The following is a 72,089-nucleotide window of genomic DNA, read 5'->3' as shown; positions in this document are numbered from 1 at the left end:
AAATGTGTGTGGGTAGCATATATATCCCACGGGGGTAAAATTGAAAAAAGTTGAAAAAAATTTTTTTTTGGACTTAGTCATTTTTCCGGCGTTTATCAGACTTTCAGATTGGGCAAATGTCAGTGAGCGTTCCAATTTCAGGTCCAGAGCGATTCGCCCAATGAGTCCTTGATATATGGTCGTTTTCAGCCAATTTTTTGGATTTTTGAAAATTTCACTTTTTTGTGAAAATATCCACTAAATGAGGGAATAATATGTGTGAGGGTACCCCAGGAGAGTTCCAAATGTGTGTTGGTAGAATATATATCCCACGGGGGTAAAATTGAAAAAAGTTGAAAAAAATTTTTTTTGGGACTTAGTCATTTTTCCGCGTTTATCAGACTTTCAGATAGGGGAAATGTCAGTGAGCGTTCCGATTTCAGTTCCAGAGCGATTCGCCCAATGAGTCCTTGATACTTGGTCGGTTTCAGCCAATTTTTTTGATTTTTGAAAATTTCACTTTTTTGTGAAAATATCCACTAAATGAGGGAATAATATGTGTGAGGGTACCCCAGGAGAGTTCCAAATGTGTGTGGGTAGAATATATATCCCACGGGGGTAAAATTAAATAAAGTTGAAAAAATTTTTTTTTTGGACTTAGTCATTTTTCCGACGTTTATCAGACTTTCAGATAGGGGAAATGTCAGTGAGCGTTCCGATTTCAGTTCCACAGCGATTCGCCCAATGAGTCCTTGATATTTGGTCGGTTTCAGCCAATTTTTTGGATTTTTTAAAATTTTACTTTTTTGTGAAAATATCCACTAAATGAGGGAATAATATGTGTGAGGGTACCCCAGGAGAGTTCCAAATGTGTGTGGGTAGAATATATATCCCACGAGGGTAAAATTGAAAAAAGTTGAAAAAAATTTTTTTTTTGGACTGTCATTTTTCCGACATTTATCAGACTTTCAGATAGGGGAAATGTCAGTGAGAGTTCCGATTTCAGTTCCAGAGCGATTCGCCCAATGAGTCTTTGATATTTAGTCGTTTTCAGCCAATTTTCTGGATTTTTGAAAATTTCACTTTTTTGTGAAAATATCCACTAAATGAGGGAATAATATGTGTGAGGGTACCCTAGGAGAGTTCCAAATGTGTGTGGGTAGAATATATATCCCACGGGGGTAAAATTGAAAAAAGTTGAAAAAAAATTTTTTTTGGACTTAGTCATTTTTCCGACGTTTATCAGACTTTCAGATAGGGGAAATGTCAGTGAGTGTTCCGATTTCGGTTCCAGAGCGATTCGCCCAATGAGTCCTTAATATTTAGTCGTTTTCAGCCAATTTTCTGGATTTTTGAAAATTTCACTTTTTTTGTGAAAATATCCACTAAATGAGGGAATAATATGTGTGAGGGTACCCCAGGAGAGTTCCAAATGTGTATTGGTAGAATATATATCCCACGGGGGTAAAATTGAAAAAAGTTGAAAAAAATTTTTTTTTGGACTTAGTCATTTTTCCTGCGTTTATCAGACTTTCAGATAGGGGAAATGTCAGTGAGCGTTCCGATTTCGGTTCCAGAGCGATTCGCCCAATGAGTCCTTAATATTTAGTCGTTTTCAGCCAATTTTCTGGATTTTTGAAAATTTCACTTTTTTTGTGAAAATATCCACTAAATGAGGGAATAATATGTGTGAGGGTACCCCAGGAGAGTTCCAAATGTGTGTGGGTAGCATATATATCCCACGGGGGTAAAATTGAAAAAAGTTGAAAAAAATTTTTTTTTGGACTTAGTCATTTTTCCGGCGTTTATCAGACTTTCAGATTGGGCAAATGTCAGTGAGCGTTCCAATTTCAGGTCCAGAGCGATTCGCCCAATGAGTCCTTGATATATGGTCGTTTTCAGCCAATTTTTTGGATTTTTGAAAATTTCACTTTTTTGTGAAAATATCCACTAAATGAGGGAATAATATGTGTGAGGGTACCCCAGGAGAGTTCCAAATGTGTGTTGGTAGAATATATATCCCACGGGGGTAAAATTGAAAAAAGTTGAAAAAAATTTTTTTTGGGACTTAGTCATTTTTCCGCGTTTATCAGACTTTCAGATAGGGGAAATGTCAGTGAGCGTTCCGATTTCAGTTCCAGAGCGATTCGCCCAATGAGTCCTTGATACTTGGTCGGTTTCAGCCAATTTTTTTGATTTTTGAAAATTTCACTTTTTTGTGAAAATATCCACTAAATGAGGGAATAATATGTGTGAGGGTACCCCAGGAGAGTTCCAAATGTGTGTGGGTAGAATATATATCCCACGGGGGTAAAATTAAATAAAGTTGAAAAAATTTTTTTTTTGGACTTAGTCATTTTTCCGACGTTTATCAGACTTTCAGATAGGGGAAATGTCAGTGAGCGTTCCGATTTCAGTTCCACAGCGATTCGCCCAATGAGTCCTTGATATTTGGTCGGTTTCAGCCAATTTTTTGGATTTTTTAAAATTTTACTTTTTTGTGAAAATATCCACTAAATGAGGGAATAATATGTGTGAGGGTACCCCAGGAGAGTTCCAAATGTGTGTGGGTAGAATATATATCCCACGAGGGTAAAATTGAAAAAAGTTGAAAAAAATTTTTTTTTTGGACTGTCATTTTTCCGACATTTATCAGACTTTCAGATAGGGGAAATGTCAGTGAGAGTTCCGATTTCAGTTCCAGAGCGATTCGCCCAATGAGTCTTTGATATTTAGTCGTTTTCAGCCAATTTTCTGGATTTTTGAAAATTTCACTTTTTTGTGAAAATATCCACTAAATGAGGGAATAATATGTGTGAGGGTACCCTAGGAGAGTTCCAAATGTGTGTGGGTAGAATATATATCCCACGGGGGTAAAATTGAAAAAAGTTGAAAAAAAATTTTTTTTGGACTTAGTCATTTTTCCGACGTTTATCAGACTTTCAGATAGGGGAAATGTCAGTGAGCGTTCCGATTTCGGTTCCAGAGCGATTCGCCCAATGAGTCCTTAATATTTAGTCGTTTTCAGCCAATTTTCTGGATTTTTGAAAATTTCACTTTTTTTGTGAAAATATCCACTAAATGAGGGAATAATATGTGTGAGGGTACCCCAGGAGAGTTCCAAATGTGTGTGGGTAGAATATATATCCCACGGGGGTAAAATTGAAAAAAGTTGAAAAAATTTTTTTTTTGGACTTAGTCATTTTTCCGGCGTTTATCAGACTTTCAGATAGGGGAAATGTCAGTGAGTGTTCCGATTTCAGTTCCAGAGCGATTCGCCCAATGAGTCCTTGATATTTGGTCGTTTTCAGCCAATTTTTTGGATTTTTGAAAATTTCACTTTTTTGTGAAAATATCCACTAAATGAGGGAATAATATGTGTGAGGGTACCCCAGGAGAGTTCCAAATGTGTGTGGGTAGAATATATATCCCACGGGGGTAAAATTGAAAAAAGTTGAAAAAATTTTTTTTTTGGACTTAGTCATTTTTCCGACGTTTATCAGACTTTCAGATAGGGGAAATGTCAGTGAGCGTTCCGATTTCAGTTCCAGAGCGATTCGCCCAATGAGTCCTTGATACTTGGTCGGTTTCAGCCAATTTTTTTGATTTTTGAAAATTTCACTTTTTTGTGAAAATATCCACTAAATGAGGGAATAATATGTGTGAGGGTACCCCAGGAGAGTTCCAAATGTGTGTGGGTAGAATATATATCCCACGGGGGTAAAATTAAAAAAAGTTGAAAAAATTTTTTTTTTGGACTTAGTCATTTTTCCGACGTTTATCAGACTTTCAGATAGGGCAAATGTCAGTGAGCGTTCCGATTTCAGTTCCAGAGCGATTCGCCTAATGAGTCCTTGATACTTGGTCGTTTTCAGCCAATTTTCTGGATTTTTGAAAATTTCACTTTTTTGTGAAAATATCCACTAAATGAGGGAATAATATGTGTGAGGGTACCCCAGGAGAGTTCCAAATGTGTGTGGGTAGAATATATATCCCACGGGGGCAAAATTGAAAAAAGTTGAAAAAATTTTTTTTTTGGACTTAGTCATTTTTCCGACGTTTATCAGACTTTCAGATAGGGGAAATGTCAGTGAGCGTTCCGATTTCAGTTCCAGAGCGATTCGCCCAATGAGTCCTTGATATTTGGTCGGTTTCAGCCAATTTTTTTGATTTTTGAAAATTTCACTTTTTTGTGAAAATATCCACTAAATGAGGGAATAATATGTGTGAGGGTACCCCAGGAGAGTTCCAAATGTGTATTGGTAGAATATATATCCCACGGGGGTAAAATTGAAAAAAGTTGAAAAAAATTTTTTTTTGGACTTAGTCATTTTTCCGGCGTTTATCAGACTTTCAGATAGGGGAAATGTCAGTGAGCGTTCCGATTTCGGTTCCAGAGCGATTCGCCCAATGAGTCCTTAATATTTAGTCGTTTTCAGCCAATTTTCTGGATTTTTGAAAATTTCACTTTTTTTGTGAAAATATCCACTAAATGAGGGAATAATATGTGTGAGGGTACCCCAGGAGAGTTCCAAATGTGTGTGGGTAGCATATATATCCCACGGGGGTAAAATTGAAAAAAGTTGAAAAAAATTTTTTTTTGGACTTAGTCATTTTTACGGCGTTTATCAGACTTTCAGATTGGGCAAATGTCAGTGAGCGTTCCAATTTCAGGTCCAGAGCGATTCGCGCAATGAGTCCTTGATATATGGTCGTTTTCAGCCAATTTTTTGGATTTTTGAAAATTTCACTTTTTTGTGAAAATATCCACTAAATGAGGGAATAATATGTGTGAGGGTACCCCAGGAGAGTTCCAAATGTGTGTTGGTAGAATATATATCCCACGGGGGTAAAATTGAAAAAAGTTGAAAAAAATTTTTTTTGGGACTTAGTCATTTTTCCGGCGTTTATCAGACTTTCAGATAGGGGAAATGTCAGTGAGCGTTCCGATTTCGGTTCCAGAGCGATTCGCCCAATGAGTCCTTAATATTTAGTCGTTTTCAGCCAATTTTCTGGATTTTTGAAAATTTCACTTTTTTTGTGAAAATATCCACTAAATGAGGGAATAATATGTGTGAGGGTACCCCAGGAGAGTTCCAAATGTGTGTGGGTAGAATATATATCCCACGGGGGTAAAATTGAAAAAAGTTGAAAAAAATTTTTTTTTGGACTTAGTCATTTTTCCGCGTTTATCAGACTTTCAGATAGGGGAAATGTCAGTGAGCGTTCCGATTTCAGTTCCAGAGCGATTCGCCCAATGAGTCCTTGATACTTGGTCGGTTTCAGCCAATTTTTTTGATTTTTGAAAATTTCACTTTTTTGTGAAAATATCCACTAAATGAGGGAATAATATGTGTGAGGGTACCCCAGGAGAGTTCCAAATGTGTGTGGGTAGAATATATATCCCACGGGGGTAAAATTGAAAAAAGTTGAAAAAATTTTTTTTTTGGACTTAGTCATTTTTCCGACGTTTATCAGACTTTCAGATAGGGGAAATGTCAGTGAGCGTTCCGATTTCAGTTCCAGAGCGATTCGCCCAATGAGTCCTTGATACTTGGTCGGTTTCAGCCAATTTTTTTGATTTTTGAAAATTTCACTTTTTTGTGAAAATATCCACTAAATGAGGGAATAATATGTGTGAGGGTACCCCAGGAGAGTTCCAAATGTGTGTGGGTAGAATATATATCCCACGGGGGTAAAATTAAAAAAAGTTGAAAAAATTTTTTTTTTGGACTTAGTCATTTTTCCGACGTTTATCAGACTTTCAGATAGGGGAAATGTCAGTGAGCGTTCCGATTTCAGTTCCACAGCGATTCGCCCAATGAGTCCTTGATATTTGGTCGGTTTCAGCCAATTTTTTGGATTTTTTAAAATTTTACTTTTTTGTGAAAATATCCACTAAATGAGGGAATAATATGTGTGAGGGTACCCCAGGAGAGTTCCAAATGTGTGTGGGTAGAATATATATCCCACGAGGGTAAAATTTAAAAAAGTTGAAAAAAATTTTTTTTTTGGACTTAGTCATTTTTCCGACATTTATCAGACTTTCAGATAGGGGAAATGTCAGTGAGAGTTCCGATTTCAGTTCCAGAGCGATTCGCCCAATGAGTCTTTGATATTTAGTCGTTTTCAGCCAATTTTCTGGATTTTTGAAAATTTCACTTTATTGTGAAAATATCCACTAAATGAGGGAATAATATGTGTGAGGGTACCCTAGGAGAGTTCCAAATGTGTGTGGGTAGAATATATATCCCACGGGGGTAAAATTGAAAAAAGTTGAAAAAAAATTTTTTTTGGACTTAGTCATTTTTCCGACGTTTATCAGACTTTCAGATAGGGGAAATGTCAGTGAGCGTTCCGATTTCAGTTCCAGAGCGATTCGCCCAATGAGTCCTTGATATTTGGTCGGTTTCAGCCAATTTTTTTGATTTTTGAAAATTTCACTTTTTTGTGAAAATATCCACTAAATGAGGGAATAATATGTGTGAGGGTACCCCAGGAGAGTTCCAAATGTGTGTGGGTAGAATATATATCCCACGGGGGCAAAATTGAAAAAAGTTGAAAAAATTTTTTTTTTTGGACTTAGTCATTTTTCCGACGTTTATCAGACTTTCAGATAGGGGAAATGTCAGTGAGCGTTCCGATTTCAGTTCCAGAGCGATTCGCCCAATGAGTCCTTGATATTTGGTCGGTTTCAGCCAATTTTTTTGATTTTTGAAAATTTCACTTTTTTGTGAAAATATCCACTAAATGAGGGAATAATATGTGTGAGGGTACCCCAGGAGAGTTCCAAATGTGTGTGGGTAGAATATATATCCCACGGGGGTAAAATTGAAAAAAGTTGAAAAAAATTATTTTTTGGACTTAGTCATTTTTCCGGCGTTTATCAGACTTTCAGATTGGGCAAATGTCAGTGAGCGTTCCAATTTTAGTTCCAGAGCGATTCGCCCAATGAGTCCATGATATTTAGTCGTTTTCAGCCAATTTTCTGGATTTTTGAAAATTTCACTTTTTTGTGAAAATATCCACTAAATGAGGGAATAATATGTGTGAGGGTACCCCAGGAGAGTTCCAAATGTGTGTGGGTAGAATATATATCCCACGGGGGCAAAATTGAAAAAAGTTGAAAAAAATTTTTTTTTTGACTTAGTCATTTTTCCGACGTTTATCAGACTTTCAGATAGGGGAAATGTCAGTGAGCGTTCCGATTTCAGTTCCAGAGCGATTCGCCCAATGAGTCCTTGATATTTGGTCGGTTTCAGCCAATTTTTTTGATTTTTGAAAATTTCACTTTTTTGTGAAAATATCCACTATATGAGGGAATAATATGTGTGAGGGTACCCCAGGAGAGTTCCAAATGTGTGTTGGTAGAATATATATCCCACGGGGGTAAAATTGAAAAAAGTTGAAAAAAAATTTTTTTTGGACTTAGTCATTTTTCCGGCGTTTATCAGACTTTCAGATAGGGGAAATGTCAGTGAGCATTCCGATTTCAGTTCCAGAGCGATTCGCCCAATGAGTCCTTGATACTTGGTCGTTTTCAGCCAATTTTCTGGATTTTTGAAAATTTCACTTTTTTGTGAAAATATCCACTAAATGAGGGAATAATATGTGTGAGGGTACCCCAGGAGAGTTCCAAATGTGTGTGGGTAGAATATATATCCCAGGGGGGTAAAATTAAAAAAAGTTGAAAAAATTTTTTTTTTGGACTTAGTCATTTTTCCGACGTTTATCAGACTTTCAGATAGGGGAAATGTCAGTGAGCGTTCCGATTTCAGTTCCAGAGCGATTCGCCCAATGAGTCCTTGATACTTGGTCGGTTTCAGCCAATTTTTTTGATTTTTGAAAATTTCACTTTTTTGTGAAAATATCCACTAAATGAGGGAATAATATGTGTGAGGGTACCCCAGGAGAGTTCCAAATGTGTGTGGGTAGAATATATATCCCACGGGGGTAAAATTAAATAAAGTTGAAAAAATTTTTTTTTTGGACTTAGTCATTTTTCCGACGTTTATCAGACTTTCAGATAGGGGAAATGTCAGTGAGCGTTCCGATTTCAGTTCCACAGCGATTCGCCCAATGAGTCCTTGATATTTGGTCGGTTTCAGCCAATTTTTTGGATTTTTTAAAATTTTACTTTTTTGTGAAAATATCCACTAAATGAGGGAATAATATGTGTGAGGGTACCCCAGGAGAGTTCCAAATGTGTGTGGGTAGAATATATATCCCACGAGGGTAAAATTGAAAAAAGTTGAAAAAAATTTTTTTTTTGGACTGTCATTTTTCCGACATTTATCAGACTTTCAGATAGGGGAAATGTCAGTGAGAGTTCCGATTTCAGTTCCAGAGCGATTCGCCCAATGAGTCTTTGATATTTAGTCGTTTTCAGCCAATTTTCTGGATTTTTGAAAATTTCACTTTTTTGTGAAAATATCCACTAAATGAGGGAATAATATGTGTGAGGGTACCCTAGGAGAGTTCCAAATGTGTGTGGGTAGAATATATATCCCACGGGGGTAAAATTGAAAAAAGTTGAAAAAAAATTTTTTTTGGACTTAGTCATTTTTCCGACGTTTATCAGACTTTCAGATAGGGGAAATGTCAGTGAGCGTTCCGATTTCGGTTCCAGAGCGATTCGCCCAATGAGTCCTTAATATTTAGTCGTTTTCAGCCAATTTTCTGGATTTTTGAAAATTTCACTTTTTTTGTGAAAATATCCACTAAATGAGGGAATAATATGTGTGAGGGTACCCCAGGAGAGTTCCAAATGTGTGTGGGTAGAATATATATCCCACGGGGGTAAAATTGAAAAAAGTTGAAAAAATTTTTTTTTTGGACTTAGTCATTTTTCCGGCGTTTATCAGACTTTCAGATAGGGGAAATGTCAGTGAGTGTTCCGATTTCAGTTCCAGAGCGATTCGCCCAATGAGTCCTTGATATTTGGTCGTTTTCAGCCAATTTTTTGGATTTTTGAAAATTTCACTTTTTTGTGAAAATATCCACTAAATGAGGGAATAATATGTGTGAGGGTACCCCAGGAGAGTTCCAAATGTGTGTGGGTAGAATATATATCCCACGGGGGTAAAATTGAAAAAAGTTGAAAAAATTTTTTTTTTGGACTTAGTCATTTTTCCGACGTTTATCAGACTTTCAGATAGGGGAAATGTCAGTGAGCGTTCCGATTTCAGTTCCAGAGCGATTCGCCCAATGAGTCCTTGATACTTGGTCGGTTTCAGCCAATTTTTTTGATTTTTGAAAATTTCACTTTTTTGTGAAAATATCCACTAAATGAGGGAATAATATGTGTGAGGGTACCCCAGGAGAGTTCCAAATGTGTGTGGGTAGAATATATATCCCACGGGGGTAAAATTGAAAAAAGTTGAAAAAATTTTTTTTTTGGACTTAGTCATTTTTCCGACGTTTATCAGACTTTCAGATAGGGGAAATGTCAGTGAGCGTTCCGATTTCAGTTCCAGAGCGATTCGCCCAATGAGTCCTTGATATTTGGTCGGTTTCAGCCAATTTTTTTGATTTTTGAAAATTTCACTTTTTTGTGAAAATATCCACTAAATGAGGGAATAATATGTGTGAGGGTACCCCAGGAGAGTTCCAAATGTGTGTGGGTAGAATATATATCCCACGGGGGTAAAATTAAAAAAAGTTGAAAAAATTTTTTTTTTGGACTTAGTCATTTTTCCGACGTTTATCAGACTTTCAGATAGGGCAAATGTCAGTGAGCGTTCCGATTTCAGTTCCAGAGCGATTCGCCTAATGAGTCCTTGATACTTGGTCGTTTTCAGCCAATTTTCTGGATTTTTGAAAATTTCACTTTTTTGTGAAAATATCCACTAAATGAGGGAATAATATGTGTGAGGGTACCCCAGGAGAGTTCCAAATGTGTGTGGGTAGAATATATATCCCACGGGGGCAAAATTGAAAAAAGTTGAAAAAATTTTTTTTTTGGACTTAGTCATTTTTCCGACGTTTATCAGACTTTCAGATAGGGGAAATGTCAGTGAGCGTTCCGATTTCAGTTCCAGAGCGATTCGCCCAATGAGTCCTTGATATTTGGTCGGTTTCAGCCAATTTTTTTGATTTTTGAAAATTTCACTTTTTTGTGAAAATATCCACTAAATGAGGGAATAATATGTGTGAGGGTACCCCAGGAGAGTTCCAAATGTGTATTGGTAGAATATATATCCCACGGGGGTAAAATTGAAAAAAGTTGAAAAAAATTTTTTTTTGGACTTAGTCATTTTTCCGGCGTTTATCAGACTTTCAGATAGGGGAAATGTCAGTGAGCGTTCCGATTTCGGTTCCAGAGCGATTCGCCCAATGAGTCCTTAATATTTAGTCGTTTTCAGCCAATTTTCTGGATTTTTGAAAATTTCACTTTTTTTGTGAAAATATCCACTAAATGAGGGAATAATATGTGTGAGGGTACCCCAGGAGAGTTCCAAATGTGTGTGGGTAGCATATATATCCCACGGGGGTAAAATTGAAAAAAGTTGAAAAAAATTTTTTTTTGGACTTAGTCATTTTTACGGCGTTTATCAGATTTTCAGATTGGGCAAATGTCAGTGAGCGTTCCAATTTCAGGTCCAGAGCGATTCGCGCAATGAGTCCTTGATATATGGTCGTTTTCAGCCAATTTTTTGGATTTTTGAAAATTTCACTTTTTTGTGAAAATATCCACTAAATGAGGGAATAATATGTGTGAGGGTACCCCAGGAGAGTTCCAAATGTGTGTTGGTAGAATATATATCCCACGGGGGTAAAATTGAAAAAAGTTGAAAAAAATTTTTTTTGGGACTTAGTCATTTTTCCGGCGTTTATCAGACTTTCAGATAGGGGAAATGTCAGTGAGCGTTCCGATTTCGGTTCCAGAGCGATTCGCCCAATGAGTCCTTAATATTTAGTCGTTTTCAGCCAATTTTCTGGATTTTTGAAAATTTCACTTTTTTTGTGAAAATATCCACTAAATGAGGGAATAATATGTGTGAGGGTACCCCAGGAGAGTTCCAAATGTGTGTGGGTAGAATATATATCCCACGGGGGTAAAATTGAAAAAAGTTGAAAAAAATTTTTTTTTGGACTTAGTCATTTTTCCGCGTTTATCAGACTTTCAGATAGGGGAAATGTCAGTGAGCGTTCCGATTTCAGTTCCAGAGCGATTCGCCCAATGAGTCCTTGATACTTGGTCGGTTTCAGCCAATTTTTTTGATTTTTGAAAATTTCACTTTTTTGTGAAAATATCCACTAAATGAGGGAATAATATGTGTGAGGGTACCCCAGGAGAGTTCCAAATGTGTGTGGGTAGAATATATATCCCACGGGGGTAAAATTGAAAAAAGTTGAAAAAATTTTTTTTTTGGACTTAGTCATTTTTCCGACGTTTATCAGACTTTCAGATAGGGGAAATGTCAGTGAGCGTTCCGATTTCAGTTCCAGAGCGATTCGCCCAATGAGTCCTTGCTACTTGGTCGGTTTCAGCCAATTTTTTTGATTTTTGAAAATTTCACTTTTTTGTGAAAATATCCACTAAATGAGGGAATAATATGTGTGAGGGTACCCCAGGAGAGTTCCAAATGTGTGTGGGTAGAATATATATCCCACGGGGGTAAAATTAAAAAAAGTTGAAAAAATTTTTTTTTTGGACTTAGTCATTTTTCCGACGTTTATCAGACTTTCAGATAGGGGAAATGTCAGTGAGCGTTCCGATTTCAGTTCCACAGCGATTCGCCCAATGAGTCCTTGATATTTGGTCGGTTTCAGCCAATTTTTTGGATTTTTTAAAATTTTACTTTTTTGTGAAAATATCCACTAAATGAGGGAATAATATGTGTGAGGGTACCCCAGGAGAGTTCCAAATGTGTGTGGGTAGAATATATATCCCACGAGGGTAAAATTTAAAAAAGTTGAAAAAAATTTTTTTTTTGGACTTAGTCATTTTTCCGACATTTATCAGACTTTCAGATAGGGGAAATGTCAGTGAGAGTTCCGATTTCAGTTCCAGAGCGATTCGCCCAATGAGTCTTTGATATTTAGTCGTTTTCAGCCAATTTTCTGGATTTTTGAAAATTTCACTTTATTGTGAAAATATCCACTAAATGAGGGAATAATATGTGTGAGGGTACCCTAGGAGAGTTCCAAATGTGTGTGGGTAGAATATATATCCCACGGGGGTAAAATTGAAAAAAGTTGAAAAAAAATTTTTTTTGGACTTAGTCATTTTTCCGACGTTTATCAGACTTTCAGATAGGGGAAATGTCAGTGAGCGTTCCGATTTCAGTTCCAGAGCGATTCGCCCAATGAGTCCTTGATATTTGGTCGGTTTCAGCCAATTTTTTTGATTTTTGAAAATTTCACTTTTTTGTGAAAATATCCACTAAATGAGGGAATAATATGTGTGAGGGTACCCCAGGAGAGTTCCAAATGTGTGTGGGTAGAATATATATCCCACGGGGGCAAAATTGAAAAAAGTTGAAAAAATTTTTTTTTTTGGACTTAGTCATTTTTCCGACGTTTATCAGACTTTCAGATAGGGGAAATGTCAGTGAGCGTTCCGATTTCAGTTCCAGAGCGATTCGCCCAATGAGTCCTTGATATTTGGTCGGTTTCAGCCAATTTTTTTGATTTTTGAAAATTTCACTTTTTTGTGAAAATATCCACTAAATGAGGGAATAATATGTGTGAGGGTACCCCAGGAGAGTTCCAAATGTGTGTGGGTAGAATATATATCCCACGGGGGTAAAATTGAAAAAAGTTGAAAAAAATTATTTTTTGGACTTAGTCATTTTTCCGGCGTTTATCAGACTTTCAGATTGGGCAAATGTCAGTGAGCGTTCCAATTTTAGTTCCAGAGCGATTCGCCCAATGAGTCCATGATATTTAGTCGTTTTCAGCCAATTTTCTGGATTTTTGAAAATTTCACTTTTTTGTGAAAATATCCACTAAATGAGGGAATAATATGTGTGAGGGTACCCCAGGAGAGTTCCAAATGTGTGTGGGTAGAATATATATCCCACGGGGGCAAAATTGAAAAAAGTTGAAAAAAATTTTTTTTTTGACTTAGTCATTTTTCCGACGTTTATCAGACTTTCAGATAGGGGAAATGTCAGTGAGCGTTCCGATTTCAGTTCCAGAGCGATTCGCCCAATGAGTCCTTGATATTTGGTCGGTTTCAGCCAATTTTTTTGATTTTTGAAAATTTCACTTTTTTGTGAAAATATCCACTATATGAGGGAATAATATGTGTGAGGGTACCCCAGGAGAGTTCCAAATGTGTGTTGGTAGAATATATATCCCACGGGGGTAAAATTGAAAAAAGTTGAAAAAAAATTTTTTTTGGACTTAGTCATTTTTCCGGCGTTTATCAGACTTTCAGATAGGGGAAATGTCAGTGAGCATTCCGATTTCAGTTCCAGAGCGATTCGCCCAATGAGTCCTTGATACTTGGTCGTTTTCAGCCAATTTTCTGGATTTTTGAAAATTTCACTTTTTTGTGAAAATATCCACTAAATGAGGGAATAATATGTGTGAGGGTACCCCAGGAGAGTTCCAAATGTGTGTGGGTAGAATATATATCCCACGGGGGTAAAATTAAAAAAAGTTGAAAAAATTTTTTTTTTGGACTTAGTCATTTTTCCGACGTTTATCAGACTTTCAGATAGGGGAAATGTCAGTGAGCGTTCCGATTTCAGTTCCACAGCGATTCGCCCAATGAGTCCTTGATATTTGGTCGGTTTCAGCCAATTTTTTGGATTTTTTAAAATTTTACTTTTTTGTGAAAATATCCACTAAATGAGGGAATAATATGTGTGAGGGTACCCCAGGAGAGTTCCAAATGTGTGTGGGTAGAATATATATCCCACGAGGGTAAAATTGAAAAAAGTTGAAAAAAATTTTTTTTTTGGACTTAGTCATTTTTCCGACATTTATCAGACTTTCAGATAGGGGAAATGTCAGTGAGAGTTCCGATTTCAGTTCCAGAGCGATTCGCCCAATGAGTCTTTGATATTTAGTCGTTTTCAGCCAATTTTCTGGATTTTTGAAAATTTCACTTTATTGTGAAAATATCCACTAAATGAGGGAATAATATGTGTGAGGGTACCCTAGGAGAGTTCCAAATGTGTGTGGGTAGAATATATATCCCACGGGGGTAAAATTGAAAAAAGTTGAAAAAAAATTTTTTTTGGACTTAGTCATTTTTCCGACGTTTATCAGACTTTCAGATAGGGGAAATGTCAGTGAGCGTTCCGATTTCAGTTCCAGAGCGATTCGCCCAATGAGTCCTTGATATTTGGTCGGTTTCAGCCAATTTTTTTGATTTTTGAAAATTTCACTTTTTTGTGAAAATATCCACTAAATGAGGGAATAATATGTGTGAGGGTACCCCAGGAGAGTTCCAAATGTGTGTGGGTAGAATATATATCCCACGGGGGCAAAATTGAAAAAAGTTGAAAAAATTTTTTTTTTTGGACTTAGTCATTTTTCCGACGTTTATCAGACTTTCAGATAGGGGAAATGTCAGTGAGCGTTCCGATTTCAGTTCCAGAGCGATTCGCCCAATGAGTCCTTGATATTTGGTCGGTTTCAGCCAATTTTTTTGATTTTTGAAAATTTCACTTTTTTGTGAAAATATCCACTAAATGAGGGAATAATATGTGTGAGGGTACCCCAGGAGAGTTCCAAATGTGTGTGGGTAGAATATATATCCCACGGGGGTAAAATTGAAAAAAGTTGAAAAAAATTATTTTTTGGACTTAGTCATTTTTCCGGCGTTTATCAGACTTTCAGATTGGGCAAATGTCAGTGAGCGTTCCAATTTTAGTTCCAGAGCGATTCGCCCAATGAGTCCATGATATTTAGTCGTTTTCAGCCAATTTTCTGGATTTTTGAAAATTTCACTTTTTTTGTGAAAATATCCACTAAATGAGGGAATAATATGTGTGAGGGTACCCCAGGAGAGTTCCAAATGTGTGTGGGTAGCATATATATCCCACGGGGGTAAAATTGAAAAAAGTTGAAAAAAATTTTTTTTTGGACTTAGTCATTTTTACGGCGTTTATCAGATTTTCAGATTGGGCAAATGTCAGTGAGCGTTCCAATTTCAGGTCCAGAGCGATTCGCGCAATGAGTCCTTGATATATGGTCGTTTTCAGCCAATTTTTTGGATTTTTGAAAATTTCACTTTTTTGTGAAAATATCCACTAAATGAGGGAATAATATGTGTGAGGGTACCCCAGGAGAGTTCCAAATGTGTGTTGGTAGAATATATATCCCACGGGGGTAAAATTGAAAAAAGTTGAAAAAAATTTTTTTTGGGACTTAGTCATTTTTCCGGCGTTTATCAGACTTTCAGATAGGGGAAATGTCAGTGAGCGTTCCGATTTCGGTTCCAGAGCGATTCGCCCAATGAGTCCTTAATATTTAGTCGTTTTCAGCCAATTTTCTGGATTTTTGAAAATTTCACTTTTTTTGTGAAAATATCCACTAAATGAGGGAATAATATGTGTGAGGGTACCCCAGGAGAGTTCCAAATGTGTGTGGGTAGAATATATATCCCACGGGGGTAAAATTGAAAAAAGTTGAAAAAAATTTTTTTTTGGACTTAGTCATTTTTCCGCGTTTATCAGACTTTCAGATAGGGGAAATGTCAGTGAGCGTTCCGATTTCAGTTCCAGAGCGATTCGCCCAATGAGTCCTTGATACTTGGTCGGTTTCAGCCAATTTTTTTGATTTTTGAAAATTTCACTTTTTTGTGAAAATATCCACTAAATGAGGGAATAATATGTGTGAGGGTACCCCAGGAGAGTTCCAAATGTGTGTGGGTAGAATATATATCCCACGGGGGTAAAATTGAAAAAAGTTGAAAAAATTTTTTTTTTGGACTTAGTCATTTTTCCGACGTTTATCAGACTTTCAGATAGGGGAAATGTCAGTGAGCGTTCCGATTTCAGTTCCAGAGCGATTCGCCCAATGAGTCCTTGATACTTGGTCGGTTTCAGCCAATTTTTTTGATTTTTGAAAATTTCACTTTTTTGTGAAAATATCCACTAAATGAGGGAATAATATGTGTGAGGGTACCCCAGGAGAGTTCCAAATGTGTGTGGGTAGAATATATATCCCACGGGGGTAAAATTAAAAAAAGTTGAAAAAATTTTTTTTTTGGACTTAGTCATTTTTCCGACGTTTATCAGACTTTCAGATAGGGGAAATGTCAGTGAGCGTTCCGATTTCAGTTCCACAGCGATTCGCCCAATGAGTCCTTGATATTTGGTCGGTTTCAGCCAATTTTTTGGATTTTTTAAAATTTTACTTTTTTGTGAAAATATCCACTAAATGAGGGAATAATATGTGTGAGGGTACCCCAGGAGAGTTCCAAATGTGTGTGGGTAGAATATATATCCCACGAGGGTAAAATTTAAAAAAGTTGAAAAAAATTTTTTTTTTGGACTTAGTCATTTTTCCGACATTTATCAGACTTTCAGATAGGGGAAATGTCAGTGAGAGTTCCGATTTCAGTTCCAGAGCGATTCGCCCAATGAGTCTTTGATATTTAGTCGTTTTCAGCCAATTTTCTGGATTTTTGAAAATTTCACTTTATTGTGAAAATATCCACTAAATGAGGGAATAATATGTGTGAGGGTACCCTAGGAGAGTTCCAAATGTGTGTGGGTAGAATATATATCCCACGGGGGTAAAATTGAAAAAAGTTGAAAAAAAATTTTTTTTGGACTTAGTCATTTTTCCGACGTTTATCAGACTTTCAGATAGGGGAAATGTCAGTGAGCGTTCCGATTTCAGTTCCAGAGCGATTCGCCCAATGAGTCCTTGATATTTGGTCGGTTTCAGCCAATTTTTTTGATTTTTGAAAATTTCACTTTTTTGTGAAAATATCCACTAAATGAGGGAATAATATGTGTGAGGGTACCCCAGGAGAGTTCCAAATGTGTGTGGGTAGAATATATATCCCACGGGGGCAAAATTGAAAAAAGTTGAAAAAATTTTTTTTTTTGGACTTAGTCATTTTTCCGACGTTTATCAGACTTTCAGATAGGGGAAATGTCAGTGAGCGTTCCGATTTCAGTTCCAGAGCGATTCGCCCAATGAGTCCTTGATATTTGGTCGGTTTCAGCCAATTTTTTTGATTTTTGAAAATTTCACTTTTTTGTGAAAATATCCACTAAATGAGGGAATAATATGTGTGAGGGTACCCCAGGAGAGTTCCAAATGTGTGTGGGTAGAATATATATCCCACGGGGGTAAAATTGAAAAAAGTTGAAAAAAATTATTTTTTGGACTTAGTCATTTTTCCGGCGTTTATCAGACTTTCAGATTGGGCAAATGTCAGTGAGCGTTCCAATTTTAGTTCCAGAGCGATTCGCCCAATGAGTCCATGATATTTAGTCGTTTTCAGCCAATTTTCTGGATTTTTGAAAATTTCACTTTTTTGTGAAAATATCCACTAAATGAGGGAATAATATGTGTGAGGGTACCCCAGGAGAGTTCCAAATGTGTGTGGGTAGAATATATATCCCACGGGGGCAAAATTGAAAAAAGTTGAAAAAAATTTTTTTTTTGACTTAGTCATTTTTCCGACGTTTATCAGACTTTCAGATAGGGGAAATGTCAGTGAGCGTTCCGATTTCAGTTCCAGAGCGATTCGCCCAATGAGTCCTTGATATTTGGTCGGTTTCAGCCAATTTTTTTGATTTTTGAAAATTTCACTTTTTTGTGAAAATATCCACTATATGAGGGAATAATATGTGTGAGGGTACCCCAGGAGAGTTCCAAATGTGTGTTGGTAGAATATATATCCCACGGGGGTAAAATTGAAAAAAGTTGAAAAAAAATTTTTTTTGGACTTAGTCATTTTTCCGGCGTTTATCAGACTTTCAGATAGGGGAAATGTCAGTGAGCATTCCGATTTCAGTTCCAGAGCGATTCGCCCAATGAGTCCTTGATACTTGGTCGTTTTCAGCCAATTTTCTGGATTTTTGAAAATTTCACTTTTTTGTGAAAATATCCACTAAATGAGGGAATAATATGTGTGAGGGTACCCCAGGAGAGTTCCAAATGTGTGTGGGTAGAATATATATCCCACGGGGGTAAAATTAAAAAAAGTTGAAAAAATTTTTTTTTTGGACTTAGTCATTTTTCCGACGTTTATCAGACTTTCAGATAGGGGAAATGTCAGTGAGCGTTCCGATTTCAGTTCCACAGCGATTCGCCCAATGAGTCCTTGATATTTGGTCGGTTTCAGCCAATTTTTTGGATTTTTTAAAATTTTACTTTTTTGTGAAAATATCCACTAAATGAGGGAATAATATGTGTGAGGGTACCCCAGGAGAGTTCCAAATGTGTGTGGGTAGAATATATATCCCACGAGGGTAAAATTGAAAAAAGTTGAAAAAAATTTTTTTTTTGGACTTAGTCATTTTTCCGACATTTATCAGACTTTCAGATAGGGGAAATGTCAGTGAGAGTTCCGATTTCAGTTCCAGAGCGATTCGCCCAATGAGTCTTTGATATTTAGTCGTTTTCAGCCAATTTTCTGGATTTTTGAAAATTTCACTTTATTGTGAAAATATCCACTAAATGAGGGAATAATATGTGTGAGGGTACCCTAGGAGAGTTCCAAATGTGTGTGGGTAGAATATATATCCCACGGGGGTAAAATTGAAAAAAGTTGAAAAAAAATTTTTTTTGGACTTAGTCATTTTTCCGACGTTTATCAGACTTTCAGATAGGGGAAATGTCAGTGAGCGTTCCGATTTCAGTTCCAGAGCGATTCGCCCAATGAGTCCTTGATATTTGGTCGGTTTCAGCCAATTTTTTTGATTTTTGAAAATTTCACTTTTTTGTGAAAATATCCACTAAATGAGGGAATAATATGTGTGAGGGTACCCCAGGAGAGTTCCAAATGTGTGTGGGTAGAATATATATCCCACGGGGGCAAAATTGAAAAAAGTTGAAAAAATTTTTTTTTTTGGACTTAGTCATTTTTCCGACGTTTATCAGACTTTCAGATAGGGGAAATGTCAGTGAGCGTTCCGATTTCAGTTCCAGAGCGATTCGCCCAATGAGTCCTTGATATTTGGTCGGTTTCAGCCAATTTTTTTGATTTTTGAAAATTTCACTTTTTTGTGAAAATATCCACTAAATGAGGGAATAATATGTGTGAGGGTACCCCAGGAGAGTTCCAAATGTGTGTGGGTAGAATATATATCCCACGGGGGTAAAATTGAAAAAAGTTGAAAAAAATTATTTTTTGGACTTAGTCATTTTTCCGGCGTTTATCAGACTTTCAGATTGGGCAAATGTCAGTGAGCGTTCCAATTTTAGTTCCAGAGCGATTCGCCCAATGAGTCCATGATATTTAGTCGTTTTCAGCCAATTTTCTGGATTTTTGAAAATTTCACTTTTTTGTGAAAATATCCACTAAATGAGGGAATAATATGTGTGAGGGTACCCCAGGAGAGTTCCAAATGTGTGTGGGTAGAATATATATCCCACGGGGGCAAAATTGAAAAAAGTTGAAAAAATTTTTTTTTTTGACTTAGTCATTTTTCCGACGTTTATCAGACTTTCAGATAGGGGAAATGTCAGTGAGCGTTCCGATTTCAGTTCCAGAGCGATTCGCCCAATGAGTCCTTGATATTTGGTCGGTTTCAGCCAATTTTTTTGATTTTTGAAAATTTCACTTTTTTGTGAAAATATCCACTATATGAGGGAATAATATGTGTGAGGGTACCCCAGGAGAGTTCCAAATGTGTGTTGGTAGAATATATATCCCACGGGGGTAAAATTGAAAAAAGTTGAAAAAAAATTTTTTTTGGACTTAGTCATTTTTCCGGCGTTTATCAGACTTTCAGATAGGGGAAATGTCAGTGAGCATTCCGATTTCAGTTCCAGAGCGATTCGCCCAATGAGTCCTTGATACTTGGTCGTTTTCAGCCAATTTTCTGGATTTTTGAAAATTTCACTTTTTTGTGAAAATATCCACTAAATGAGGGAATAATATGTGTGAGGGTACCCCAGGAGAGTTCCAAATGTGTGTGGGTAGAATATATATCCCACGGGGGTAAAATTAAAAAAAGTTGAAAAAATTTTTTTTTTGGACTTAGTCATTTTTCCGACGTTTATCAGACTTTCAGATAGGGGAAATGTCAGTGAGCGTTCCGATTTCAGTTCCACAGCGATTCGCCCAATGAGTCCTTGATATTTGGTCGGTTTCAGCCAATTTTTTGGATTTTTTAAAATTTTACTTTTTTGTGAAAATATCCACTAAATGAGGGAATAATATGTGTGAGGGTACCCCAGGAGAGTTCCAAATGTGTGTGGGTAGAATATATATCCCACGAGGGTAAAATTGAAAAAAGTTGAAAAAAATTTTTTTTTTGGACTTAGTCATTTTTCCGACATTTATCAGACTTTCAGATAGGGGAAATGTCAGTGAGAGTTCCGATTTCAGTTCCAGAGCGATTCGCCCAATGAGTCTTTGATATTTAGTCGTTTTCAGCCAATTTTCTGGATTTTTGAAAATTTCACTTTTTTGTGAAAATATCCACTAAATGAGGGAATAATATGTGTGAGGGTACCCTAGGAGAGTTCCAAATGTGTGTGGGTAGAATATATATCCCACGGGGGTAAAATTGAAAAAAGTTGAAAAAAAATTTTTTTTGGACTTAGTCATTTTTCCGACGTTTATCAGACTTTCAGATAGGGGAAATGTCAGTGAGCGTTCCGATTTCAGTTCCAGAGCGATTCGCCCAATGAGTCCTTGATATTTGGTCGGTTTCAGCCAATTTTTTTGATTTTTGAAAATTTCACTTTTTTGTGAAAATATCCACTAAATGAGGGAATAATATGTGTGAGGGTACCCCAGGAGAGTTCCAAATGTGTGTGGGTAGAATATATATCCCACGGGGGCAAAATTGAAAAAAGTTGAAAAAATTTTTTTTTTTGGACTTAGTCATTTTTCCGACGTTTATCAGACTTTCAGATAGGGGAAATGTCAGTGAGCGTTCCGATTTCAGTTCCAGAGCGATTCGCCCAATGAGTCCTTGATATTTGGTCGGTTTCAGCCAATTTTTTTGATTTTTGAAAATTTCACTTTTTTGTGAAAATATCCACTAAATGAGGGAATAATATGTGTGAGGGTACCCCAGGAGAGTTCCAAATGTGTGTGGGTAGAATATATATCCCACGGGGGTAAAATTGAAAAAAGTTGAAAAAAAATTTTTTTTGGACTTAGTCATTTTTCCGGCGTTTATCAGACTTTCAGATAGGGGAAATGTCAGTGAGCATTCCGATTTCAGTTCCAGAGCGATTCGCCCAATGAGTCCTTGATACTTGGTCGTTTTCAGCCAATTTTCTGGATTTTTGAAAATTTCACTTTTTTGTGAAAATATCCACTAAATGAGGGAATAATATGTGTGAGGGTACCCCAGGAGAGTTCCAAATGTGTGTGGGTAGAATATATATCCCACGGGGGCAAAATTGAAAAAAGTTGAAAAAATTTTTTTTTTGGACTTAGTCATTTTTCCGACGTTTATCAGACTTTCAGATAGGGGAAATGTCAGTGAGCGTTCCGATTTCAGTTCCAGAGCGATTCGCCCAATGAGTCCTTGATATTTGGTCGGTTTCAGCCAATTTTTTTGATTTTTGAAAATTTCACTTTTTTGTGAAAATATCCACTAAATGAGGGAATAATATGTGTGAGGGTACCCCAGGAGAGTTCCAAATGTGTGTTGGTAGAATATATATCCCACGGGGGTAAAATTGAAAAAAGTTGAAAAAAAATTTTTTTTGGACTTAGTCATTTTTCCGGCGTTTATCAGACTTTCAGATAGGGGAAATGTCAGTGAGCATTCCGATTTCAGTTCCAGAGCGATTCGCCCAATGAGTCCTTGATATTTGGTCGGTTTCAGCCAATTTTTTTGATTTTTGAAAATTTCACTTTTTTGTGAAAATATCCACTAAATGAGGGAATAATATGTGTGAGGGTACCCCAGGAGAGTTCCAAATGTGTATTGGTAGAATATATATCCCACGGGGGTAAAATTGAAAAAAGTTGAAAAAAATTTTTTTTTGGACTTAGTCATTTTTCCGGCGTTTATCAGACTTTCAGATAGGGGAAATGTCAGTGAGCGTTCCGATTTCAGTTCCACAGCGATTCGCCCAATGAGTCCTTGATATTTGGTCGGTTTCAGCCAATTTTTTGGATTTTTGAAAATTTTACTTTTTTGTGAAAATATCCAGTAAATGAGGGAATAATATGTGTGAGGGTACCCCAGGAGAGTTCCAAATGTGTGTGGGTAGAATATATATCCCACGGGGGTAAAATTGAAAAAAGTTGAAAAAAATTTTTTTTTGGACTTAGTCATTTTTACGGCGTTTATCAGACTTTCAGATTGGGCAAATGTCAGTGAGCGTTCCAATTTCAGGTCCAGAGCGATTCGCGCAATGAGTCCTTGATATATGGTCGTTTTCAGCCAATTTTTTGGATTTTTGAAAATTTCACTTTTTTGTGAAAATATCCACTAAATGAGGGAATAATATGTGTGAGGGTACCCCAGGAGAGTTCCAAATGTGTGTTGGTAGAATATATATCCCACGGGGGTAAAATTGAAAAAAGTTTAAAAAAATTTTTTTTGGGACTTAGTCATTTTTCCGGCGTTTATCAGACTTTCAGATAGGGGAAATGTCAGTGAGCGTTCCGATTTCGGTTCCAGAGCGATTCGCCCAATGAGTCCTTAATATTTAGTCGTTTTCAGCCAATTTTCTGGATTTTTGAAAATTTCACTTTTTTTGTGAAAATATCCACTAAATGAGGGAATAATATGTGTGAGGGTACCCCAGGAGAGTTCCAAATGTGTGTGGGTAGAATATATATCCCACGGGGGTAAAATTGAAAAAAGTTGAAAAAAATTTTTTTTTGGACTTAGTCATTTTTCCGCGTTTATCAGACTTTCAGATAGGGGAAATGTCAGTGAGCGTTCCGATTTCAGTTCCAGAGCGATTCGCCCAATGAGTCCTTGATACTTGGTCGGTTTCAGCCAATTTTTTTGATTTTTGAAAATTTCACTTTTTTGTGAAAATATCCACTAAATGAGGGAATAATATGTGTGAGGGTACCCCAGGAGAGTTCCAAATGTGTGTGGGTAGAATATATATCCCACGGGGGTAAAATTGAAAAAAGTTGAAAAAATTTTTTTTTTGGACTTAGTCATTTTTCCGACGTTTATCAGACTTTCAGATAGGGGAAATGTCAGTGAGCGTTCCGATTTCAGTTCCAGAGCGATTCGCCCAATGAGTCCTTGATATTTGGTCGGTTTCAGCCAATTTTTTTGATTTTTGAAAATTTCACTTTTTTGTGAAAATATCCACTAAATGAGGGAATAATATGTGTGAGGGTACCCCAGGAGAGTTCCAAATGTGTGTGGGTAGAATATATATCCCACGGGGGTAAAATTAAAAAAAGTTGAAAAAATTTTTTTTTTGGACTTAGTCATTTTTCCGACATTTATCAGACTTTCAGATAGGGGAAATGTCAGTGAGCGTTCCGATTTCAGTTCCACAGCGATTCGCCCAATGAGTCCTTGATATTTGGTCGGTTTCAGCCAATTTTTTGGATTTTTTAAAATTTTACTTTTTTGTGAAAATATCCACTAAATGAGGGAATAATATGTGTGAGGGTACCCCAGGAGAGTTCCAAATGTGTGTGGGTAGAATATATATCCCACGAGGGTAAAATTGAAAAAAGTTGAAAAAAATTTTTTTTTTGGACTTAGTCATTTTTCCGACATTTATCAGACTTTCAGATAGGGGAAATGTCAGTGAGCATTCCGATTTCAGTTCCAGAGCGATTCGCCCAATGAGTCCTTGATACTTGGTCGTTTTCAGCCAATTTTCTGGATTTTTGAAAATTTCACTTTTTTGTGAAAATATCCACTAAATGAGGGAATAATATGTGTGAGGGTACCCCAGGAGAGTTCCAAATGTGTGTGGGTAGAATATATATCCCACGGGGGCAAAATTGAAAAAAGTTGAAAAAATTTTTTTTTTGGACTTAGTCATTTTTCCGACGTTTATCAGACTTTCAGATAGGGGAAATGTCAGTGAGCGTTCCGATTTCAGTTCCAGAGCGATTCGCCCAATGAGTCCTTGATATTTGGTCGGTTTCAGCCAATTTTTTTGATTTTTGAAAATTTCACTTTTTTGTGAAAATATCCACTAAATGAGGGAATAATATGTGTGAGGGTACCCCAGGAGAGTTCCAAATGTGTGTGGGTAGAATATATATCCCACGGGGGCAAAATTGAAAAAAGTTGAAAAAATTTTTTTTTTGGACTTAGTCATTTTTCCGACGTTTATCAGACTTTCAGATAGGGGAAATGTCAGTGAGCGTTCCGATTTCAGTTCCAGAGCGATTCGCCCAATGAGTCCTTGATATTTGGTCGGTTTCAGCCAATTTTTTTGATTATTGAAAATTTCACTTTTTTGTGAAAATATCCACTAAATGAGGGAATAATATGTGTGAGGGTACCCCAGGAGAGTTCCAAATGTGTGTTGGTAGAATATATATCCCATGGGGGTAAAATTGAAAAAAGTTGAAAAAAAATTTTTTTTGGACTTAGTCATTTTTCCGGCGTTTATCAGACTTTCAGATAGGGGAAATGTCAGTGAGCGTTCCGATTTCAGTTCCAGAGCGATTCGCCCAATGAGTCCTTGATATTTGGTCGGTTTCAGCCAATTTTTTTGATTTTTGAAAATTTCACTTTTTTGTGAAAATATCCACTAAATGAGGGAATAATATGTGTGAGGGTACCCCAGGAGAGTTCCAAATGTGTGTGGGTAGAATATATATCCCACGGGGGTAAAATTGAAAAAAGTTGAAAAAAAATTTTTTTTGGACTTAGTCATTTTTCCGGCGTTTATCAGACTTTCAGATAGGGGAAATGTCAGTGAGCGTTCCGATTTCGGTTCCAGAGCGATTCGCCCAATGAGTCCTTAATATTTAGTCGTTTTCAGCCAATTTTCTGGATTTTTGAAAATTTCACTTTTTTTGTGAAAATATCCACTAAATGAGGGAATAATATGTGTGAGGGTACCCCAGGAGAGTTCCAAATGTGTGTGGGTAGCATATATATCCCACGGGGGTAAAATTGAAAAAAGTTTAAAAAATTTTTTTTTTGGACTTAGTCATTTTTCCGGCGTTTATCAGACTTTCAGATTGGGCAAATGTCAGTGAGCGTTCCGATTTCAGTTCCAGAGCGATTCTCCCAATGAGTCCTTGATATATGGTCGTTTTCAGCCAATTTTTTGGATTTTTGAAAATTTCACTTTTTTGTGAAAATATCCACTAAATGAGGGAATAATATGTGTGAGGGTACCCCAGGAGAGTTCCAAATGTGTGTTGGTAGAATATATATCCCACGGGGGTAAAATTGAAAAAAGTTGAAAAAAATTTTTTTTGGGACTTAGTCATTTTTCCGGCGTTTATCAGACTTTCAGATAGGGGAAATGTCAGTGAGCGTTCCGATTTCGGTTCCAGAGCGATTCGCCCAATGAGTCCTTAATATTTAGTCGTTTTCAGCCAATTTTCTGGATTTTTGAAAATTTCACTTTTTATGTGAAAATATCCACTAAATGAGGGAATAATATGTGTGAGGGTACCCCAGGAGAGTTCCAAATGTGTGTGGGTAGAATATATATCCCACGGGGGTAAAATTGAAAAAAGTTGAAAAAATTTTTTTTTTGGACTTAGTCATTTTTCCGGCGTTTATCAGACTTTCAGATAGGGGAAATGTCAGTGAGTGTTCCGATTTCAGTTCCAGAGCGATTCGCCCAATGAGTCCTTGATATTTGGTCGTTTTCAGCCAATTTTTTGGATTTTTGAAAATTTCACTTTTTTGTGAAAATATCCACTAAATGAGGGAATAATATGTGTGAGGGTACCCCAGGAGAGTTCCAAATGTGTGTGGGTAGAATATATATCCCACGGGGGTAAAATTGAAAAAAGTTGAAAAAAATTTTTTTTGGGACTTAGTCATTTTTCCGGCGTTTATCAGACTTTCAGATAGGGGAAATGTCAGTGAGCGTTCCGATTTCGGTTCCAGAGCGATTCGCCCAATGAGTCCTTAATATTTAGTCGTTTTCAGCCAATTTTCTGGATTTTTGAAAATTTCACTTTTTTTGTGAAAATATCCACTAAATGAGGGAATAATATGTGTGAGGGTACCCCAGGAGAGTTCCAAATGTGTGTGGGTAGAATATATATCCCACGGGGGTAAAATTGAAAAAAGTTGAAAAAATTTTTTTTTTGGACTTAGTCATTTTTCCGGCGTTTATCAGACTTTCAGATAGGGGAAATGTCAGTGAGTGTTCCGATTTCAGTTCCAGAGCGATTCGCCCAATGAGTCCTTGATATTTGGTCGTTTTCAGCCAATTTTTTGGATTTTTGAAAATTTCACTTTTTTGTGAAAATATCCACTAAATGAGGGAATAATATGTGTGAGGGTACCCCAGGAGAGTTCCAAATGTGTGTGGGTAGAATATATATCCCACGGGGGTAAAATTGAAAAAAGTTGAAAAAATTTTTTTTTTGGACTTAGTCATTTTTCCGACGTTTATCAGACTTTCAGATAGGGGAAATGTCAGTGAGCGTTCCGATTTCAGTTTCAGAGCGATTCGCCCAATGAGTCCTTGATACTTGGTCGGTTTCAGCCAATTTTTTTGATTTTTGAAAATTTCACTTTTTTGTGAAAATATCCACTAAATGAGGGAATAATATGTGTGAGGGTACCCCAGGAGAGTTCCAAATGTGTGTGGGTAGAATATATATCCCACGGGGGTAAAATTGAAAAAAGTTGAAAAAATTTATTTTTTTGGACTTAGTCATTTTTCCGACGTTTATCAGACTTTCAGATAGGGGAAATGTCAGTGAGCGTTCCGATTTCAGTTCCAGAGCGATTCGCCCAATGAGTCCTTGATATTTGGTCGTTTTCAGCCAATTTTCTGGATTTTTGAAAATTTCACTTTTTTGTGAAAATATCCACTAAATGAGGGAATAATATGTGTGAGGGTACCCCAGGAGAGTTCCAAATGTGTGTGGGTAGAATATATATCCCACGGGGGCAAAATTGAAAAAAGTTGAAAAAATTTTTTTTTTGGACTTAGTCATTTTTCCGACGTTTATCAGACTTTCAGATAGGGGAAATGTCAGTGAGCGTTCCGATTTCAGTTCCAGAGCGATTCGCCCAATGAGTCCTTGATATTTGGTCGGTTTCAGCCAATTTTTTTGATTTTTGAAAATTTCACTTTTTTGTGAAAATATCCACTAAATGAGGGAATAATATGTGTGAGGGTACCCCAGGAGAGTTCCAAATGTGTGTTGGTAGAATATATATCCCACGGGGGTAAAATTGAAAAAAGTTGAAAAAAAATTTTTTTTGGACTTAGTCATTTTTCCGGCGTTTATCAGACTTTCAGATAGGGGAAATGTCAGTGAGCGTTCCGATTTCGGTTCCAGAGCGATTCGCCCAATGAGTCCTTAATATTTAGTCGTTTTCAGCCAATTTTCTGGATTTTTGAAAATTTCACTTTTTTTGTGAAAATATCCACTAAATGAGGGAATAATATGTGTGAGGGTACCCCAGGAGAGTTCCAAATGTGTGTGGGTAGCATATATATCCCACGGGGGTAAAATTGAAAAAAGTTTAAAAAATTTTTTTTTTGGACTTAGTCATTTTTCCGGCGTTTATCAGACTTTCAGATTGGGCAAATGTCAGTGAGCGTTCCGATTTCAGTTCCAGAGCGATTCTCCCAATGAGTCCTTGATATATGGTCGTTTTCAGCCAATTTTTTGGATTTTTGAAAATTTCACTTTTTTGTGAAAATATCCACTAAATGAGGGAATAATATGTGTGAGGGTACCCCAGGAGAGTTCCAAATGTGTGTTGGTAGAATATATATCCCACGGGGGTAAAATTGAAAAAAGTTGAAAAAAATTTTTTTTGGGACTTAGTCATTTTTCCGGCGTTTATCAGACTTTCAGATAGGGGAAATGTCAGTGAGCGTTCCGATTTCGGTTCCAGAGCGATTCGCCCAATGAGTCCTTAATATTTAGTCGTTTTCAGCCAATTTTCTGGATTTTTGAAAATTTCACTTTTTTTGTGAAAATATCCACTAAATGAGGGAATAATATGTGTGAGGGTACCCCAGGAGAGTTCCAAATGTGTGTGGGTAGAATATATATCCCACGGGGGTAAAATTGAAAAAAGTTGAAAAAATTTTTTTTTTGGACTTAGTCATTTTTCCGGCGTTTATCAGACTTTCAGATAGGGGAAATGTCAGTGAGTGTTCCGATTTCAGTTCCAGAGCGATTCGCCCAATGAGTCCTTGATATTTGGTCGTTTTCAGCCAATTTTTTGGATTTTTGAAAATTTCACTTTTTTGTGAAAATATCCACTAAATGAGGGAATAATATGTGTGAGGGTACCCCAGGAGAGTTCCAAATGTGTGTGGGTAGAATATATATCCCACGGGGGTAAAATTGAAAAAAGTTGAAAAAATTTTTTTTTTGGACTTAGTCATTTTTCCGACGTTTATCAGACTTTCAGATAGGGGAAATGTCAGTGAGCGTTCCGATTTCAGTTTCAGAGCGATTCGCCCAATGAGTCCTTGATACTTGGTCGGTTTCAGCCAATTTTTTTGATTTTTGAAAATTTCACTTTTTTGTGAAAATATCCACTAAATGAGGGAATAATATGTGTGAGGGTACCCCAGGAGAGTTCCAAATGTGTGTGGGTAGAATATATATCCCACGGGGGTAAAATTGAAAAAAGTTGAAAAAATTTATTTTTTTGGACTTAGTCATTTTTCCGACGTTTATCAGACTTTCAGATAGGGGAAATGTCAGTGAGCGTTCCGATTTCAGTTCCAGAGCGATTCGCCCAATGAGTCCTTGATATTTGGTCGGTTTCAGCCAATTTTTTGGATTTTTTAAAATTTTACTTTTTTGTGAAAATATCCACTAAATGAGGGAATAATATGTGTGAGGGTACCCCAGGAGAGTTCCAAATGTGTGTGGGTAGAATATATATCCCACGAGGGTAAAATTGAAAAAAGTTGAAAAAAATTTTTTTTTTGGACTTAGTCATTTTTCCGACATTTATCAGACTTTCAGATAGGGGAAATGTCAGTGAGCATTCCGATTTCAGTTCCAGAGCGATTCGCCCAATGAGTCCTTGATACTTGGTCGTTTTCAGCCAATTTTCTGGATTTTTGAAAATTTCACTTTTTTGTGAAAATATCCACTAAATGAGGGAATAATATGTGTGAGGGTACCCCAGGAGAGTTCCAAATGTGTGTGGGTAGAATATATATCCCACGGGGGCAAAATTGAAAAAAGTTGAAAAAATTTTTTTTTTGGACTTAGTCATTTTTCCGACGTTTATCAGACTTTCAGATAGGGGAAATGTCAGTGAGCGTTCCGATTTCAGTTCCAGAGCGATTCGCCCAATGAGTCCTTGATATTTGGTCGGTTTCAGCCAATTTTTTTGATTTTTGAAAATTTCACTTTTTTGTGAAAATATCCACTAAATGAGGGAATAATATGTGTGAGGGTACCCCAGGAGAGTTCCAAATGTGTGTGGGTAGAATATATATCCCACGGGGGCAAAATTGAAAAAAGTTGAAAAAATTTTTTTTTTGGACTTAGTCATTTTTCCGACGTTTATCAGACTTTCAGATAGGGGAAATGTCAGTGAGCGTTCCGATTTCAGTTCCAGAGCGATTCGCCCAATGAGTCCTTGATATTTGGTCGGTTTCAGCCAATTTTTTTGATTTTTGAAAATTTCACTTTTTTGTGAAAATATCCACTAAATGAGGGAATAATATGTGTGAGGGTACCCCAGGAGAGTTCCAAATGTGTGTTGGTAGAATATATATCCCATGGGGGTAAAATTGAAAAAAGTTGAAAAAAAATTTTTTTTGGACTTAGTCATTTTTCCGGCGTTTATCAGACTTTCAGATAGGGGAAATGTCAGTGAGCGTTCCGATTTCAGTTCCAGAGCGATTCGCCCAATGAGTCCTTGATATTTGGTCGGTTTCAGCCAATTTTTTTGATTTTTGAAAATTTCACTTTTTTGTGAAAATATCCACTAAATGAGGGAATAATATGTGTGAGGGTACCCCAGGAGAGTTCCAAATGTGTGTGGGTAGAATATATATCCCACGGGGGTAAAATTGAAAAAAGTTGAAAAAAAATTTTTTTTGGACTTAGTCATTTTTCCGGCGTTTATCAGACTTTCAGATAGGGGAAATGTCAGTGAGCGTTCCGATTTCGGTTCCAGAGCGATTCGCCCAATGAGTCCTTAATATTTAGTCGTTTTCAGCCAATTTTCTGGATTTTTGAAAATTTCACTTTTTTTGTGAAAATATCCACTAAATGAGGGAATAATATGTGTGAGGGTACCCCAGGAGAGTTCCAAATGTGTGTGGGTAGCATATATATCCCACGGGGGTAAAATTGAAAAAAGTTTAAAAAATTTTTTTTTTGGACTTAGTCATTTTTCCGGCGTTTATCAGACTTTCAGATTGGGCAAATGTCAGTGAGCGTTCCGATTTCAGTTCCAGAGCGATTCTCCCAATGAGTCCTTGATATATGGTCGTTTTCAGCCAATTTTTTGGATTTTTGAAAATTTCACTTTTTTGTGAAAATATCCACTAAATGAGGGAATAATATGTGTGAGGGTACCCCAGGAGAGTTCCAAATGTGTGTTGGTAGAATATATATCCCACGGGGGTAAAATTGAAAAAAGTTGAAAAAAATTTTTTTTGGGACTTAGTCATTTTTCCGGCGTTTATCAGACTTTCAGATAGGGGAAATGTCAGTGAGCGTTCCGATTTCGGTTCCAGAGCGATTCGCCCAATGAGTCCTTAATATTTAGTCGTTTTCAGCCAATTTTCTGGATTTTTGAAAATTTCACTTTTTATGTGAAAATATCCACTAAATGAGGGAATAATATGTGTGAGGGTACCCCAGGAGAGTTCCAAATGTGTGTGGGTAGAATATATATCCCACGGGGGTAAAATTGAAAAAAGTTGAAAAAATTTTTTTTTTGGACTTAGTCATTTTTCCGGCGTTTATCAGACTTTCAGATAGGGGAAATGTCAGTGAGTGTTCCGATTTCAGTTCCAGAGCGATTCGCCCAATGAGTCCTTGATATTTGGTCGTTTTCAGCCAATTTTTTGGATTTTTGAAAATTTCACTTTTTTGTGAAAATATCCACTAAATGAGGGAATAATATGTGTGAGGGTACCCCAGGAGAGTTCCAAATGTGTGTGGGTAGAATATATATCCCACGGGGGTAAAATTGAAAAAAGTTGAAAAAAATTTTTTTTGGGACTTAGTCATTTTTCCGGCGTTTATCAGACTTTCAGATAGGGGAAATGTCAGTGAGCGTTCCGATTTCGGTTCCAGAGCGATTCGCCCAATGAGTCCTTAATATTTAGTCGTTTTCAGCCAATTTTCTGGATTTTTGAAAATTTCACTTTTTTTGTGAAAATATCCACTAAATGAGGGAATAATATGTGTGAGGGTACCCCAGGAGAGTTCCAAATGTGTGTGGGTAGAATATATATCCCACGGGGGTAAAATTGAAAAAAGTTGAAAAAATTTTTTTTTTGGACTTAGTCATTTTTCCGGCGTTTATCAGACTTTCAGATAGGGGAAATGTCAGTGAGTGTTCCGATTTCAGTTCCAGAGCGATTCGCCCAATGAGTCCTTGATATTTGGTCGTTTTCAGCCAATTTTTTGGATTTTTGAAAATTTCACTTTTTTGTGAAAATATCCACTAAATGAGGGAATAATATGTGTGAGGGTACCCCAGGAGAGTTCCAAATGTGTGTGGGTAGAATATATATCCCACGGGGGTAAAATTGAAAAAAGTTGAAAAAATTTTTTTTTTGGACTTAGTCATTTTTCCGACGTTTATCAGACTTTCAGATAGGGGAAATGTCAGTGAGCGTTCCGATTTCAGTTTCAGAGCGATTCGCCCAATGAGTCCTTGATACTTGGTCGGTTTCAGCCAATTTTTTTGATTTTTGAAAATTTCACTTTTTTGTGAAAATATCCACTAAATGAGGGAATAATATGTGTGAGGGTACCCCAGGAGAGTTCCAAATGTGTGTGGGTAGAATATATATCCCACGGGGGTAAAATTGAAAAAAGTTGAAAAAATTTATTTTTTTGGACTTAGTCATTTTTCCGACGTTTATCAGACTTTCAGATAGGGGAAATGTCAGTGAGCGTTCCGATTTCAGTTCCAGAGCGATTCGCCCAATGAGTCCTTGATATTTGGTCGTTTTCAGCCAATTTTCTGGATTTTTGAAAATTTCACTTTTTTGTGAAAATATCCACTAAATGAGGGAATAATATGTGTGAGGGTACCCCAGGAGAGTTCCAAATGTGTGTGGGTAGAATATATATCCCACGGGGGCAAAATTGAAAAAAGTTGAAAAAATTTTTTTTTTGGACTTAGTCATTTTTCCGACGTTTATCAGACTTTCAGATAGGGGAAATGTCAGTGAGCGTTCCGATTTCAGTTCCAGAGCGATTCGCCCAATGAGTCCTTGATATTTGGTCGGTTTCAGCCAATTTTTTTGATTTTTGAAAATTTCACTTTTTTGTGAAAATATCCACTAAATGAGGGAATAATATGTGTGAGGGTACCCCAGGAGAGTTCCAAATGTGTGTTGGTAGAATATATATCCCACGGGGGTAAAATTGAAAAAAGTTGAAAAAAAATTTTTTTTGGACTTAGTCATTTTTCCGGCGTTTATCAGACTTTCAGATAGGGGAAATGTCAGTGAGCGTTCCGATTTCGGTTCCAGAGCGATTCGCCCAATGAGTCCTTAATATTTAGTCGTTTTCAGCCAATTTTCTGGATTTTTGAAAATTTCACTTTTTTTGTGAAAATATCCACTAAATGAGGGAATAATATGTGTGAGGGTACCCCAGGAGAGTTCCAAATGTGTGTGGGTAGCATATATATCCCACGGGGGTAAAATTGAAAAAAGTTTAAAAAATTTTTTTTTTGGACTTAGTCATTTTTCCGGCGTTTATCAGACTTTCAGATTGGGCAAATGTCAGTGAGCGTTCCGATTTCAGTTCCAGAGCGATTCTCCCAATGAGTCCTTGATATATGGTCGTTTTCAGCCAATTTTTTGGATTTTTGAAAATTTCACTTTTTTGTGAAAATATCCACTAAATGAGGGAATAATATGTGTGAGGGTACCCCAGGAGAGTTCCAAATGTGTGTTGGTAGAATATATATCCCACGGGGGTAAAATTGAAAAAAGTTGAAAAAAATTTTTTTTGGGACTTAGTCATTTTTCCGGCGTTTATCAGACTTTCAGATAGGGGAAATGTCAGTGAGCGTTCCGATTTCGGTTCCAGAGCGATTCGCCCAATGAGTCCTTAATATTTAGTCGTTTTCAGCCAATTTTCTGGATTTTTGAAAATTTCACTTTTTTTGTGAAAATATCCACTAAATGAGGGAATAATATGTGTGAGGGTACCCCAGGAGAGTTCCAAATGTGTGTGGGTAGAATATATATCCCACGGGGGTAAAATTGAAAAAAGTTGAAAAAATTTTTTTTTTGGACTTAGTCATTTTTCCGGCGTTTATCAGACTTTCAGATAGGGGAAATGTCAGTGAGTGTTCCGATTTCAGTTCCAGAGCGATTCGCCCAATGAGTCCTTGATATTTGGTCGTTTTCAGCCAATTTTTTGGATTTTTGAAAATTTCACTTTTTTGTGAAAATATCCACTAAATGAGGGAATAATATGTGTGAGGGTACCCCAGGAGAGTTCCAAATGTGTGTGGGTAGAATATATATCCCACGGGGGTAAAATTGAAAAAAGTTGAAAAAATTTTTTTTTTGGACTTAGTCATTTTTCCGACGTTTATCAGACTTTCAGATAGGGGAAATGTCAGTGAGCGTTCCGATTTCAGTTTCAGAGCGATTCGCCCAATGAGTCCTTGATACTTGGTCGGTTTCAGCCAATTTTTTTGATTTTTGAAAATTTCACTTTTTTGTGAAAATATCCACTAAATGAGGGAATAATATGTGTGAGGGTACCCCAGGAGAGTTCCAAATGTGTGTGGGTAGAATATATATCCCACGGGGGTAAAATTGAAAAAAGTTGAAAAAATTTATTTTTTTGGACTTAGTCATTTTTCCGACGTTTATCAGACTTTCAGATAGGGGAAATGTCAGTGAGCGTTCCGATTTCAGTTCCAGAGCGATTCGCCCAATGAGTCCTTGATATTTGGTCGGTTTCAGCCAATTTTTTTGATTTTTGAAAATTTCACTTTTTTGTGAAAATATCCACTAAATGAGGGAATAATATGTGTGAGGGTACCCCAGGAGAGTTCCAAATGTGTGTGGGTAGAATATATATCCCACGGGGGTAAAATTAAAAAAAGTTGAAAAAATTTTTTTTTTGGACTTAGTCATTTTTCCGACGTTTATCAGACTTTCAGATAGGGCAAATGTCAGTGAGCGTTCCGATTTCAGTTCCAGAGCGATTCGCCTAATGAGTCCTTGATACTTGGTCGTTTTCAGCCAATTTTCTGGATTTTTGAAAATTTCACTTTTTTGTGAAAATATCCACTAAATGAGGGAATAATATGTGTGAGGGTACCCCAGGAGAGTTCCAAATGTGTGTGGGTAGAATATATATCCCACGGGGGCAAAATTGAAAAAAGTTGAAAAAATTTTTTTTTTGGACTTAGTCATTTTTCCGACGTTTATCAGACTTTCAGATAGGGGAAATGTCAGTGAGCGTTCCGATTTCAGTTCCAGAGCGATTCGCCCAATGAGTCCTTGATATTTGGTCGGTTTCAGCCAATTTTTTTGATTTTTGAAAATTTCACTTTTTTGTGAAAATATCCACTAAATGAGGGAATAATATGTGTGAGGGTACCCCAGGAGAGTTCCAAATGTGTGTTGGTAGAATATATATCCCACGGGGGTAAAATTGAAAAAAGTTGAAAAAAAATTTTTTTTGGACTTAGTCATTTTTCCGGCGTTTATCAGACTTTCAGATAGGGGAAATGTCAGTGAGCGTTCCGATTTCAGTTCCAGAGCGATTCGCCCAATGAGTCCTTGATATTTGGTCGGTTTCAGCCAATTTTTTTGATTTTTGAAAATTTCACTTTTTTGTGAAAATATCCACTAAATGAGGGAATAATATGTGTGAGGGTACCCCAGGAGAGTTCCAAATGTGTGTGGGTAGAATATATATCCCACGGGGGTAAAATTGAAAAAAGTTGAAAAAAATTTTTTTTTTGGACTTAGTCATTTTTCCGGCGTTTATCAGACTTTCAGATAGGGGAAATGTCAGTGAGTGTTCCGATTTCAGTTCCAGAGCGATTCGCCCAATGAGTCCTTGATATTTGGTCGTTTTCAGCCAATTTTTTGGATTTTTGAAAATTTCACTTTTTTGTGAAAATATCCACTAAATGAGGGAATAATATGTGTGAGGGTACCCCAGGAGAGTTCCAAATGTGTGTGGGTAGAATATATATCCCACGGGGGTAAAATTGAAAAAAGTTGAAAAAATTTTTTTTTTGGACTTAGTCATTTTTCCGACGTTTATCAGACTTTCAGATAGGGGAAATGTCAGTGAGCGTTCCGATTTCAGTTCCAGAGCGATTCGCCCAATGAGTCCTTGATACTTGGTCGGTTTCAGCCAATTTTTTTGATTTTTGAAAATTTCACTTTTTTGTGAAAATATCCACTAAATGAGGGAATAATATGTGTGAGGGTACCCCACTAGAGTTCCAAATGTGTGTGGGTAGAATATATATCCCACGGGGGTAAAATTGAAAAAAGTTGAAAAAATTTTTTTTTTGGACTTAGTCATTTTTCCGACGTTTATCAGACTTTCAGATAGGGGAAATGTCAGTGAGCGTTCCGATTTCAGTTCCAGAGCGATTCGCCCAATGAGTCCTTGATATTTGGTCGGTTTCAGCCAATTTTTTTGATTTTTGAAAATTTCACTTTTTTGTGAAAATATCCACTAAATGAGGGAATAATATGTGTGAGGGTACCCCAGGAGAGTTCCAAATGTGTGTGGGTAGAATATATATCCCACGGGGGTAAAATTAAAAAAAGTTGAAAAAATTTTTTTTTTGGACTTAGTCATTTTTCCGACGTTTATCAGACTTTCAGATAGGGCAAATGTCAGTGAGCGTTCCGATTTCAGTTCCAGAGCGATTCGCCTAATGAGTCCTTGATACTTGGTCGTTTTCAGCCAATTTTCTGGATTTTTGAAAATTTCACTTTTTTGTGAAAATATCCACTAAATGAGGGAATAATATGTGTGAGGGTACCCCAGGAGAGTTCCAAATGTGTGTGGGTAGAATATATATCCCACGGGGGCAAAATTGAAAAAAGTTGAAAAAATTTTTTTTTTGGACTTAGTCATTTTTCCGACGTTTATCAGACTTTCAGATTGGGGAAATGTCAGTGAGCGTTCCGATTTCAGTTCCAGAGCGATTCGCCCAATGAGTCCTTGATATTTGGTCGGTTTCAGCCAATTTTTTTGATTTTTGAAAATTTCACTTTTTTGTGAAAATATCCACTAAATGAGGGAATAATATGTGTGAGGGTACCCCAGGAGAGTTCCAAATGTGTGTTGGTAGAATATATATCCCACGGGGGTAAAATTGAAAAAAGTTGAAAAAAAATTTTTTTTGGACTTAGTCATTTTTCCGGCGTTTATCAGACTTTCAGATAGGGGAAATGTCAGTGAGCGTTCCGATTTCAGTTCCAGAGCGATTCGCCCAATGAGTCCTTGATATTTGGTCGGTTTCAGCCAATTTTTTTGATTTTTGAAAATTTCACTTTTTTGTGAAAATATCCACTAAATGAGGGAATAATATGTGTGAGGGTACCCCAGGAGAGTTCCAAATGTGTATTGGTAGAATATATATCCCACGGGGGTAAAATTGAAAAAAGTTGAAAAAAATTTTTTTTTGGACTTAGTCATTTTTCCGGCGTTTATCAGACTTTCAGATAGGGGAAATGTCAGTGAGCGTTCCGATTTCGGTTCCAGAGCGATTCGCCCAATGAGTCCTTAATATTTAGTCGTTTTCAGCCAATTTTCTGGATTTTTGAAAATTTCACTTTTTTTGTGAAAATATCCACTAAATGAGGGAATAATATGTGTGAGGGTACCCCAGGAGAGTTCCAAATGTGTGTGGGTAGCATATATATCCCACGGGGGTAAAATTGAAAAAAGTTGAAAAAAATTTTTTTTTGGACTTAGTCATTTTTCCGGCGTTTATCAGACTTTCAGATTGGGCAAATGTCAGTGAGCGTTCCAATTTCAGGTCCAGAGCGATTCGCGCAATGAGTCCTTGATATATGGTCGTTTTCAGCCAATTTTTTGGATTTTTGAAAATTTCACTTTTTTGTGAAAATATCCACTAAATGAGGGAATAATATGTGTGAGGGTACCCCAGGAGAGTTCCAAATGTGTGTTGGTAGAATATATATCCCACGGGGGTAAAATTGAAAAAAGTTGAAAAAAATTTTTTTTGGGACTTAGTCATTTTTCCGGCGTTTATCAGACTTTCAGATAGGGGAAATGTCAGTGAGCGTTCCGATTTCGGTTCCAGAGCGATTCGCCCAATGAGTCCTTAATATTTAGTCGTTTTCAGCCAATTTTCTGGATTTTTGAAAATTTCACTTTTTTTGTGAAAATATCCACTAAATGAGGGAATAATATGTGTGAGGGTACCCCAGGAGAGTTCCAAATGTGTGTGGGTAGAATATATATCCCACGGGGGTAAAATTGAAAAAAGTTGAAAAAATTTTTTTTTTGGCCTTAGTCATTTTTCCGGCGTTTATCAGACTTTCAGATAGGGGAAATGTCAGTGAGTGTTCCGATTTCAGTTCCAGAGCGATTCGCCCAATGAGTCCTTGATATTTGGTCGTTTTCAGCCAATTTTTTGGATTTTTGAAAATTTCACTTTTTTGTGAAAATATCCACTAAATGAGGGAATAATATGTGTGAGGGTACCCCAGGAGAGTTCCAAATGTGTGTGGGTAGAATATATATCCCACGGGGGTAAAATTGAAAAAAGTTGAAAAAATTTTTTTTTTGGACTTAGTCATTTTTCCGACGTTTATCAGACTTTCAGATAGGGGAAATGTCAGTGAGCGTTCCGATTTCAGTTCCAGAGCGATTCGCCCAATGAGTCCTTGATACTTGGTCGGTTTCAGCCAATTTTTTTGATTTTTGAAAATTTCACTTTTTTGTGAAAATATCCACTAAATGAGGGAATAATATGTGTGAGGGTACCCCAGGAGAGTTCCAAATGTGTGTGGGTAGAATATATATCCCACGGGGGTAAAATTGAAAAAAGTTGAAAAAATTTTTTTTTTGGACTTAGTCATTTTTCCGACGTTTATCAGACTTTCAGATAGGGGAAATGTCAGTGAGCGTTCCGATTTCAGTTCCAGAGCGATTCGCCCAATGAGTCCTTGATATTTGGTCGGTTTCAGCCAATTTTTTTGATTTTTGAAAATTTCACTTTTTTGTGAAAATATCCACTAAATGAGGGAATAATATGTGTGAGGGTACCCCAGGAGAGTTCCAAATGTGTGTGGGTAGAATATATATCCCACGGGGGTAAAATTAAAAAAAGTTGAAAAAATTTTTTTTTTGGACTTAGTCATTTTTCCGACGTTTATCAGACTTTCAGATAGGGCAAATGTCAGTGAGCGTTCCGATTTCAGTTCCAGAGCGATTCGCCTAATGAGTCCTTGATACTTGGTCGTTTTCAGCCAATTTTCTGGATTTTTGAAAATTTCACTTTTTTGTGAAAATATCCACTAAATGAGGGAATAATATGTGTGAGGGTACCCCAGGAGAGTTCCAAATGTGTGTGGGTAGAATATATATCCCATGGGGGCAAAATTGAAAAAAGTTGAAAAAATTTTTTTTTTGGACTTAGTCATTTTTCCGACGTTTATCAGACTTTCAGATTGGGGAAATGTCAGTGAGCGTTCCGATTTCAGTTCCAGAGCGATTCGCCCAATGAGTCCTTGATATTTGGTCGGTTTCAGCCAATTTTTTTGATTTTTGAAAATTTCACTTTTTTGTGAAAATATCCACTAAATGAGGGAATAATATGTGTGAGGGTACCCCAGGAGAGTTCCAAATGTGTATTGGTAGAATATATATCCCACGGGGGTAAAATTGAAAAAAGTTGAAAAAAATTTTTTTTTGGACTTAGTCATTTTTCCGGCGTTTATCAGACTTTCAGATAGGGGAAATGTCAGTGAGCGTTCCGATTTCGGTTCCAGAGCGATTCGCCCAATGAGTCCTTAATATTTAGTCGTTTTCAGCCAATTTTCTGGATTTTTGAAAATTTCACTTTTTTTGTGAAAATATCCACTAAATGAGGGAATAATATGTGTGAGGGTACCCCAGGAGAGTTCCAAATGTGTGTGGGTAGCATATATATCCCACGGGGGTAAAATTGAAAAAAGTTGAAAAAAATTTTTTTTTGGACTTAGTCATTTTTCCGGCGTTTATCAGACTTTCAGATTGGGCAAATGTCAGTGAGCGTTCCAATTTCAGGTCCAGAGCGATTCGCGCAATGAGTCCTTGATATATGGTCGTTTTCAGCCAATTTTTTGGATTTTTGAAAATTTCACTTTTTTGTGAAAATATCCACTAAATGAGGGAATAATATGTGTGAGGGTACCCCAGGAGAGTTCCAAATGTGTGTTGGTAGAATATATATCCCACGGGGGTAAAATTGAAAAAAGTTGAAAAAAATTTTTTTTGGGACTTAGTCATTTTTCCGGCGTTTATCAGACTTTCAGATAGGGGAAATGTCAGTGAGCGTTCCGATTTCGGTTCCAGAGCGATTCGCCCAATGAGTCCTTAATATTTAGTCGTTTTCAGCCAATTTTCTGGATTTTTGAAAATTTCACTTTTTTTGTGAAAATATCCACTAAATGAGGGAATAATATGTGTGAGGGTACCCCAGGAGAGTTCCAAATGTGTGTGGGTAGAATATATATCCCACGGGGGTAAAATTGAAAAAAGTTGAAAAAAATTTTTTTTTGGACTTAGTCATTTTTCCGCGTTTATCAGACTTTCAGATAGGGGAAATGTCAGTGAGCGTTCCGATTTCAGTTCCAGAGCGATTCGCCCAATGAGTCCTTGATACTTGGTCGGTTTCAGCCAATTTTTTTGATTTTTGAAAATTTCACTTTTTTGTGAAAATATCCACTAAATGAGGGAATAATATGTGTGAGGGTACCCCAGGAGAGTTCCAAATGTGTGTGGGTAGAATATATATCCCACGGGGGTAAAATTGAAAAAAGTTGAAAAAATTTTTTTTTTGGACTTAGTCATTTTTCCGACGTTTATCAGACTTTCAGATAGGGGAAATGTCAGTGAGCGTTCCGATTTCAGTTCCAGAGCGATTCGCCCAATGAGTCCTTGATACTTGGTCGGTTTCAGCCAATTTTTTTGATTTTTGAAAATTTCACTTTTTTGTGAAAATATCCACTAAATGAGGGAATAATATGTGTGAGGGTACCCCAGGAGAGTTCCAAATGTGTGTGGGTAGAATATATATCCCACGGGGGTAAAATTAAAAAAAGTTGAAAAAATTTTTTTTTTGGACTTAGTCATTTTTCCGACGTTTATCAGACTTTCAGATAGGGGAAATATCAGTGAGCGTTCCGATTTCAGTTCCACAGCGATTCGCCCAATGAGTCCTTGATATTTGGTCGGTTTCAGCCAATTTTTTGGATTTTTTAAAATTTTACTTTTTTGTGAAAATATCCACTAAATGAGGGAATAATATGTGTGAGGGTACCCCAGGAGAGTTCCAAATGTGTGTGGGTAGAATATATATCCCACGAGGGTAAAATTGAAAAAAGTTGAAAAAAATTTTTTTTTTGGACTGTCATTTTTCCGACATTTATCAGACTTTCAGATAGGGGAAATGTCAGTGAGAGTTCCGATTTCAGTTCCAGAGCGATTCGCCCAATGAGTCTTTGATATTTAGTCGTTTTCAGCCAATTTTCTGGATTTTTGAAAATTTCACTTTTTTGTGAAAATATCCACTAAATGAGGGAATAATATGTGTGAGGGTACCCTAGGAGAGTTCCAAATGTGTGTGGGTAGAATATATATCCCACGGGGGTAAAATTGAAAAAAGTTGAAAAAAAATTTTTTTTGGACTTAGTCATTTTTCCGACGTTTATCAGACTTTCAGATAGGGGAAATGTCAGTGAGCGTTCCGATTTCAGTTCCAGAGCGATTCGCCCAATGAGTCCTTGATATTTGGTCGGTTTCAGCCAATTTTTTTGATTTTTGAAAATTTCACTTTTTTGTGAAAATATCCACTAAATGAGGGAATAATATGTGTGAGGGTACCCCAGGAGAGTTCCAAATGTGTGTGGGTAGAATATATATCCCACGGGGGCAAAATTGAAAAAAGTTGAAAAAATTTTTTTTTTTGGACTTAGTCATTTTTCCGACGTTTATCAGACTTTCAGATAGGGGAAATGTCAGTGAGCGTTCCGATTTCAGTTCCAGAGCGATTCGCCCAATGAGTCCTTGATATTTGGTCGGTTTCAGCCAATTTTTTTGATTTTTGAAAATTTCACTTTTTTGTGAAAATATCCACTAAATGAGGGAATAATATGTGTGAGGGTACCCCAGGAGAGTTCCAAATGTGTGTGGGTAGAATATATATCCCACGGGGGTAAAATTGAAAAAAGTTGAAAAAAATTATTTTTTGGACTTAGTCATTTTTCCGGCGTTTATCAGACTTTCAGATTGGGCAAATGTCAGTGAGCGTTCCAATTTTAGTTCCAGAGCGATTCGCCCAATGAGTCCATGATATTTAGTCGTTTTCAGCCAATTTTCTGGATTTTTGAAAATTTCACTTTTTTGTGAAAATATCCACTAAATGAGGGAATAATATGTGTGAGGGTACCCCAGGAGAGTTCCAAATGTGTGTGGGTAGAATATATATCCCACGGGGGCAAAATTGAAAAAAGTTGAAAAAAATTTTTTTTTTGACTTAGTCATTTTTCCGACGTTTATCAGACTTTCAGATAGGCGAAATGTCAGTGAGCGTTCCGATTTCAGTTCCAGAGCGATTCGCCCAATGAGTCCTTGATATTTGGTCGGTTTCAGCCAATTTTTTGATTTTTGAAAATTTCACTTTTTTGTGAAAATATCCACTAAATGAGGGAATAATATGTGTGAGGGTACCCCAGTAGAGTTCCAAATGTGTGTTGGTAGAATATATATCCCACGGGGGTAAAATTGAAAAAAGTTGAAAAAATTTATTTTTTTGGACTTAGTCATTTTTCCGACGTTTATCAGACTTTCAGATAGGGGAAATGTCAGTGAGCGTTCCGATTTCAGTTCCAGAGCGATTCGCCCAATGAGTCCTTGATATTTGGTCGGTTTCAGCCAATTTTTTTGATTTTTGAAAATTTCACTTTTTTGTGAAAATATCCACTAAATGAGGTAATAATATGTGTGAGGGTACCCCAGGAGAGTTCCAAATGTGTGTGGGTAGAATATATATCCCACGGGGGTAAAATTAAAAAAAGTTGAAAAAATTTTTTTTTTGGACTTAGTCATTTTTCCGACGTTTATCAGACTTTCAGATAGGGCAAATGTCAGTGAGCGTTCCGATTTCAGTTCCAGAGCGATTCGCCTAATGAGTCCTTGATACTTGGTCGTTTTCAGCCAATTTTCTGGATTTTTGAAAATTTCACTTTTTTGTGAAAATATCCACTAAATGAGGGAATAATATGTGTGAGGGTACCCCAGGAGAGTTCCAAATGTGTGTGGGTAGAATATATATCCCACGGGGGCAAAATTGAAAAAAGTTGAAAAAATTTTTTTTTTGGACTTAGTCATTTTTCCGACGTTTATCAGACTTTCAGATAGGGGAAATGTCAGTGAGCGTTCCGATTTCAGTTCCAGAGCGATTCGCCCAATGAGTCCTTGATATTTAGTCGTTTTCAGCCAATTTTCTGGATTTTTGAAAATTTCACTTTTTTTGTGAAAATATCCACTAAATGAGGGAATAATATGTGTGAGGGTACCCCAGGAGAGTTCCAAATGTGTGTGGGTAGCATATATATCCCACGGGGGTAAAATTGAAAAAAGTTGAAAAAAATTTTTTTTTGGACTTAGTCATTTTTCCGGCGTTTATCAGACTTTCAGATTGGGCAAATGTCAGTGAGCGTTCCAATTTCAGGTCCAGAGCGATTCGCCCAATGAGTCCTTGATATATGGTCGTTTTCAGCCAATTTTTTGGATTTTTGAAAATTTCACTTTTTTGTGAAAATATCCACTAAATGAGGGAATAATATGTGTGAGGGTACCCCAGGAGAGTTCCAAATGTGTGTTGGTAGAATATATATCCCACGGGGGTAAAATTGAAAAAAGTTGAAAAAAATTTTTTTTGGGACTTAGTCATTTTTCCGGCGTTTATCAGACTTTCAGATAGGGGAAATGTCAGTGAGCGTTCCGATTTCAGTTCCAGAGCGATTCGCCCAATGAGTCCTTGATACTTGGTCGGTTTCAGCCAATTTTTTTGATTTTTGAAAATTTCACTTTTTTGTGAAAATATCCACTAAATGAGGGAATAATATGTGTGAGGGTACCCCAGGAGAGTTCCAAATGTGTGTGGGTAGAATATATATCCCACGGGGGTAAAATTAAAAAAAGTTGAAAAAATTTTTTTTTTGGACTTAGTCATTTTTCCGACGTTTATCAGACTTTCAGATAGGGGAAATGTCAGTGAGCGTTCCGATTTCAGTTCCACAGCGATTCGCCCAATGAGTCCTTGATATTTGGTCGGTTTCAGCCAATTTTTTGGATTTTTTAAAATTTTACTTTTTTGTGAAAATATCCACTAAATGAGGGAATAATATGTGTGAGGGTACCCCAGGAGAGTTCCAAATGTGTGTGGGTAGAATATATATCCCACGAGGGTAAAATTGAAAAAAGTTGAAAAAAATTTTTTTTTTGGACTGTCATTTTTCCGACATTTATCAGACTTTCAGATAGGGGAAATGTCAGTGAGAGTTCCGATTTCAGTTCCAGAGCGATTCGCCAAATGAGTCCTTAATATTTAGTCGTTTTCAGCCAATTTTCTGGATTTTTGAAAATTTCACTTTTTTTGTGAAAATATCCACTAAATGAGGGAATAATATGTGTGAGGGTACCCCAGGAGAGTTCCAAATGTGTGTGGGTAGAATATATATCCCACGGGGGTAAAATTGAAAAAAGTTGAAAAAATTTTTTTTTTGGACTTAGTCATTTTTCCGGCGTTTATCAGACTTTCAGATAGGGGAAATGTCAGTGAGTGTTCCGATTTCAGTTCCAGAGCGATTCGCCCAATGAGTCCTTGATATTTGGTCGTTTTCAGCCAATTTTTTGGATTTTTGAAAATTTCACTTTTTTGTGAAAATATCCACTAAATGAGGGAATAATATGTGTGAGGGTACCCCAGGAGAGTTCCAAATGTGTGTGGGTAGAATATATATCCCACGGGGGTAAAATTGAAAAAAGTTGAAAAAATTTTTTTTTTGGACTTAGTCATTTTTCCGACGTTTATCAGACTTTCAGATAGGGGAAATGTCAGTGAGCGTTCCGATTTCAGTTCCAGAGCGATTCGCCCAATGAGTCCTTGATACTTGGTCGGTTTCAGCCAATTTTTTTGAGTTTTGAAAATTTCACTTTTTTGTGAAAATATCCACTAAATGAGGGAATAATATGTGTGAGGGTACCCCAGGAGAGTTCCAAATGTGTGTGGGTAGAATATATATCCCACGGGGGTAAAATTGAAAAAAGTTGAAAAAATTTTTTTTTTGGACTTAGTCATTTTTCCGACGTTTATCAGACTTTCAGATAGGGGAAATGTCAGTGAGCGTTCCGATTTCAGTTCCAGAGCGATTCGCCCAATGAGTCCTTGATATTTGGTCGGTTTCAGCCAATTTTTTTGATTTTTGAAAATTTCACTTTTTTGTGAAAATATCCACTAAATGAGGGAATAATATGTGTGAGGGTACCCCAGGAGAGTTCCAAATGTGTGTGGGTAGAATATATATCCCACGGGGGTAAAATTAAAAAAAGTTGAAAAAATTTTTTTTTTGGACTTAGTCATTTTTCCGACGTTTATCAGACTTTCAGATAGGGCAAATGTCAGTGAGCGTTCCGATTTCAGTTCCAGAGCCATTCGCCTAATGAGTCCTTGATACTTGGTCGTTTTCAGCCAATTTTCTGGATTTTTGAAAATTTCACTTTTTTGTGAAAATATCCACTAAATGAGGGAATAATATGTGTGAGGGTACCCCAGGAGAGTTCCAAATGTGTGTGGGTAGAATATATATCCCACGGGGGCAAAATTGAAAAAAGTTGAAAAAATTTTTTTTTTGGACTTAGTCATTTTTCCGACGTTTATCAGACTTTCAGATTGGGGAAATGTCAGTGAGCGTTCCGATTTCAGTTCCAGAGCGATTCGCCCAATGAGTCCTTGATATTTGGTCGGTTTCAGCCAATTTTTTTGATTTTTGAAAATTTCACTTTTTTGTGAAAATATCCACTAAATGAGGGAATAATATGTGTGAGGGTACCCCAGGAGAGTTCCAAATGTGTGTTGGTAGAATATATATCCCACGGGGGTAAAATTGAAAAAAGTTGAAAAAAAATTTTTTTTGGACTTAGTCATTTTTCCGGCGTTTATCAGACTTTCAGATAGGGGAAATGTCAGTGAGCGTTCCGATTTCAGTTCCAGAGCGATTCGCCCAATGAGTCCTTGATATTTGGTCGGTTTCAGCCAATTTTTTTGATTTTTGAAAATTTCACTTTTTTGTGAAAATATCCACTAAATGAGGGAATAATATGTGTGAGGGTACCCCAGGAGAGTTCCAAATGTGTATTGGTAGAATATATATCCCACGGGGGTAAAATTGAAAAAAGTTGAAAAAAATTTTTTTTTGGACTTAGTCATTTTTCCGGCGTTTATCAGACTTTCAGATTGGGCAAATGTCAGTGAGCGTTCCAATTTCAGGTCCAGAGCGATTCGCGCAATGAGTCCTTGATATATGGTCGTTTTCAGCCAATTTTTTGGATTTTTGAAAATTTCACTTTTTTGTGAAAATATCCACTAAATGAGGGAATAATATGTGTGAGGGTACCCCAGGAGAGTTCCAAATGTGTGTGGGTAGAATATATATCCCACGGGGGTAAAATTGAAAAAAGTTGAAAAAATTTTTTTTTTGGACTTAGTCATTTTTCCGACGTTTATCAGACTTTCAGATAGGGGAAATGTCAGTGAGCGTTCCGATTTCAGTTCCAGAGCGATTCGCCCAATGAGTCCTTGATACTTGGTCGGTTTCAGCCAATTTTTTTGATTTTTGAAAATTTCACTTTTTTGTGAAAATATCCACTAAATGAGGGAATAATATGTGTGAGGGTACCCCAGGAGAGTTCCAAATGTGTGTGGGTAGAATATATATCCCACGGGGGTAAAATTGAAAAAAGTTGAAAAAATTTTTTTTTTGGACTTAGTCATTTTTCCGACGTTTATCAGACTTTCAGATAGGGGAAATGTCAGTGAGCGTTCCGATTTCAGTTCCAGAGCGATTCGCCCAATGAGTCCTTGATATTTGGTCGGTTTCAGCCAATTTTTTTGATTTTTGAAAATTTCACTTTTTTGTGAAAATATCCACTAAATGAGGGAATAATATGTGTGAGGGTACCCCAGGAGAGTTCCAAATGTGTGTGAGTAGAATATATATCCCACGGGGGTAAAATTAAAAAAAGTTGAAAAAATTTTTTTTTTGGACTTAGTCATTTTTCCGACGTTTATCAGACTTTCAGATAGGGCAAATGTCAGTGAGCGTTCCGATTTCAGTTCCAGAGCGATTCGCCTAATGAGTCCTTGATACTTGGTCGTTTTCAGCCAATTTTCTGGATTTTTGAAAATTTCACTTTTTTGTGAAAATATCCACTAAATGAGGGAATAATATGTGTGAGGGTACCCCAGGAGAGTTCCAAATGTGTGTGGGTAGAATATATATCCCATGGGGGCAAAATTGAAAAAAGTTGAAAAAATTTTTTTTTTGGACTTAGTCATTTTTCCGACGTTTATCAGACTTTCAGATTGGGGAAATGTCAGTGAGCGTTCCGATTTCAGTTCCAGAGCGATTCGCCCAATGAGTCCTTGATATTTGGTCGGTTTCAGCCAATTTTTTTGATTTTTGAAAATTTCACTTTTTTGTGAAAATATCCACTAAATGAGGGAATAATATGTGTGAGGGTACCCCAGGAGAGTTCCAAATGTGTGTTGGTAGAATATATATCCCACGGGGGTAAAATTGAAAAAAGTTGAAAAAAAATTTTTTTTGGACTTAGTCATTTTTCCGGCGTTTATCAGACTTTCAGATAGGGGAAATGTCAGTGAGCGTTCCGATTTCAGTTCCAGAGCGATTCGCCCAATGAGTCCTTGATATTTGGTCGGTTTCAGCCAATTTTTTTGATTTTTGAAAATTTCACTTTTTTGTGAAAATATCCACTAAATGAGGGAATAATATGTGTGAGGGTACCCCAGGAGAGTTCCAAATGTGTATTGGTAGAATATATATCCCACGGGGGTAAAATTGAAAAAAGTTGAAAAAAATTTTTTTTTGGACTTAGTCATTTTTCCGGCGTTTATCAGACTTTCAGATAGGGGAAATGTCAGTGAGCGTTCCGATTTCGGTTCCAGAGCGATTCGCCCAATGAGTCCTTAATATTTAGTCGTTTTCAGCCAATTTTCTGGATTTTTGAAAATTTCACTTTTTTTGTGAAAATATCCACTAAATGAGGGAATAATATGTGTGAGGGTACCCCAGGAGAGTTCCAAATGTGTGTGGGTAGAATATATATCCCACGGGGGTAAAATTGAAAAAAGTTGAAAAAAATTTTTTTTTGGACTTAGTCATTTTTCCGCGTTTATCAGACTTTCAGATAGGGGAAATGTCAGTGAGCGTTCCGATTTCAGTTCCAGAGCGATTCGCCCAATGAGTCCTTGATACTTGGTCGGTTTCAGCCAATTTTTTTGATTTTTGAAAATTTCACTTTTTTGTGAAAATATCCACTAAATGAGGGAATAATATGTGTGAGGGTACCCCAGGAGAGTTCCAAATGTGTGTGGGTAGAATATATATCCCACGGGGGTAAAATTGAAAAAAGTTGAAAAAATTTTTTTTTTGGACTTAGTCATTTTTCCGACGTTTATCAGACTTTCAGATAGGGGAAATGTCAGTGAGCGTTCCGATTTCAGTTCCAGAGCGATTCGCCCAATGAGTCCTTGATACTTGGTCGGTTTCAGCCAATTTTTTTGATTTTTGAAAATTTCACTTTTTTGTGAAAATATCCACTAAATGAGGGAATAATATGTGTGAGGGTACCCCAGGAGAGTTCCAAATGTGTGTGGGTAGAATATATATCCCACGGGGGTAAAATTAAAAAAAGTTGAAAAAATTTTTTTTTTGGACTTAGTCATTTTTCCGACGTTTATCAGACTTTCAGATAGGGGAAATATCAGTGAGCGTTCCGATTTCAGTTCCACAGCGATTCGCCCAATGAGTCCTTGATATTTGGTCGGTTTCAGCCAATTTTTTGGATTTTTTAAAATTTTACTTTTTTGTGAAAATATCCACTAAATGAGGGAATAATATGTGTGAGGGTACCCCAGGAGAGTTCCAAATGTGTGTGGGTAGAATATATATCCCACGAGGGTAAAATTGAAAAAAGTTGAAAAAAATTTTTTTTTTGGACTGTCATTTTTCCGACATTTATCAGACTTTCAGATAGGGGAAATGTCAGTGAGAGTTCCGATTTCAGTTCCAGAGCGATTCGCCCAATGAGTCTTTGATATTTAGTCGTTTTCAGCCAATTTTCTGGATTTTTGAAAATTTCACTTTTTTGTGAAAATATCCACTAAATGAGGGAATAATATGTGTGAGGGTACCCCAGGAGAGTTCCAAATGTGTGTGGGTAGAATATATATCCCACGGGGGCAAAATTGAAAAAAGTTGAAAAAAATTTTTTTTTTGACTTAGTCATTTTTCCGACGTTTATCAGACTTTCAGATAGGCGAAATGTCAGTGAGCGTTCCGATTTCAGTTCCAGAGCGATTCGCCCAATGAGTCCTTGATATTTGGTCGGTTTCAGCCAATTTTTTGATTTTTGAAAATTTCACTTTTTTGTGAAAATATCCACTAAATGAGGGAATAATATGTGTGAGGGTACCCCAGGAGAGTTCCAAATGTGTGTTGGTAGAATATATATCCCACGGGGGTAAAATTGAAAAAAGTTGAAAAAATTTATTTTTTTGTACTTAGTCATTTTTCCGACGTTTATCAGACTTTCAGATAGGGGAAATGTCAGTGAGCGTTCCGATTTCAGTTCCAGAGCGATTCGCCCAATGAGTCCTTGATATTTGGTCGGTTTCAGCCAATTTTTTTGATTTTTGAAAATTTCACTTTTTTGTGAAAATATCCACTAAATGAGGTAATAATATGTGTGAGGGTACCCCAGGAGAGTTCCAAATGTGTGTGGGTAGAATATATATCCCACGGGGGTAAAATTAAAAAAAGTTGAAAAAAATTTTTTTTTGGACTTAGTCATTTTTCCGACGTTTATCAGACTTTCAGATAGGGCAAATTTCAGTGAGCGTTCCGATTTCAGTTCCAGAGCGATTCGCCTAATGAGTCCTTGATACTTGGTCGTTTTCAGCCAATTTTCTGGATTTTTGAAAATTTCACTTTTTTGTGAAAATATCCACTAAATGAGGGAATAATATGTGTGAGGGTACCCCAGGAGAGTTCCAAATGTGTGTGGGTAGAATATATATCCCACGGGGGCAAAATTGAAAAAAGTTGAAAAAATTTTTTTTTTGGACTTAGTCATTTTTCCGACGTTTATCAGACTTTCAGATAGGGGAAATGTCAGTGAGCGTTCCGATTTCAGTTCCAGAGCGATTCGCCCAATGAGTCCTTGATATTTGGTCGGTTTCAGCCAATTTTTTTGATTTTTGAAAATTTCACTTTTTTGTGAAAATATCCACTAAATGAGGGAATAATATGTGTGAGGATACCCCAGGAGAGTTCCAAATGTGTGTTGGTAGAATATATATCCCACGGGGGTAAAATTGAAAAAAGTTGAAAAAAAATTTTTTTTGGACTTAGTCATTTTTCCGGCGTTTATCAGACTTTCAGATAGGGGAAATGTCAGTGAGCGTTCCGATTTCAGTTCCAGAGCGATTCGCCCAATGAGTCCTTGATATTTGGTCGGTTTCAGCCAATTTTTTTGATTTTTGAAAATTTCACTTTTTTGTGAAAATATCCACTAAATGAGGGAATAATATGTGTGAGGGTACCCCAGGAGAGTTCCAAATGTGTATTGGTAGAATATATATCCCACGGGGGTAAAATTGAAAAAAGTTGAAAAAAATTTTTTTTTGGACTTAGTCATTTTTCCGGCGTTTATCAGACTTTCAGATAGGGGAAATGTCAGTGAGCGTTCCGATTTCGGTTCCAGAGCGATTCGCCCAATGAGTCCTTAATATTTAGTCGTTTTCAGCCAATTTTCTGGATTTTTGAAAATTTCACTTTTTTTGTGAAAATATCCACTAAATGAGGGAATAATATGTGTGAGGGTACCCCAGGAGAGTTCCAAATGTGTGTGGGTAGCATATATATCCCACGGGGGTAAAATTGAAAAAAGTTGAAAAAAATTTTTTTTTGGACTTAGTCATTTTTCCGGCGTTTATCAGACTTTCAGATTGGGCAAATGTCAGTGAGCGTTCCAATTTCAGGTCCAGAGCGATTCGCCCAATGAGTCCTTGATATATGGTCGTTTTCAGCCAATTTTTTGGATTTTTGAAAATTTCACTTTTTTGTGAAAATATCCACTAAATGAGGGAATAATATGTGTGAGGGTACCCCAGGAGAGTTCCAAATGTGTGTTGGTAGAATATATATCCCACGGGGGTAAAATTGAAAAAAGTTGAAAAAAATTTTTTTTGGGACTTAGTCATTTTTCCGGCGTTTATCAGACTTTCAGATAGGGGAAATGTCAGTGAGCGTTCCGATTTCAGTTCCAGAGCGATTCGCCCAATGAGTCCTTGATACTTGGTTGGTTTCAGCCAATTTTTTTGATTTTTGAAAATTTCACTTTTTTGTGAAAATATCCACTAAATGAGGGAATAATATGTGTGAGGGTACCCCAGGAGAGTTCCAAATGTGTGTGGGTAGAATATATATCCCACGGGGGTAAAATTAAAAAAAGTTGAAAAAATTTTTTTTTTGGACTTAGTCATTTTTCCGACGTTTATCAGACTTTCAGATAGGGGAAATGTCAGTGAGCGTTCCGATTTCAGTTCCACAGCGATTCGCCCAATGAGTCCTTGATATTTGGTCGGTTTCAGCCAATTTTTTGGATTTTTTAAAATTTTACTTTTTTGTGAAAATATCCACTAAATGAGGGAATAATATGTGTGAGGGTACCCCAGGAGAGTTCCAAATGTGTGTGGGTAGAATATATATCCCACGAGGGTAAAATTGAAAAAAGTTGAAAAAAATTTTTTTTTTGGACTGTCATTTTTCCGACATTTATCAGACTTTCAGATAGGGGAAATGTCAGTGAGAGTTCCGATTTCAGTTCCAGAGCGATTCGCCAAATGAGTCCTTAATATTTAGTCGTTTTCAGCCAATTTTCTGGATTTTTGAAAATTTCACTTTTTTTGTGAAAATATCCACTAAATGAGGGAATAATATGTGTGAGGGTACCCCAGGAGAGTTCCAAATGTGTGTGGGTAGAATATATATCCCACGGGGGTAAAATTGAAAAAAGTTGAAAAAATTTTTTTTTTGGACTTAGTCATTTTTCCGGCGTTTATCAGACTTTCAGATAGGGGAAATGTCAGTGAGTGTTCCGATTTCAGTTCCAGAGCGATTCGCCCAATGAGTCCTTGATATTTGGTCGTTTTCAGCCAATTTTTTGGATTTTTGAAAATTTCACTTTTTTGTGAAAATATCCACTAAATGAGGGAATAATATGTGTGAGGGTACCCCAGGAGAGTTCCAAATGTGTGTGGGTAGAATATATATCCCACGGGGGTAAAATTGAAAAAAGTTGAAAAAATTTTTTTTTTGGACTTAGTCATTTTTCCGACGTTTATCAGACTTTCAGATAGGGGAAATGTCAGTGAGCGTTCCGATTTCAGTTCCAGAGCGATTCGCCCAATGAGTCCTTGATACTTGGTCGGTTTCAGCCAATTTTTTTGAGTTTTGAAAATTTCACTTTTTTGTGAAAATATCCACTAAATGAGGGAATAATATGTGTGAGGGTACCCCTGGAGAGTTCCAAATGTGTGTGGGTAGAATATATATCCCACGGGGGTAAAATTGAAAAAAGTTGAAAAAATTTTTTTTTTGGACTTAGTCATTTTTCCGACGTTTATCAGACTTTCAGATAGGGGAAATGTCAGTGAGCGTTCCGATTTCAGTTCCAGAGCGATTCGCCCAATGAGTCCTTGATATTTGGTCGGTTTCAGCCAATTTTTTTGATTTTTGAAAATTTCACTTTTTTGTGAAAATATCCACTAAATGAGGGAATAATATGTGTGAGGGTACCCCAGGAGAGTTCCAAATGTGTGTGGGTAGAATATATATCCCACGGGGGTAAAATTAAAAAAAGTTGAAAAAATTTTTTTTTTGGACTTAGTCATTTTTCCGACGTTTATCAGACTTTCAGATAGGGCAAATGTCAGTGAGCGTTCCGATTTCAGTTCCAGAGCGATTCGCCTAATGAGTCCTTGATACTTGGTCGTTTTCAGCCAATTTTCTGGATTTTTGAAAATTTCACTTTTTTGTGAAAATATCCACTAAATGAGGGAATAATATGTGTGAGGGTACCCCAGGAGAGTTCCAAATGTGTGTGGGTAGAATATATATCCCACGGGGGCAAAATTGAAAAAAGTTGAAAAAATTTTTTTTTTGGACTTAGTCATTTTTCCGACGTTTATCAGACTTTCAGATTGGGGAAATGTCAGTGAGCGTTCCGATTTCAGTTCCAGAGCGATTCGCCCAATGAGTCCTTGATATTTGGTCGGTTTCAGCCAATTTTTTTGATTTTTGAAAATTTCACTTTTTTGTGAAAATATCCACTAAATGAGGGAATAATATGTGTGAGGGTACCCCAGGAGAGTTCCAAATGTGTATTGGTAGAATATATATCCCACGGGGGTAAAATTGAAAAAAGTTGAAAAAATTTTTTTTTTGGACTTAGTCATTTTTCCGGCGTTTATCAGACTTTCAGATAGGGGAAATGTCAGTGAGTGTTCCGATTTCAGTTCCAGAGCGATTCGCCCAATGAGTCCTTGATATTTGGTCGTTTTCAGCCAATTTTTTGGATTTTTGAAAATTTCACTTTTTTGTGAAAATATCCACTAAATGAGGGAATAATATGTGTGAGGGTACCCCAGGAGAGTTCCAAATGTGTGTGGGTAGAATATATATCCCACGGGGGTAAAATTGAAAAAAGTTGAAAAAAATTTTTTTTTGGACTTAGTCATTTTTCCGACGTTTATCAGACTTTCAGATAGGGGAAATGTCAGTGAGCGTTCCGATTTCAGTTCCAGAGCGATTCGCCCAATGAGTCCTTGATACTTGGTCGGTTTCAGCCAATTTTTTTGATTTTTGAAAATTTCACTTTTTTGTGAAAATATCCACTAAATGAGGGAATAATATGTGTGAGGGTACCCCAGGAGAGTTCCAAATGTGTGTGGGTAGAATATATATCCCACGGGGGTAAAATTGAAAAAAGTTGAAAAAATTTTTTTTTTGGACTTAGTCATTTTTCCGACGTTTATCAGACTTTCAGATAGGGGAAATGTCAGTGAGCGTTCCGATTTCAGTTCCAGAGCGATTCGCCCAATGAGTCCTTGATATTTGGTCGGTTTCAGCCAATTTTTTTGATTTTTGAAAATTTCACTTTTTTGTGAAAATATCCACTAAATGAGGGAATAATATGTGTGAGGGTACCCCAGGAGAGTTCCAAATGTGTATTGGTAGAATATATATCCCACGGGGGTAAAATTGAAAAAAGTTGAAAAAAATTTTTTTTTGGACTTAGTCATTTTTCCGGCGTTTATCAGACTTTCAGATAGGGGAAATGTCAGTGAGCGTTCCGATTTCGGTTCCAGAGCGATTCGCCCAATGAGTCCTTAATATTTAGTCGTTTTCAGCCAATTTTCTGGATTTTTGAAAATTTCACTTTTTTGTGAAAATATCCACTAAATGAGGGAATAATATGTGTGAGGGTACCCCAGGAGAGTTCCAAATGTGTGTTGGTAGAATATATATCCCACGGGGGTAAAATTGAAAAAAGTTGAAAAAAATTTTTTTTGGGACTTAGTCATTTTTCCGGCGTTTATCAGACTTTCAGATAGGGGAAATGTCAGTGAGCGTTCCGATTTCGGTTCCAGAGCGATTCGCCCAATGAGTCCTTAATATTTAGTCGTTTTCAGCCAATTTTCTGGATTTTTGAAAATTTCACTTTTTTTGTGAAAATATCCACTAAATGAGGGAATAATATGTGTGAGGGTACCCCAGGAGAGTTCCAAATGTGTGTGGGTAGAATATATATCCCACGGGGGTAAAATTGAAAAAAGTTGAAAAAAATTTTTTTTTGGACTTAGTCATTTTTCCGCGTTTATCAGACTTTCAGATAGGGGAAATGTCAGTGAGCGTTCCGATTTCAGTTCCAGAGCGATTCGCCCAATGAGTCCTTGATACTTGGTCGGTTTCAGCCAATTTTTTTGATTTTTGAAAATTTCACTTTTTTGTGAAAATATCCACTAAATGAGGGAATAATATGTGTGAGGGTACCCCAGGAGAGTTCCAAATGTGTGTGGGTAGAATATATATCCCACGGGGGTAAAATTGAAAAAAGTTGAAAAAATTTTTTTTTTGGACTTAGTCATTTTTCCGACGTTTATCAGACTTTCAGATAGGGGAAATGTCAGTGAGCGTTCCGATTTCAGTTCCAGAGCGATTCGCCCAATGAGTCCTTGATACTTGGTCGGTTTCAGCCAATTTTTTTGATTTTTGAAAATTTCACTTTTTTGTGAAAATATCCACTAAATGAGGGAATAATATGTGTGAGGGTACCCCAGGAGAGTTCCAAATGTGTGTGGGTAGAATATATATCCCACGGGGGTAAAATTAAAAAAAGTTGAAAAAATTTTTTTTTTGGACTTAGTCATTTTTCCGACGTTTATCAGACTTTCAGATAGGGGAAATGTCAGTGAGCGTTCCGATTTCAGTTCCACAGCGATTCGCCCAATGAGTCCTTGATATTTGGTCGGTTTCAGCCAATTTTTTGGATTTTTTAAAATTTTACTTTTTTGTGAAAATATCCACTAAATGAGGGAATAATATGTGTGAGGGTACCCCAGGAGAGTTCCAAATGTGTGTGGGTAGAATATATATCCCACGAGGGTAAAATTGAAAAAAGTTGAAAAAAATTTTTTTTTTGGACTGTCATTTTTCCGACATTTATCAGACTTTCAGATAGGGGAAATGTCAGTGAGAGTTCCGATTTCAGTTCCAGAGCGATTCGCCCAATGAGTCTTTGATATTTAGTCGTTTTCAGCCAATTTTCTGGATTTTTGAAAATTTCACTTTTTTGTGAAAATATCCACTAAATGAGGGAATAATATGTGTGAGGGTACCCCAGGAGAGTTCCAAATGTGTGTGGGTAGAATATATATCCCACGGGGGCAAAATTGAAAAAAGTTGAAAAAAATTTTTTTTTTGACTTAGTCATTTTTCCGACGTTTATCAGACTTTCAGATAGGCGAAATGTCAGTGAGCGTTCCGATTTCAGTTCCAGAGCGATTCGCCCAATGAGTCCTTGATATTTGGTCGGTTTCAGCCAATTTTTTGATTTTTGAAAATTTCACTTTTTTGTGAAAATATCCAGTAAATGAGGGAATAATATGTGTGAGGGTACCCCAGGAGAGTTCCAAATGTGTGTGGGTAGAATATATATCCCACGGGGGTAAAATTGAAAAAAGTTGAAAAAATTTTTTTTTTGGACTTAGTCATTTTTCCGACGTTTATCAGACTTTCAGATAGGGCAAATGTCAGTGAGCGTTCCGATTTCAGTTCCAGAGCGATTCGCCTAATGAGTCCTTGATACTTGGTCGTTTTCAGCCAATTTTCTGGATTTTTGAAAATTTCACTTTTTTGTGAAAATATCCACTAAATGAGGGAATAATATGTGTGAGGGTACCCCAGGAGAGTTCCAAATGTGTGTGGGTAGAATATATATCCCACGGGGGCAAAATTGAAAAAAGTTGAAAAAATTTTTTTTTTGGACTTAGTCATTTTTCCGACGTTTATCAAACTTTCAGATAGGGGAAATGTCAGTGAGCGTTCCGATTTCAGTTCCAGAGCGATTCGCCCAATGAGTCCTTGATATTTGGTCGGTTTCAGCCAATTTTTTTGATTTTTGAAAATTTCAATTTTTTGTGAAAATATCCACTAAATGAGGGAATAATATGTGTGAGGGTACCCCAGGAGAGTTCCAAATGTGTGTTGGTAGAATATATATCCCACGGGGGTAAAATTGAAAAAAGTTGAAAAAAATTTTTTTTTGGACTTAGTCATTTTTCCGGCGTTTATCAGACTTTCAGATTGGGCAAATGTCAGTGAGCGTTCCAATTTCAGGTCCAGAGCGATTCGCCCAATGAGTCCTTGATATATGGTCGTTTTCAGCCAATTTTTTGGATTTTTGAAAATTTCACTTTTTTGTGAAAATATCCACTAAATGAGGGAATAATATGTGTGAGGGTACCCCAGGAGAGTTCCAAATGTGTGTTGGTAGAATATATATCCCACGGGGGTAAAATTGAAAAAAGTTGAAAAAAATTTTTTTTGGGACTTAGTCATTTTTCCGGCGTTTATCAGACTTTCAGATAGGGGAAATGTCAGTGAGCGTTCCGATTTCGGTTCCAGAGCGATTCGCCCAATGAGTCCTTAATATTTAGTCGTTTTCAGCCAATTTTCTGGATTTTTGAAAATTTCACTTTTTTTGTGAAAATATCCACTAAATGAGGGAATAATATGTGTGAGGGTACCCCAGGAGAGTTCCAAATGTGTGTGGGTAGAATATATATCCCACGGGGGTAAAACTGAAAAAAGTTGAAAAAATTTTTTTTTTGGACTTAGTCATTTTTCCGCGTTTATCAGACTTTCAGATAGGGGAAATGTCAGTGAGCGTTCCGATTTCGGTTCCAGAGCGATTCGCCCAATGAGTCCTTAATATTTAGTCGTTTTCAGCCAATTTTCTGGATTTTTGAAAATTTCACTTTTTTTGTGAAAATATCCACTAAATGAGGGAATAATATGTGTGAGGGTACCCCAGGAGAGTTCCAAATGTGTGTGGGTAGAATATATATCCCACGAGGGTAAAATTGAAAAAAGTTGAAAAAAATTTTTTTTTTGGACTGTCATTTTTCCGACATTTATCAGACTTTCAGATAGGGGAAATGTCAGTGAGAGTTCCGATTTCAGTTCCAGAGCGATTCGCCCAATGAGTCTTTGATATTTAGTCGTTTTCAGCCAATTTTCTGGATTTTTGAAAATTTCACTTTTTTGTGAAAATATCCACTAAATGAGGGAATAATATGTGTGAGGGTACCCCAGGAGAGTTCCAAATGTGTGTGGGTAGAATATATATCCCACGGGGGCAAAATTGAAAAATGTTGAAAAAATTTTTTTTTTTGGACTTAGTCATTTTTCCGACGTTTATCAGACTTTCAGATAGGGGAAATGTCAGTGAGCGTTCCGATTTCAGTTCCAGAGCGATTCGCCCAATGAGTCCTTGATATTTGGTCGGTTTCAGCCAATTTTTTTGATTTTTGAAAATTTCACTTTTTTGTGAAAATATCCACTAAATGAGGGAATAATATGTGTGAGGGTACCCCAGGAGAGTTCCAAATGTGTGTGGGTAGAATATATATCCCACGGGGGTAAAATTGAAAAAAGTTGAAAAAAATTATTTTTTGGACTTAGTCATTTTTCCGGCGTTTATCAGACTTTCAGATTGGGCAAATGTCAGTGAGCGTTCCAATTTTAGTTCCAGAGCGATTCGCCCAATGAGTCCTTGATATTTAGTCGTTTTCAGCCAATTTTCTGGATTTTTGAAAATTTCACTTTTTTGTGAAAATATCCACTAAATGAGGGAATAATATGTGTGAGGGTACCCCAGGAGAGTTCCAAATGTGTGTGGGTAGAATATATATCCCACGGGGGCAAAATTGAAAAAAGTTGAAAAAAAATTTTTTTTTGACTTAGTCATTTTTCCGACGTTTATCAGACTTTCAGATAGGGGAAATGTCAGTGAGCGTTCCGATTTCAGTTCCAGAGCGATTCGCCCAATGAGTCCTTGATATTTGGTCGGTTTCAGCCAATTTTTTTGATTTTTGAAAATTTCACTTTTTTGTGAAAATATCCACTAAATGAGGGAATAATATGTGTGAGGGTACCCCAGGAGAGTTCCAAATGTGTGTTGGTAGAATATATATCCCACGGGGGTAAAATTGAAAAAAGTTGAAAAAAAATTTTTTTTGGACTTAGTCATTTTTCCGGCGTTTATCAGACTTTCAGATTGGGCAAATGTCAGTGAGCGTTCCAATTTCAGGTCCAGAGCGATTCGCCCAATGAGTCCTTGATATATGGTCGTTTTCAGCCAATTTTTTGGATTTTTGAAAATTTCACTTTTTTGTGAAAATATCCACTAAATGAGGGAATAATATGTGTGAGGGTACCCCAGGAGAGTTCCAAATGTGTGTTGGTAGAATATATATCCCACGGGTTTAAAATTGAAAAAAGTTGAAAAAAATTTTTTTTGGGACTTAGTCATTTTTCCGGCGTTTATCAGACTTTCAGATCGGGGAAATGTCAGTGAGCGTTCCGATTTCGGTTCCAGAGCGATTCGCCCAATGAGTCCTTAATATTTAGTCGTTTTCAGCCAATTTTCTGGATTTTTGAAAATTTCACTTTTTTTGTGAAAATATCCACTAAATGAGGGAATAATATGTGTGAGGGTACCCCAGGAGAGTTCCAAATGTGTGTGGGTAGAATATATATCCCACGGGGGTAAAACTGAAAACAGTTGAAAAAATTTTTTTTTTGGACTTAGTCATTTTTCCGCGTTTATCAGACTTTCAGATAGGGGAAATGTCAGTGAGCGTTCCGATTTCGGTTCCAGAGCGATTCGCCCAATGAGTCCTTAATATTTAGTCGTTTTCAGCCAATTTTCTGGATTTTTGAAAATTTCACTTTTTTTGTGAAAATATCCACTAAATGAGGGAATAATATGTGTGAGGGTACCCCAGGAGAGTTCCAAATGTGTGTGGGTAGAATATATATCCCATGAGGGTAAAATTGAAAAAAGTTGAAAAAAATTTTTTTTTTGGACTGTCATTTTTCCGACATTTATCAGACTTTCAGATAGGGGAAATGTCAGTGAGAGTTCCGATTTCAGTTCCAGAGCGATTCGCCCAATGAGTCTTTGATATTTAGTCGTTTTCAGCCAATTTTCTGGATTTTTGAAAATTTCACTTTTTTGTGAAAATATCCACTAAATGAGGGAATAATATGTGTGAGGGTACCCTAGGAGAGTTCCAAATGTGTGTGGGTAGAATATATATCCCACGGGGGTAAAATTGAAAAAAGTTGAAAAAAAATTTTTTTTGGACTTAGTCATTTTTCCGACGTTTATCAGACTTTCAGATAGGGGAAATGTCAGTGAGCGTTCCGATTTCAGTTCCAGAGCGATTCGCCCAATGAGTCCTTGATATTTGGTCGGTTTCAGCCAATTTTTTTGATTTTTGAAAATTTCACTTTTTTGTGAAAATATCCACTAAATGAGGGAATAATATGTGTGAGGGTACCCCAGGAGAGTTCCAAATGTGTGTGGGTAGAATATATATCCCACGGGGGCAAAATTGAAAAAAGTTGAAAAAATTTTTTTTTTTGGACTTAGTCATTTTTCCGACGTTTATCAGACTTTCAGATAGGGGAAATGTCAGTGAGCGTTCCGATTTCAGTTCCAGAGCGATTCGCCCAATGAGTCCTTGATATTTGGTCGGTTTCAGCCAATTTTTTTGATTTTTGAAAATTTCACTTTTTTGTGAAAATATCCACTAAATGAGGGAATAATATGTGTGAGGGTACCCCAGGAGAGTTCCAAATGTGTGTTGGTAGAATATATATCCCACGGGGGTAAAATTGAAAAAAGTTGAAAAAAATTTTTTTTTGGACTTAGTCATTTTTCCGGCGTTTATCAGACTTTCAGATTGGGCAAATGTCAGTGAGCGTTCCAATTTCAGGTCCAGAGCGATTCGCCCAATGAGTCCTTGATATATGGTCGTTTTCAGCCAATTTTTTGGATTTTTGAAAATTTCACTTTTTTGTGAAAATATCCACTAAATGAGGGAATAATATGTGTGAGGGTACCCCAGGAGAGTTCCAAATGTGTGTGGGTAGAATATATATCCCACGGGGGTAAAACTGAAAAAAGTTGAAAAAATTTTTTTTTTGGACTTAGTCATTTTTCCGCGTTTATCAGACTTTCAGATAGGGGAAATGTCAGTGAGCGTTCCGATTTCGGTTCCAGAGCGATTCGCCCAATGAGTCCTTAATATTTAGTCGTTTTCAGCCAATTTTCTGGATTTTTGAAAATTTCACTTTTTTTGTGAAAATATCCACTAAATGAGGGAATAATATGTGTGAGGGTACCCCAGGAGAGTTCCAAATGTGTGTGGGTAGAATATATATCCCACGAGGGTAAAATTGAAAAAAGTTGAAAAAAATTTTTTTTTTGGACTGTCATTTTTCCGACATTTATCAGACTTTCAGATAGGGGAAATGTCAGTGAGAGTTCCGATTTCAGTTCCAGAGCGATTCGCCCAATGAGTCTTTGATATTTAGTCGTTTTCAGCCAATTTTCTGGATTTTTGAAAATTTCACTTTTTTGTGAAAATATCCACTAAATGAGGGAATAATATGTGTGAGGGTACCCCAGGAGAGTTCCAAATGTGTGTGGGTAGAATATATATCCCACGGGGGCAAAATTGAAAAATGTTGAAAAAATTTTTTTTTTTGGACTTAGTCATTTTTCCGACGTTTATCAGACTTTCAGATAGGGGAAATGTCAGTGAGCGTTCCGATTTCAGTTCCAGAGCGATTCGCCCAATGAGTCCTTGATATTTGGTCGGTTTCAGCCAATTTTTTTGATTTTTGAAAATTTCACTTTTTTGTGAAAATATCCACTAAATGAGGGAATAATATGTGTGAGGGTACCCCAGGAGAGTTCCAAATGTGTGTGGGTAGAATATATATCCCACGGGGGTAAAATTGAAAAAAGTTGAAAAAAATTATTTTTTGGACTTAGTCATTTTTCCGGCGTTTATCAGACTTTCAGATTGGGCAAATGTCAGTGAGCGTTCCAATTTTAGTTCCAGAGCGATTCGCCCAATGAGTCCTTGATATTTAGTCGTTTTCAGCCAATTTTCTGGATTTTTGAAAATTTCACTTTTTTGTGAAAATATCCACTAAATGAGGGAATAATATGTGTGAGGGTACCCCAGGAGAGTTCCAAATGTGTGTGGGTAGAATATATATCCCACGGGGGCAAAATTGAAAAAAGTTGAAAAAAATTTTTTTTTTGACTTAGTCATTTTTCCGACGTTTATCAGACTTTCAGATAGGGGAAATGTCAGTGAGCGTTCCGATTTCAGTTCCAGAGCGATTCGCCCAATGAGTCCTTGATATTTGGTCGGTTTCAGCCAATTTTTTTGATTTTTGAAAATTTCACTTTTTTGTGAAAATATCCACTAAATGAGGGAATAATATGTGTGAGGGTACCCCAGGAGAGTTCCAAATGTGTGTTGGTAGAATATATATCCCACGGGGGTAAAATTGAAAAAAGTTGAAAAAAAATTTTTTTTGGACTTAGTCATTTTTCCGGCGTTTATCAGACTTTCAGATTGGGCAAATGTCAGTGAGCGTTCCAATTTCAGGTCCAGAGCGATTCGCCCAATGAGTCCTTGATATATGGTCGTTTTCAGCCAATTTTTTGGATTTTTGAAAATTTCACTTTTTTGTGAAAATATCCACTAAATGAGGGAATAATATGTGTGAGGGTACCCCAGGAGAGTTCCAAATGTGTGTGGGTAGAATATATATCCCACGGGTTTAAAATTGAAAAAAGTTGAAAAAAATTTTTTTTGGGACTTAGTCATTTTTCCGGCGTTTATCAGACTTTCAGATCGGGGAAATGTCAGTGAGCGTTCCGATTTCGGTTCCAGAGCGATTCGCCCAATGAGTCCTTAATATTTAGTCGTTTTCAGCCAATTTTCTGGATTTTTGAAAATTTCACTTTTTTTGTGAAAATATCCACTAAATGAGGGAATAATATGTGTGAGGGTACCCCAGGAGAGTTCCAAATGTGTGTGGGTAGAATATATATCCCACGGGGGTAAAATTGAAAAAAGTTGAAAAAAATTATTTTTTGGACTTAGTCATTTTTCCGGCGTTTATCAGACTTTCAGATTGGGCAAATGTCAGTGAGCGTTCAAATTTTAGTTCCAGAGCGATTCGCCCAATGAGTCCTTGATATTTAGTCGTTTTCAGCCAATTTTCTGGATTTTTGAAAATTTCACTTTTTTGTGAAAATATCCACTAAATGAGGGAATAATATGTGTGAGGGTACCCCAGGAGAGTTCCAAATGTGTGTGGGTAGAATATATATCCCACGGGGGCAAAATTGAAAAAAGTTGAAAAAAAATTTTTTTTGACTTAGTCATTTTTCCGACGTTTATCAGACTTTCAGATAGGGGAAATGTCAGTGAGCGTTCTGATTTCAGTTCCAGAGCGATTCGCCCAATGAGTCCTTGATATTTGGTCGGTTTCAGCCACTTTTTTTGATTTTTGAAAATTTCACTTTTTTGTGAAAATATCCACTAAATGAGGGAATAATATGTGTGAGGGTACCCCAGGAGAGTTCCAAATGTGTGTTGGTAGAATATATATCCCACGGGGGTAAAATTGAAAAAAGTTGAAAAAAAATTTTTTTTGGACTTAGTCATTTTTCCGGCGTTTATCAGACTTTCAGATAGGGGAAATGTCAGTGAGCATTCCGATTTCAGTTCCAGAGCGATTCGCCCAATGAGTCCTTGATATTTGGTCGGTTTCAGCCAATTTTTTTGATTTTTGAAAATTTTACTTTTTTGTGAAAATATCCAGTAAATGAGGGAATAATATGTGTGAGGGTACCCCAGGAGAGTTCCAAATGTGTGTGGGTAGAATATATATCCCACGGGGGTAAAATTGAAAAAAGTTGAAAAAATTTTTTTTTTGGACTTAGTCATTTTTCCGACGTTTATCAGACTTTCAGATAGGGCAAATGTCTGTGAGCGTTCCGATTTCAGTTCCAGAGCGATTCGCCTAATGAGTCCTTGATACTTGGTCGTTTTCAGCCAATTTTTTTGATTTTTGAAAATTTCACTTTTTTGTGAAAATATCCACTAAATGAGGGAATAATATGTGTGAGGGTACCCCAGGAGAGTTCCAAATGTGTGTTGGTAGAATATATATCCCACGGGGGTAAAATTGAAAAAAGTTGAAAAAAAATTTTTTTTGGACTTAGTCATTTTTCCGGCGTTTATCAGACTTTCAGATAGGGGAAATGTCAGTGAGCGTTCCGATTTCAGTTCCAGAGCGATTCGCCCAATGAGTCCTTAATATTTGGTCGGTTTCAGCCAATTTTTTTGATTTTTGAAAATTTCACTTTTTTGTGAAAATATCCACTAAATGAGGGAATAATATGTGTGAGGGTACCCCAGGAGAGTTCCAAATGTGTATTGGTAGAATATATATCCCACGGGGGTAAAATTGAAAAAAGTTGAAAAAAATTTTTTTTTGGACTTAGTCATTTTTCCGGCGTTTATCAGACTTTCAGATAGGGGAAATGTCAGTGAGCGTTCCGATTTCGGTTCCAGAGCGATTCGCCCAATGAGTCCTTAATATTTAGTCGTTTTCAGCCAATTTTCTGGATTTTTGAAAATTTCACTTTTTTTGTGAAAATATCCACTAAATGAGGGAATAATATGTGTGAGGGTACCCCAGGAGAGTTCCAAATGTGTGTGGGTAGCATATATATCCCACGGGGGTAAAATTGAAAAAAGTTGAAAAAAATTTTTTTTTGGACTTAGTCATTTTTCCGGCGTTTATCAGACTTTCAGATTGGGCAAATGTCAGTGAGCGTTCCAATTTCAGGTCCAGAGCGATTCGCCCAATGAGTCCTTGATATATGGTCGTTTTCAGCCAATTTTTTGGATTTTTGAAAATTTCACTTTTTTGTGAAAATATCCACTAAATGAGGGAATAATATGTGTGAGGGTACCCCAGGAGAGTTCCAAATGTGTGTGGGTAGAATATATATCCCACGGGGGTAAAATTGAAAAAAGTTGAAAAAATTTTTTTTTTGGACTTAGTCATTTTTCCGACGTTTATCAGACTTTCAGATAGGGGAAATGTCAGTGAGCGTTCCGATTTCAGTTCCAGAGCGATTCGCCCAATGAGTCCTTGATATTTGGTCGGTTTCAGCCAATTTTTTTGATTTTTGAAAATTTCACTTTTTTGTGAAAATATCCACTAAATGAGGGAATAATATGTGTGAGGGTACCCCAGGAGAGTTCCAAATGTGTGTTGGTAGAATATATATCCCACGGGGGTAAAATTGAAAAAAGTTGAAAAAAAATTTTTTTGGGACTTAGTCATTTTTCCGGCGTTTATCAGACTTTCAGATAGGGGAAATGTCAGTGAGCATTCCGATTTCAGTTCCAGAGCGATTCGCCCAATGAGTCCTTGATATTTGGTCGGTTTCAGCCAATTTTTTTGATTTTTGAAAATTTCACTTTTTTGTGAAAATATCCACTAAATGAGGGAATAATATGTGTGAGGGTACCCCAGGAGAGTTCCAAATGTGTGTTGGTAGAATATATATCCCACGGGGGTAAAATTGAAAAAAGTTGAAAAAAATTTTTTTTGGGACTTAGTCATTTTTCCGGCGTTTATCAGACTTTCAGATAGGGGAAATGTCAGTGAGCGTTCCGATTTCGGTTCCAGAGCGATTCGCCCAATGAGTCCTTAATATTTAGTCGTTTTCAGCCAATTTTCTGGATTTTTGAAAATTTCACTTTTTTTGTGAAAATATCCACTAAATGAGGGAATAATATGTGTGAGGGTACCCCAGGAGAGTTCCAAATGTGTGTGGGTAGAATATATATCCCACGGGGGTAAAATTGAAAAAAGTTGAAAAAATTTTTTTTTTGGACTTAGTCATTTTTCCGGCGTTTATCAGACTTTCAGATAGGGGAAATGTCAGTGAGCGTTCCGATTTCAGTTCCAGAGCGATTCGCCCAATGAGTCCTTGATACTTGGTCGGTTTAAGCCAATTTTTTTGATTTTTGAAAATTTCACTTTTTTGTGAAAATATCCACTAAATGAGGGAATAATATGTGTGAGGGTACCCCAGGAGAGTTCCAAATGTGTGTGGGTAGAATATATATCCCACGGGGGTAAAATTAAAAAAAGTTGAAAAAATTTTTTTTTTGGACTTAGTCATTTTTCCGACGTTTATCAGACTTTCAGATAGGGCAAATGTCAGTGAGCGTTCCGATTTCGGTTCCAGAGCGATTCGCCCAATGAGTCCTTAATATTTAGTCGTTTTCAGCCAATTTTCTGGATTTTTGAAAATTTCACTTTTTTTGTGAAAATATCCACTAAATGAGGGAATAATATGTGTGAGGGTACCCCAGGAGAGTTCCAAATGTGTGTGGGTAGCATATATATCCCACGGGGGTAAAATTGAAAAAAGTTGAAAAAAATTTTTTTTTGGACTTAGTCATTTTTCCGGCGTTTATCAGACTTTCAGATTGGGCAAATGTCAGTGAGCGTTCCAATTTCAGGTCCAGAGCGATTCGCCCAATGAGTCCTTAATATTTAGTCGTTTTCAGCCAATTTTCTGGATTTTTGAAAATTTCACTTTTTTGTGAAAATATCCACTAAATGAGGGAATAATATGTGTGAGGATACCCTAGGAGAGTTCCAAATGTGTGTGGGTAGAATATATATCCCACGGGGGTAAAATTGAAAAAAGTTGAAAAAAATTTTTTTTTGGACTTAGTCATTTTTCCGACGTTTATCAGACTTTCAGATAGGGGAAATGTCAGTGAGCGTTCCGATTTCAGTTCCAGAGCGATTCGCCCAATGAGTCCTTGATATTTGGTCGGTTTCAGCCAATTTTTTTGATTTTTGAAAATTTCACTTTTTTGTGAAAATATCCACTAAATGAGGGAATAATATGTGTGAGGGTACCCCAGGAGAGTTCCAAATGTGTGTGGGTAGAATATATATCCCACGGGGGCAAAATTGAAAAAAGTTGAAAAAAATTTTTTTTTTGGACTTAGTCATTTTTCCGACGTTTATCAGACTTTCAGATAGGGGAAATGTCAGTGAGCGTTCCGATTTCAGTTCCAGAGTGATTCGCCCAATGAGTCCTTGATATTTGGTCGGTTTCAGCCAATTTTTTTGATTTTTGAAAATTTCACTTTTTTGTGAAAATATCCACTAAATGAGGGAATAATATGTGTGAGGGTACCCCAGGAGAGTTCCAAATGTGTGTGGGTAGAATATATATCCCACGGGGGTAAAATTGAAAAAAGTTGAAAAAAATTATTTTTTGGACTTAGTCATTTTTCCGGCGTTTATCAGACTTTCAGATTGAGCAAATGTCAGTGAGCGTTCCAATTTTAGTTCCAGAGCGATTCGCCCAATGAGTCCTTGATATTTAGTCGTTTTCAGCCAATTTTCTGAATTTTTGAAAATTTCACTTTTTTGTGAAAATATCCACTAAATGAGGGAATAATATGTGTGAGGGTACCCCAGGAGAGTTCCAAATGTGTGTGGGTAGAATATATATCCCACGGGGGCAAAATTGAAAAAAGTTGAAAAAAATTTTTTTTTTGACTTAGTCATTTTTCCGACGTTTATCAGACTTTCAGATAGGGGAAATGTCACTGAGCGTTCCGATTTCAGTTCCAGAGCGATTCGCCCAATGAGTCCTTGATATTTGGTCAGTTTCAGCCAATTTTTTTGATTTTTGAAAATTTCACTTTTTTGTGAAAATATCCACTAAATGAGGGAATAATATGTGTGAGGGTACCCCAGGAGAGTTACAAATGTGTATTGGTAGAATATATATCCCACGGGGGTAAAATTGAAAAAAGTTGAAAAAAAATTTTTTTTGGACTTAGTCATTTTTCCGGCGTTTATCAGACTTTCAGATAGGGGAAATGTCAGTGAGCATTCCGATTTCAGTTCCAGAGCGATTCGCCCAATGAGTCCTTGATATTTGGTCGGTTTCAGCCAATTTTTTTGATTTTTGAAAATTTCACTTTTTTGTGAAAATATCCACTAAATGAGGGAATAATATGTGTGAGGGTACCCCAGGAGAGTTCCAAATGTGTATTGGTAGAATATATATCCCACGGGGGTAAAATTGAAAAAAGTTGAAAAAATTTTTTTTTGGACTTAGTCATTTTTCCGGCGTTTATCAGACTTTCAGATAGGGGAAATGTCAGTGAGCGTTCCGATTTCGGTTCCAGAGCGATTCGCCCAATGAGTCCTTAATATTTAGTCGTTTTCAGCCAATTTTCTGGATTTTTGAAAATTTCACTTTTTTTGTGAAAATATCCACTAAATGAGGGAATAATATGTGTGAGGGTACCCCAGGAGAGTTCCAAATGTGTGTGGGTAGCATATATATCCCACGGGGGTAAAATTGAAAAAAGTTGAAAAAAATTTTTTTTTGGACTTAGTCATTTTTCCGGCGTTTATCAAACTTTCAGATTGGGCAAATGTCAGTGAGCGTTCCAATTTCAGTTCCAGAGCGATTCGCCCAATGAGTCCTTGATATATGGTCGTTTTCAGCCAATTTTTTGGATTTTTGAAAATTTCACTTTTTTGTGAAAATATCCACTAAATGAGGGAATAATATGTGTGAGGGTACCCCAGGAGAGTTCCAAATGTGTGTTGGTAGAATATATATCCCACGGGGGTAAAATTGAAAAAAGTTGAAAAAAAATTTTTTTGGGACTTAGTCATTTTTCCGGCGTTTATCAGACTTTCAGATAGGGGAAATGTCAGTGAGCGTTCCGATTTCGGTTCCAGAGCGATTCGCCCAATGAGTCCTTAATATTTAGTCGTTTTCAGCCAATTTTCTGGATTTTTGAAAATTTCACTTTTTTTGTGAAAATATCCACTAAATGAGGGAATAATATGTGTGAGGGTACCCCAGGAGAGTTCCAAATGTGTGTGGGTAGAATATATATCCCACGGGGGTAAAATTGAAAAAAGTTGAAAAAAATTTTTTTTTGGACTTAGTCATTTTTCCGCGTTTATCAGACTTTCAGATAGGGGAAATGTCAGTGAGCGTTCCGATTTCAGTTCCAGAGCGATTCGCCCAATGAGTCCTTGATATTTGGTCGGTTTCAGCCATTTTTTTTGATTTTTGAAAATTTCACTTTTTTGTGAAAATATCCACTAAATGAGGGAATAATATGTGTGAGGGTACCCCAGGAGAGTTCCAAATGTGTGTGGGTAGAATATATATCCCACGGGGGTAAAATTGAAAAAAGTTGAAAAAATTTTTTTTTTGGACTTAGTCATTTTTCCGGCGTTTATCAGACTTTCAGCTTGGGCAAATGTCAGTGAGCGTTCCGATTTCAGTTCCAGAGCGATTCGCCCAATGAGTCCTTGATACTTGGTCGGTTTCAGCCAATTTTTTTGATTTTTGAAAATTTCACTTTTTTGTGAAAATATCCACTAAATGAGGGAATAATATGTGTGAGGGTACCCCAGGAGAGTTCCAAATGTGTGTGGGTAGAATATATATCCCACGGGGGTAAAATTAAAAAAAGTTGAAAAAATTTTTTTTTTGGACTTAGTCATTTTTCCGACGTTTATCAGACTTTCAGATAGGGGAAATGTCAGTGAGCGTTCCGATTTCAGTTCCACAGCGATTCGCCCAATGAGTCCTTGATATTTGGTCGGTTTCAGCCAATTTTTTGGATTTTTGAAAATTTTACTTTTTTGTGAAAATATCCACTAAATGAGGGAATAATATGTGTGAGGGTACCCCAGGAGAGTTCCAAATGTGTGTGGGTAGAATATATATCCCACGGGGGTAAAATTGAAAAAAGTTGAAAAAAATTTTTTTTTGGACTTAGTCATTTTTCCGGCGTTTATCAGACTTTCAGATTGGGCAAATGTCAGTGAGCGTTCCGATTTCAGTTCCAGAGCGATTCGCCCAATGAGTCCTTGATATTTGGTCGTTTTCAGCCAATTTTTTGGATTTTTGAAAATTTCACTTTTTTGTGAAAATATCCACTAAATGAGGGAATAATATGTGTGAGGGTACCCCAGGAGAGTTCCAAATGTGTGTGGGTAGAATATATATCCCACGGGGGTAAAATTGAAAAAAGTTGAAAAAAATTATTTTTTGGACTTAGTCATTTTTCCGGCGTTTATCAGACTTTCAGATTGGGCAAATGTCAGTGAGCGTTCCAATTTTAGTTCCAGAGCGATTCGCCCAATGAGTCCTTGATATTTGGTCAGTTTCAGCCAATTTTTTTGATTTTTGAAAATTTCACTTTTTTGTGAAAATATCCACTAAATGAGGGAATAATATGTGTGAGGGTACCCCAGGAGAGTTACAAATGTGTATTGGTAGAATATATATCCCACGGGGGTAAAATTGAAAAAAGTTGAAAAAAAATTTTTTTTGGACTTAGTCATTTTTCCGGCGTTTATCAGACTTTCAGATAGGGGAAATGTCAGTGAGCATTCCGATTTCAGTTCCAGAGCGATTCGCCCAATGAGTCCTTGATATTTGGTCGGTTTCAGCCAATTTTTTTGATTTTTGAAAATTTCACTTTTTTGTGAAAATATCCACTAAATGAGGGAATAATATGTGTGAGGGTACCCCAGGAGAGTTCCAAATGTGTATTGGTAGAATATATATCCCACGGGGGTAAAATTGAAAAAAGTTGAAAAAATTTTTTTTTGGACTTAGTCATTTTTCCGGCGTTTATCAGACTTTCAGATAGGGGAAATGTCAGTGAGCGTTCCGATTTCGGTTCCAGAGCGATTCGCCCAATGAGTCCTTAATATTTAGTCGTTTTCAGCCAATTTTCTGGATTTTTGAAAATTTCACTTTTTTTGTGAAAATATCCACTAAATGAGGGAATAATATGTGTGAGGGTACCCCAGGAGAGTTCCAAATGTGTGTGGGTAGCATATATATCCCACGGGGGTAAAATTGAAAAAAGTTGAAAAAAATTTTTTTTTGGACTTAGTCATTTTTCCGGCGTTTATCAAACTTTCAGATTGGGCAAATGTCAGTGAGCGTTCCAATTTCAGTTCCAGAGCGATTCGCCCAATGAGTCCTTGATATATGGTCGTTTTCAGCCAATTTTTTGGATTTTTGAAAATTTCACTTTTTTGTGAAAATATCCACTAAATGAGGGAATAATATGTGTGAGGGTACCCCAGGAGAGTTCCAAATGTGTGTTGGTAGAATATATATCCCACGGGGGTAAAATTGAAAAAAGTTGAAAAAAAATTTTTTTGGGACTTAGTCATTTTTCCGGCGTTTATCAGACTTTCAGATAGGGGAAATGTCAGTGAGCGTTCCGATTTCGGTTCCAGAGCGATTCGCCCAATGAGTCCTTAATATTTAGTCGTTTTCAGCCAATTTTCTGGATTTTTGAAAATTTCACTTTTTTTGTGAAAATATCCACTAAATGAGGGAATAATATGTGTGAGGGTACCCCAGGAGAGTTCCAAATGTGTGTGGGTAGAATATATATCCCACGGGGGTAAAATTGAAAAAAGTTGAAAAAAATTTTTTTTTGGACTTAGTCATTTTTCCGCGTTTATCAGACTTTCAGATAGGGGAAATGTCAGTGAGCGTTCCGATTTCAGTTCCAGAGCGATTCGCCCAATGAGTCCTTGATATTTGGTCGGTTTCAGCCATTTTTTTTGATTTTTGAAAATTTCACTTTTTTGTGAAAATATCCACTAAATGAGGGAATAATATGTGTGAGGGTACCCCAGGAGAGTTCCAAATGTGTGTGGGTAGAATATATATCCCACGGGGGTAAAATTGAAAAAAGTTGAAAAAATTTTTTTTTTGGACTTAGTCATTTTTCCGGCGTTTATCAGACTTTCAGCTTGGGCAAATGTCAGTGAGCGTTCCGATTTCAGTTCCAGAGCGATTCGCCCAATGAGTCCTTGATACTTGGTCGGTTTCAGCCAATTTTTTTGATTTTTGAAAATTTCACTTTTTTGTGAAAATATCCACTAAATGAGGGAATAATATGTGTGAGGGTACCCCAGGAGAGTTCCAAATGTGTGTGGGTAGAATATATATCCCACGGGGGTAAAATTAAAAAAAGTTGAAAAAATTTTTTTTTTGGACTTAGTCATTTTTCCGACGTTTATCAGACTTTCAGATAGGGGAAATGTCAGTGAGCGTTCCGATTTCAGTTCCACAGCGATTCGCCCAATGAGTCCTTGATATTTGGTCGGTTTCAGCCAATTTTTTGGATTTTTGAAAATTTTACTTTTTTGTGAAAATATCCACTAAATGAGGGAATAATATGTGTGAGGGTACCCCAGGAGAGTTCCAAATGTGTGTGGGTAGAATATATATCCCACGGGGGTAAAATTGAAAAAAGTTGAAAAAAATTTTTTTTTGGACTTAGTCATTTTTCCGGCGTTTATCAGACTTTCAGATTGGGCAAATGTCAGTGAGCGTTCCGATTTCA

This window comes from Phyllobates terribilis, unplaced genomic scaffold (genome assembly GCF_046119375.1).
Source record: "Phyllobates terribilis strain yellow unplaced genomic scaffold, ASM4611937v1 Scaffold_2__4_contigs__length_985480577, whole genome shotgun sequence".
NCBI classification, from domain to species: Eukaryota; Metazoa; Chordata; class Amphibia; order Anura; family Dendrobatidae; genus Phyllobates; species Phyllobates terribilis.
Note: the sequence above shows the minus strand (reverse complement) of the source record.